Source organism: Megascapheus bottae, chromosome 9, assembly GCF_031878675.1.
Source record: "Megascapheus bottae isolate mThoBot1 chromosome 9, mThoBot2.hap1, whole genome shotgun sequence".
Taxonomy (NCBI): domain Eukaryota; kingdom Metazoa; phylum Chordata; class Mammalia; order Rodentia; family Geomyidae; genus Megascapheus; species Megascapheus bottae.
This window is the reverse complement of record NC_143517.1, coordinates 29985117-30057205: the sequence shown is the minus strand read 5'-3', so window position 1 is coordinate 30057205 and position 72089 is coordinate 29985117. Positions and strand designations below refer to the sequence as shown.

The following is a 72089-nucleotide window of genomic DNA, read 5'->3' as shown; positions in this document are numbered from 1 at the left end:
ACTCTGGGTCTGGGTGCTGTTCCTGAGCTTTTAAGCTCAAGGCTAGTGCTCTACCACTTCAGCCACAGTGCAACTTCCGGCTTTTTTCGTGTATGTGATACCAAGGAATCAAACCCAGGGCTTCATGCATGCTTCGTAAACACTCTACCACTAGGCCAGACACCTGGCCAACCATTTATTTTTTGGATACTAACTGTCCTAAAAGGTATGAGGCAATTTCATTGTGGTTTTAATTTACATTCTTCATGGTTTTTTTTTGCTGTTTGATAAATGGCAATGTCTATTCAAGTTTTATGTGCTTTGAAATGAGGTTATTTTGTTGTTGCTGTTATTGAATACTTTGAGTTTCTTTTTTTTTTTTGCCAGTCCTGGAGCTTGAACTCAAGCCCTGGGCACTGTCCTTGAACACTTTTTGCTTAAGGCTAGTGCTCTGTCACTTGAGCCACAGTGCCACTTCTGGCTTTTTCTGAGTGTGTGGTACTGGGGAATCAAACCTAGGGTTTCGTGCATTCTAGTGTTGGTAAAGATATGTGAAAAAAATACTCTCTGTGTAATGTTGATGGAGATATACATAATGATAGTCATTATTGACAAGATGAAGGTTTCCTGAAGAATAAAAGATAGAATTAATATATGATCCAGTATTTCTGGATAAAGATCCAAAAACACATTAAAAATAAACCTTATGAAGAGATACTTGAAAAGCAGATCAAAGAGGATTGGAAGATTGAAGTCAACTAGGCTAAATTAGAGAGACTTTATCACACACACACTCACACACACACACACACACACACACACACACACACAAAGGGTTGGGATGATGCCTCAAGTGATAGGTGCTTGCTCAGCAACTGCTGGTTTCAGGGTTCAGTCCCCAAGGAAAGAGAACTCTATCATCTTTGGCCACATGGATAGAACTAGAGGAAATTATGCCAAGAGAAACAAGCAAGACACAGAAATAGAAATGTGGCCTGATTTCACTCATACATAGGAATCTAAAAGATTCACAACAATAAAAACAGGTGTTGAGGAGGATGGGACAACGCCGGTCAAATTATATCAAAATAGTGACATGGTAATAGGCTAGAATGTGGTAGTGTTTTTCCAAAAAGGGTGTGTGTGTGTGGGGGGTGTGTGTGTAGCAAAACGTCAAGTTGTATACCTTCAATATATGCTATAATATGTGTGGAAAAAGTTAACATTGCAAAGTAAAGAGACTTACCACAGAAAGAAGGTAAAACAAAAAAAGAATCCTCTAAGAAAGAAAAAAATTGAAAATTAGGAAGATTATGTTGCAATTCCTCTCCTCAAGGTAGATTTGTTAGGTAGAGTCACACATTGCTTCAAGTCTAAAGACAATACTTGCCTTTTGAGTTCTGGGCATGGTGCATTCATTTTGTTTTCTGGATGTCTTTGAACCTTAAGGCTACGATAACTGAATTTGCACGTGCTTTTATAAGCATATGTGAATTTCTTAAATGTTCACAAACAGGAAATGGTTAAGAATAATAGCAGAGAAATTGAACATTTAATAAATGTGCTACATATGAATAATTTATGTTTCAAAATGAAAAATATTCCTGCAAAATAAAAATGAAAGACATCAAATGATAATATAGGAACTGGAGATGTGGCTCAAGTGATAGCCACTGAAAAAGCCAAATGAAAATGAAAAGCCTTGAGTTAAAATTCCAGTACCAGCACATAAACAAAAACATAATGCATCTAACGTGCTTAGTATTCAGTAATACATATAAAATAACTGGCAGTTAGAACCAGGAGTTTGGCCTGGTGGTAAAGTGCTTACCTAGTATGCATGAAAACCTGGGGTTTGATTCCTTGGTACCACATACATAGAAAAGCCTGGAAGTGGTGCTGTGGCTCAAGAGGTAGAGCTCTGCCTTGAGAAAGCTCAAGGGCAGTACTCAGGCCCTGAGTTCAAGCCCCAGGACTGGCAAAGCAAAACAAAATAACTTGCAATTGGTAAGTGTTCAGTTCATATGGCTACTAAAAATACAATCAGGAAGTAAATAAAACTTTCTAGTTGATCAGGTATAAGTGAAAGCAGAACTCTTGTTAACTTTATGCTTAAAACTCCACTTAGGGCAGTCAGAAAGTAACAAATACTCCTGGAAGATGGTAAGCAAGAAGAAAAAAATGCACGAAGGAAAGGAAGGGAAAGGGTGAGGATCCTTAAAATCAGAAAGTTAATTACCTGAAGAATTACTTTGTCTCTTGTTAAGGAAAAGAACAAGAATAGAGTGTGTGGAGCTATTTGCATACCTGTGGAATGCACCTAGGCTGTCACAATTATAGTCTATTCCAGTGCCTGAGGGCTACCCCCCCCCCAAATATGCTTCACCCTAGAACAACCTTAGTCAGCTCAGAAGAAGCAATTCAGAATTTACTATAGCTGACCATCCATCTAAGTAGATTTCACATCTAATTTTTAACTTTTTCTGTGTTTTACTTAAAATTGTTTCAATTGCACAGATTTATAGAATGATGACAATTCAGTGCATGCCTACAGTGTGTGGTGAACAGAATGAGGTAGTTAACATTTTCATCTTCATAATATTTTAAAATATTTTGACCAACATGTAACACTTATATAGATTATGGGGTACAGTGTGATATTTCAACTCATGTATATATTAGGGACTGTTCAAATCAAGAAAATCAGCTTTTCCTTGTCCTTGTTACTATGCTGTGATTATAGTCTTTGGGCTTCTTTCTTCTAAACAATCATAAGCTATACAATAGGCTGTTGTGAACTGTACTCAGCTGACTATTCTAACACTATAGATGTTATATCTTATTTTCCCATCTAACTATATTGGGGTACTGGTCAGCCAACCTCCCACCATTTTCTCCTACTCCTCTTGTTTCCAAACTCTAGTAGTCATTATCTTATACTTCAATTTACCTTTGTAAATATAATGCGAGTGTGATCATATAGTTTGTCTTTTCGCCATCCATTTGAGGGAAGATGATAGGATGTCATTCTATGGTGAGATGCTATTTTACTGATACATACTATTCCTTCCTTATTAATCAACAGTGGTCATTTAGGTCGATTCTAAATCTTAGGGATCGTGAATACTCTGTAAATAAACATGATTGATGTGCAGGTGTCTCTGATTCCTTGATAATGGTGTTATTTCCTTTGACATATATCCTGAAGTGGTATGGTTGAACTGAATGGTAGAGTACTTTTAGTTGTTCTTTTTTTAATTATTCTTGTTTTCTGCCAGTTCTGGGACTTGAACTCAGGGCCTGAGCTTCTTTTGCTCAAGGCAAATGCTCTACCACAGCACCACTTCTGGCTTTTTCTGAATATGTGGTACTGAGAAATTGAACTCAGGTCTTCGTGCATTCTAGGCAAGCGCTCTACCACAAGGCCACACTCCTGGCCCCTGCTTTTAGTTTTTAAGAATGTTTCATATGTATGTTCTTTCATTTATTAAAAATCTATTCCTATTTCACTTATTCACTTATCTGCTTCCTTGAATGGACTGATAAATGAATGAATTGATTTCATGATCTCAAAGTTGTTCTGTGTAACACAAGAATTTATTGAAGTAGTATACTATGGCTCTTCCCTCCTTCGAATTTTCATGCTCAGAAGTGAGGTTAAGCAAATACCTTCCAAAAATGTTAACAGACAACATTAGCTGTTACTTGATCACTATATATAGGAACATAAAATTGCCATGTCCATTTCAGAAAAATATGCATGCCTAACACAAGAGTAAATACGGTATTTTCCATCCCTTGCTCATTCCATTGTTTGGTAGGCATCTGCTAGCATGGCATGCATATTAAAATCCCAATCCAGGAATGAAAATATGAAACCAAGCTATCTGCTTTTGTGTACTCTGGCACTGTCTCATAAAAAAATAATCCAAGAATGAAAATATGAGCTAGGCCATCTGCTTTTTTAAACACTGAGCATATTAATCTTGAAATTCCACTGGGCAGACATTCATTCTCTATGAAGATAGGAGTTCTTGTTGACCTTGAATTATGTAAATTTCTAGCAGCATCATACCTTTCCCATATATTCCCAGTCTATCTAATGATATTAGTTCACTAAAGTCAACCTATTCTAACACAGTAGACATAATAGAAACCAAGAGTTTTAGTAGAGAATTTAATCTCTAAACCCTGCTATCAGATCACACTGAGTTTAAGCCATGGAAGTTCCTCAGCTTAAGGACTCCAGTTTCTCATTCATAAAATGGAAGTTGAAAATACCTTCTAATTTCTCTCAACAGGCTAAATTTAATGATGATATATTTACTTTTTTGGCTTTTCACTTCATGTTAGTTGGTGCCAATAATAACAACTATTATCTTAATTATTATTTGATTTTAGAGTTCAAATGGATCTTGCAAGTTATTGAATCAAGCGTCAGTGGCTCTCCAGGAATCTCTTTTAAATTATCTTTAAGTGGCCATGCCAGTTCTGGATTATTCCCTAACAATTATTTCATTTTCCACCACTTCAAATATTTGGAAATTATCTACTGAGCAGACATCTGTCTCAGTTTCTCATAGGTCTTAGGTCTATTAAAACATATAGAAAACAATTGACCTCTAGTCCTATGCAATATCTTCAAATCTCTGGAGATGATTTTCCTACTTCCTGTCTCTCACCTCCATTTTAAGCCCATGTCTTTCTGTTCCAAACTAAGCAGCTCCTAGTTTTTATGTGGCATGGTGCCAATCTGAGGGTCTATCTCGTTTTGTTGGCAGTCTTAAAATGGTTTCTCTAAAGTAGACAAAATACTGTAGAATTTTCTGACATGAGTAGTAACAAAACTATATATTTCTTTTCTTGGAAACTATATTTCTTTTAATTCAGGCAGGAGAAGAGTGTCTTAGCTTTTCTGGCTCACACCTTTGAATCACAGTGAGCTTGCTCTCAATTAAAATATCCAAGTCTTTTTCATATGAATTCCTGTTAATCCAGTTGTCCCTAAATCCTGTGTTAATTTCAGCCCACAGTTCCAGTCTGATGAGATCTTTTGGAATACCAGTTCTTTCCTTTAAGCATATTAACCGTCATTTCCAGATTTGTGTCAACACAAATGTGTCTACAATGTCTTTGTTTGTATTGTTAGTAAGACTATGGAATAGGATCCAGCCAGGAGCAGAGACGTGTGACAGTTCTGGGGATGTCTTCAGAGTTGAGATCCATCAGCCAGGGAGTGTTCTCATTCTCTCTGTTCTCTGTGAATCCCTCTAAATCTCATGGTCCCTCACTTCCTATTTCTGCTGAGTCAGACTCTGAAGTTTTCTTCATAGAAAATTTAATAATGAATCATCAAATCTACTTATTTGTAATAGGTCTTTTCAGATTTTCTGTTTCATTTTGTGTTAGTTTTGTTAGTGTGAGTCCTTTGGGGGGAAAATGTTCATTTTAAGTATGTTATTTAATTCATTGGCATAAAATTATTCATTGTATTATCTCACACTCCCTATCTTTTGTTTACCTTTTGTAATATAAAAATTACTCTCCTTAATACAAAATAGAAGCTGATTGCTTTATGTGATCCCCTTAAAGAAGTCAAAGCGTTTTAGATTAGTAAAAATCATAATGATGATGCATAGCCCACAACAACTGCATTAAATGTAAATTAGAGGAAGTAACTAGAATTGTGTCTTGCATGTTTTCTAAGGTGTAGTTCAATCTAAATGTCTCTATTCCCATGCTAATCTCATTCTATTTGTATTTGCTCTATTTAGTTTTGCCTTTAGCCAAGCATCTTAGCTTTCTCTTTTGTTTGGCTAGAAGTACTTTGTGAAGTAAGTCAAGTGTTTTGTAATATTTATGAAATAATAGCATTTATAAAGGTTTTACTGTGCCCATGAGCAGAGGCTGCTTTTACTGTTTTGTTCTTTTACAGAGGGAAGGGGTAGAGATGAAGATCTGAAATGTCTTTCGTGATTACATGAGCACTTTCCACTCTTTTCATGTCCCTTTCCTTTCCATCATTCCTGCTGTTTCTAGCATTTGTGATTTTCTCTCTAGAACGTTAAAATCATATAACTATATGATTTGGTGCCTTAATGTCTGGATCATGCTATAATCCCAGAACTCAAGAAGCAGAGGCAGGAGGATTTCAATTCAAAGCCTGCCTGAGCTACAGAGTAAGACTTTGTCTCAGAAAGCAAAGCAAAACAAAAAGAAGATCCAGGGCATACTTGCTGTCATTTTTGTATGTGTCAAGTGGAGACAGCTATAAATGTACCAGTCATATTTACACTGGAGGAAAAGGAAAAAAAAACAACAAAACAACAGAATGTCCCTTAAACAACTTAAAAGAATTACAGTAAGGTAGCTTTTGAAAAAATATATGTTAGATTAGATTTCTTAGTTTTTAGAGACTTCCTCTTTCTTCATATTCTCCCAATGTGTATGCATCTGAGTAACCAGCTCATTTTTAATGATTTATATATACAAAAAACTTTTTTTGCCAGTCCTGGGGCTTGAACTCAGGGCCTGAGCACTGCCTTTGGGCTTTCCTCAAGGCCAGTGCTCTACCACTTAAGCCCACTTCAGGCTTTTATTTTTCGGTGTATGTGATGCCGAGGAATTGAACCCAGATTATCCTGCATGTTAAGCAAGCATTCTACCATTAGGACAAGCTCCCGGCCCCACAAATAACAAATGAACACACTCATTCCATTATTCCTAGAAAAAACAAATACCTCTTTCATCCTTAGATAACTGATTCATGCATGAATTCATTAATTCTAGAAAGTGTTATTACATTATCCCAGGAATACGATGTGAATGCTCAAAAATGTGAGCAAATAACCATGCACTCATGGAGTTTACAGAATAGTAGAGAGTGTTAGTAAATAAACCAGACACATAAGGTATATCATATAGTAACATACGCTAGTGCTTTGGAGAATAAAGAAAAAAGTGATCAAGAATGCAGACATGGTAAAGCACAACTTCTCAATGAGTTGTCATTTGCTTTCTTGAAAGCATTATGCTCTCACAAATAAGTAGAAGATAGTTTCATGACATACTTCCAGTGTTTGAATGGCATCATCCCACATTGTCCCCTCAAAGTCTCCTTTGACACAGCACCTTCCCTTCTGCCCTGTTTCTGGTGTGCCATTCTTCCACCTCCAACACCTCCATGCATTCTTGTCTCCTATCCAAGCCTCATCAAATATCTTTCCATGGGCTCACTGTGAATGATGTGTTGGCCTGGTAGGAGAGATATGTGTTCCTCTAAAGGACATTTATAAAAGCATTTGACTTATATTCTAAGCATCTTATAATAGATATATGTCCTCCGAAGAATTTTCCCTTTTGGATATAGTCTCCAAGTTCACCTTTCTAAACCCCCTCACATGCTGCAACATATTCCAGAGCAAGGGGCCAGGTTCTATTATTACAATGTGGGGAATGACGCACTATTACTAGAGTAACCAATCTTTTCACATGGCTTTGAAAACTTAGCTCTAGCTAGTTTTTAAACTTATATTAAATTCAACTAACAAATTCAAATGTGGTACTTGCTATGTACAAATAGAGAACCATCTATTAAGATAGATATCTGTCTGAATTAATAAGAAAAGGCTAGAGACTCACTGATGTCATTCTCTAAGGATATTTGTGCAACCAGGTTATTTGTAAAGAATTTTTTGGGTGTGTGGGTCATGGGGTTTCAACTCTGGGCCTGGGTGTTGTCCCTAAGCTCTTCAGCTATCACTCTACCCATTGAGCCACAGCTCCACTTCCCCTTTTCTAGAGGTTAATTAGAGATAAGAGTCTCAGGTCCTTTTGTGCCTAGGCTGGCTTTGAACCATGATCCTTAGATCTCAGCCTCCTGAGTAGCTAGGATTACAGGCATAAGCAACGACGCTCAGTGCAAAGATTTTTTTTTAATTTTTATCATAGAGAATTTCATGGTGACGAGGTAGCATTCTTACAATTAGAAGCAGAAAATATCTTGTTCTGTAACTTCATCATCTGCAGTACACTTTAGGAAGCGTATGTATTGTCAACATATTTTAGGAAACATGATAAATACATCAAATATTGAAATTAACACAGTAGTGGAAAATACAAGATCACTATGTGGATTTCAACTCTAGTGCAAAATGTACTGAGGCATGTCTCCTCCCCTGTGCCAAAATTGCAATTATCAAGCTGTTACCAGAGCCAGCTTTCCTCTTGCTAGTGCCCGGGACTGATGGCTCCCCAGGGTGCTGCTCTCTACACAGAGCAGTCAGCTCTTCTCTGGAGGATCTCTTGCACAATCATAAGATGCACCCTTAACTTAGGACAGACATGGATGTTCACATCCCTGATCAAAAGAGACCAGAGCTTACATAAGAGTGGCTGGGGGAAAAATGACTGGAAAAAAATCAATTTCTGGCTCATATGTTTCTGCATAGCTCCCATTAGCAGCAGTACAATGTATAATTTATTTATTTTTTTATTGTAATTAGTAAAAGGGTTACATGATATTTGCCAGATAAAAGATGCATTATACAATGTATAATTTATCATTCAAACGAGAACATTTTTTGAGGGAATGTTACTAATGAATACTTAGGATAACAGAGATATTCATTGGCTGTACCAAATTACATTGCACTTGTTCTATTAGTATCACCTCAACAATACATCTCTACCCTAACTGTTATAAATTCTGGGATCATTCCTTAAGTAGTCTACTTTGGATTCCCTAAGACTACATTCCTTTGTTTTTTGTTTAAATAAACTATAAATTTATTGTAAAGTTTTTTTAAAAATTTTAAAAATTTCTGGGATCGATTTTGATGAAAGCAGTCCATGTGTTAATATTGCCTGAATCATAGTCATATGGCTTGGATAACATGATGCAAAACCAAATACACTTGAAGTTCATAATTAAAATGAACCTCAGTGAACATTTATGCACAATAAAGATCATTGCATCTTTGTGTTAAGAATATAAACTCTGAGGCAATGGTACAGTAATACAGAGAAACTAAGGCTTTCACTGTTACAGAAAAAGGCCTCTATATATCTAAAATACATCAACAACTCAACAAATTGAATCACTCCAAAACTAACCTCCAAAGTAACAACCATCCCATTAAAAGATGGGCCAACAATTTAAAGAGAATCTTCTCTGAAGAGGAAATAAGAATGGCCTTTAGAAACATGAAGAAATGCTCGACATCTCTGGCCATAAAAGAAATGCAAACCAAGCAACTCTGGGATTCCACCTCACTCCAGTTAGAATGGCCAGGATCAATAAAACTAATAACAACAGATGCTGGCAGGGATGTGGCCAAGAGGGATCCCTACTACACTGTTGGTGGGAGTGCAAACTCATTCAACCACTCTGGAAAGCAGTATGGCAGTTCCTCAAAAGCCTAAACATAGAGCTCCCCTATGACCCAGCAATTCTACTACTTGGCATTTACCCAATCACCCAGAAACAAGGACATACTAAATCCACCAGCACAACAATGTTCATTGCAGCACTATTTACCATAGCAAAGATATGGAACCAACCCAGATGTCCCTCAGCTGATGAGTGGATCAACAAAATGTGGTATTTATACACAATGGAATTCTGTGCAGCTATCAGAAAGAATGACATCACCCCATTTGTAAGGAAATGGAAAGACTTAGAAAAAATCATATTAAGTGAAGAAAGCCAGAGTGAAAGGAACATAGGCTCAATGGTTTCCCTCATTTGTCATAAAATTAGTATAAACTTTGGACTCTCCTAGCAGAGGTTTACAATAGGGTAAAACCTAGATACATAAGGCCATATAGGAAGAGGCTAAATGAAAGGACCTCCAGGATATGGAAACAAGAGCCATATAATGTGTGATTGTTGTTCTTAATGTATTATGTTATTTTTCTCACCTCTTTTGTTGTCCCTTGGTTATTTCATATTGTTACTATTTTACCTTGATATCTGATATACTGTTATATGTTTATGGTTATTTGAAATAGGATAAGGAAGAGGGGAAAACAAGATGAAGGGCAGAGATGGGGGAGGGAAATGGGGACCAAAGCATGAGAAAGGGTATCAATGTTTTTGAAGTAATGCACCTTCTATGTGGTGAATATAATGTAACCCTTCTATTAATTACAATAAAAATATATGAAAAAAGAAATAGGATAGGGAAACAAGATGAGGAGAGGGGGTGGGGGGAGGAAAATGGGGACAAAAACATGAGAAGGAGTATCAATGTTTGTGAAGTAATGCACCTTCTATTTGGTGAATATAATGTAACCTTTATATTAATTACAATAAAATGAATATATAAATATTTTATTGTAAGGTGATGAACAGGGGAATTACAGTTACATAAGTAAGGTAGTGAGTAATTTTTTTGGGTGGTCATGGGGCTTGGTCTCTGAGCCTGGGTACTGTCCCTGAGCTCTTCTGCTCAAGGCTATCACCTTACCCCTTGAGCCACAGTACCACTTCAGGTTTTCCAGTGGTTAATTGGAGAGAAGAGTCTCTTGGTCTTTAGTTCCCCTGCTGGCTTTGAACCAGGATCCTCAGATCTCAGCCTTCTGAGTAGCTAGTATTACAGGTGTGAGCCACTGTACCTGGCCTACATTTCTTTATAAACACTGTTATACCCTCCCTCCTCTTCTCCCACTTATACTCCCCTCTCCCTTCTCCTCCAAGTTGTAAATTCATTTCCTATATAATGTCTTGTAAGTATCATAGTTGCATTAGTTCATTCTTTGTCCTGATGTTTCTGATTCTCTTTTCCTTCCACAGATCAGATAAGCTTACATACAAGACAGAGGATACAGAAAGCTAAATCAGAAAGAAAAAATAGAAATAAATGTATACGAGACATAATATAAACCTCCTGTTTCCAATTCTTGGAGTTCATTTTGATATGCTTCATTATATATGATCCTATATACTTAGTGACTGGGTATTGAAATCCCCTGCTAAGAATATCATAGATATGTTCTAGTTATTACAAATGAGAGAAACCATAAAAGCTATATTTCTTTCAGCCTGGCCTGATTTGCTTAATATAATTTGTCCAGATCTTTCCATTTCCTTACAAATGGGATAATGTCTTTCTTTGTGATGGAAACATAGAACTCCATTGTATGTCTAGACCACATCTTCTTGATGCATTCATCTACTTAGGGGCATCTGAGTTGGTTCCATATCTTAGCTATGGTAAAAAAAAAATGTTACAATGAACATAGCTATGCTGGTACCTTCATCGTGACCTTGCATGTGATCATTTGGGTAAATGCCCATGAGTATGATTGCTGGATCATATGGGAGCTGTACTTGTAAACTTGTATTGTTACCTATGGTTTTGCACATTTTTCCAGAGTGAGATACTAGCCTATTCTGTGTCTCTGTCTGTGTACAACTCACCAAGATCTCATCCATTCATGTCTGCAGCTCAACTATACAATGCAACTTTAGTAAATGTAAGGGGAACACTGAACTATAGACTTACTAGACTATTATTTACTTAATGTCTCTCATGATTTTTAAAAAGACACATCTGTGTGAGACATGTCTGATTAAAGAAGTACATTCTGCTCTGAAATGTAAGAGTAAATGCAAAGGATACCTGTTCAAGTGTGTTCTGACTTTAACAACAGGCAGAACAGCAGCCATAACTCTGCTGATGCCTTGTTCACTTTTTTTCAGGGTCTCTCTGGGGATCTCTACTTTGCTCTACAGGCAGCAATGAGCTTTGTCAGCCTGCTTTGCATCTGCTAAGCAGAAATAATCACAGCATTTTCTAAGATGACTGGAATGGCAAATATTCTCTTTGAACTCCCCCTGACTCCCTACCATCCCTTTCTCCCCAGCCACCATGGAATCAGCTTTCTAAATAAAGACCTTACATGTGTTCTTAAATAGCCAAATTCACCTCTGTCCATTTCACTTGTAGGAAGATGTTTGGGCTAGACGCCTGGAGCTTCATCTACAGATAGCTCAGTTAAGTCAGACAACGACATACTTCCAAGATGGCCTTTGGGCCAAATTCAAAGCAAGCTGCTTCAAATTCTTTTTAGTAGCCAGCAGGACATAGATACATACATGTATTTGGTAGCAACTGCGGAAGACAGGCAGCATCATATCTTTTTTGGAATGAGGTTGGTTATAAATAAATAGATAACTATGCAGATCTCCATCTCAAGTATTTGTTTACGAAGGAAGGCTGTGGATCCTTCCAGTCCACCCACGTTTTTGCCACCAGAGTTACTTTCCAAAGGTGAGAAACTGATCCCTTCACTGCCCCTGCATTGAAGCTCTTTGCTTTTGTTTGCAAAGCCTGGGTTCTGTACCCCTTTACAGACTTTCCTCACCACATGGTCACATTCCATTCCAAAGTAGCATCAGGAATCTGGAGCAAAAACAAAACAAAAAAACCCCACAAAACAGACTTCTATCCTCCACCCCTCTGAACTGTGAAATGTAACTATAGTGCTAATTATTTTCTAGGCTGACCTAGTGACTCTCTTTTTGCCTTACAGAATGTGACCTGTTGGTTCCAGAGCTGCTCCTTAGATTCTTCTACATGCTGTGCCTGCCTCACTCTCAGAACTTTCCAGAAGAAGGAGAAGGAGAAGGAGAAGGAGAAGGAGAAGGAGAAGGAGAAGAAGAAGAAGAAGAAGAAGAAGAAGAAGAAGAAGAAGAAGAAGAAGAAGAAGAAGAAGAGGAAGAGGAAGAAGAAGAAGGGGAAGGGGAAGGGGAAGGGGAGGGGGAGGGGGAAGGGGAGGGAGAGGGGCAGCTCAATCTAACTTGGTAAAGAATGAAAGCTCACATAGAGCTGTTTAGTCCAGGTCTGTTTAGTCCAGGTCATCTTAGCCTAGCCAGCTGGCCTGATGATCACAAATGTATCAGTGAACTCAGCTTAGATCAGCTACCACACTAGAACCATCCAGGCAGGATGTTCAAAAAAGTATTTACCATTCCAGATGTCTTAGGAAACATGGCAGTCATTTCTGCTGAGCAGATGCAAAAATAGGCTGGTAGCAGATATACAAAACAGACCAACCTATAGAGTAATGCTAAAATCACATGAAAGTCCCTTTAGAAATTAGACAAGCAATGATTTCAAATTCTGGGAATAAAACCATGCAGATTTTTGTGTGGACCTAAGTTTTCAAGGTCATGCACCATATTAAGGAACAGTATCTAGATCATAAGGTAAGAGAATTTTTAGTTCTATAAGAAATTGCAAGAAATTACAATTGATTAGCCTCAAAGTTTTCAGCTCCCAAATATTAAATGCTTTTTCTCTGAAAGGTGGCATTGGTTGTCACATAAAATGACTTGGTTGTCCTCTTGTCTGTCAGTAAGAATTGCTTTCTATTGTCTTTCTTCCTCTTTCTCTTGATCTTCACAATTTTCTAATCTCCATACCTTTTCCACAGCCCTTCTATGGCCCAGTATTGTGATTTCAAGTAAAGTTAGGCTATGGGTTTTAAGCACTCAATTATCTAGCCCCTCGCTGAAAGTTGCCTGATTCTTTTCACATTGTTTTTCTTTTCACATTTTGTGGGTGTGCACGTATGCATGTATGAGTGTGTGTGTGTGTGTGTGTGTGTGTGTGTGTGTGTGTGTGTGTGTGTGTGCAGAGGGAGAGAGAGATTGGGGAGGGAAGGGCAAAGGAAGGGAGGAAGGGAGGGTGAGAGAGATCCCCCACTTCTAACCAAATATCCTTTAATCTGAGTTCTACACCTTAATTCTATGTACATATTTTCCACAGTTTTCCTTTTATGTCCTCACATCTGCTAACTTCTCCTCCAGAAGTGGTGGGTCTGTCAAGCAAACTTAGCTTGTTCCCTTCATATTCTATCATCTACTCAATGACACTCACCCCTCCTAAATCTCTTTTCCCTAACACCAGCAATAATCTACTACTTTTATAATCTCATGAGTACTTTTCGTCTTGCTCTGGCTTCATTTCAGTTGCTTCTAGTGCCCAGTTTTGACTTATTTTCTGGTTTCCGCCCCCACCCCCGCCCACCTCTACTAACTGACTTAGCAGTCCTAGCTCTCTTGGCTTACACATGTTTCTGTGATAAGCCCTTCTCATCTTGTAGTTTCTTCTCAAGACATCAAGAAGCTGCCTGGTCTAGCTCTGAACATGCAGTTTAAGCCTGTATGGTTGATGAATCCTATCTGTATTGACAGGAAAAACAATAGCTCACATTCTTACTCATCTCATTTCAATTCCCATTTACTTATTACAGGCATATACATGTATATTTGGGGTCTCTGTCTCTCTCTGTCTCTCTCTGTCTCTGTCTCTCTCTGTCTGTCTCTCTGTCTCTCTCTCTGTCTCTCTCTCTCTCTGTCTCTCTGTCTCTGTCTCTCTCTGTCTCTCTCTCTCTGTCTCTCTCTCTCTGTCTCTCTGTCTCTCTCTCTCTCTCTCTCTCTCTCTCTCTCTCTCTCTCTCTCTCTTCTCTCTCTCTCTCCCTCTCTCTCTCTGTCTGTCTGAACTATCCATAAGATCATCCTACTAACACCTCAAACAATTTTTCCAAAATTTGTCTTGTACCCTAGCTTGTCTGTCCGCATCTATGTCCTTCAATAACCTTTTCCTTGAAGGACAGAATTCTGGTTACTAGAACTACTTCTTGATTGCTACAATAATGTTAGCACCATTGAAATAGCCTCCTACTATTCTCTTTAAACTTAGCTCCCCCCCCCAATTTTTTCCATAAAGCACTGCAAGGGATATACGCTGACAAAGTCAGTTGTCATCTTTCTATTCAAAAACCTTTGGAGCACTTACCTAGCATGCACGAAGACCCAGGTTTGATTCCTCGGTACCACATACATAGAAAAAAAAGTCAGAAGTGGTGCTGAGGCTCAAGTGGTAGAGCGCTAGCCTTGAGAAAATCCAAGGACAGTGCTTAGGCCCTGACCTTAAGCCCAGGACTGGCAAAAAAAAAAAAAAATCTAGGAACAACACTCCCAGTACATCCTTTTTGTATACTTACATGAACCAGCATTAGCTTTTATTGCTTGCAAAAAAAATATCTGCCTACTATATGCAACATGCTCACTCATACCACATATCTTCACAATTGTTATTTCTCCCTATGAGAGCCCTCTTTGTTTTCTTCATTTACTCAGCTTTCGGGGGGAGCCTCCTCTTCCTAGACACATGTGGCTACTCCCACTGGAAAGAGTCATAGCTTCTCATCATACAGGTCAAAATGACTATGTGAAGTTTTTTTCTTTCCTTTGGGAATAAGTTTCTTAAAGCCAAACCAAGGTATCTAGAACAGAGCCTAAAGTGTTATAAGAGCCCAAAAATAAATTAAGCAAATAAATTATTTTAAATTCACTGGCATTCATATGAGTGATTGTTGTCCTTAATATACTGTTATCTCTCATCTCTTTTGCTGTCCCTTGCCTTGGTTATCTCATATTGTTACAGTATTTCACCTTGTTATCTGATAAATTATATATATGCTTATTTGGTTATTTGAAATAGGATAGGGAAAGGGGGAAAACAAGTTGAGGGGTAGGGGTGGGGAGAGGGAATTGGGGGAAAAAATTCATTGGCATTGCTGATGTTTGCTTGACAATGTCTAGGTTTTTATTATGTAAATTGTAATTATCATTAGAAAAAAATCTCACCTTTCTTCAGGGTAATATTTCCCAGTGATTTTAATATATAATAACTAGAAAGATTATGAGCATTTCTTTCAGATTGTATTTTTGTTGTACTCCCTTCTAGTATATACCAGGTTGACACAGCACACATTTCTATCATTTTACTATTTAAAACATAAAATTCAGGGCCGGGAGTTTGGCCTAGTGGTAGCGTGCTTGCCTAGCATGCAGGAAGACCAGTGTTCGATTCCTCGGTACCACATACATAGAAAAAAGCCGGAAATGGTGCTGAGGCTCAAGTGGTAGAGCTCTAGCCTTGAGAAAGTCCAAGGACAGTTAAGCCCAGGACTGGCCAAAAAAACCCCCAAAACATAAAATTCATAACAATTATATCACCATTAGAAAGATATTCATATTCCGTATCTTATAATTTATTCATAATAATGATAGTCATACAGTGCACCTATTTCTGTAGCTTCTTTAACGGCAAATACTAGAGGGAACTGAAGGACTCTTTTTTAACCCTAAACCCTATGTAGCAGAAAAAAGAGCGAATTCTATGCCATTTATAGGCACTTGTGTATGGTGAGGTGATCTCAAGCTCTCCTGATCCTTACATTGCTACTCTTCAATGCCATAGGCAGATATTGGCAGCCAACTGTGGGTAGCTCTGAAACCTTCCCAAGGTTGGCAGATTCCTTTTCTTCTTTACAAATCTTTCTCCAAACCATGACATGGTGCAGGAGACTTCTTAGAACAAAGCTATTCCCTGTACCAATAAGTTGGAGCATGTTCTGCAAGCTATGTGAGACATTACATATACCATGGAGCACTGATAGTCCCAAATGAGCCAACTAAGAAGATTGCCTTTTAAACATCAAAAGGATAGAATACTGAAGGCAGTGTGTCTGGAGGGCATTCACTGACCAAACATTTAGCAAATATTTACTATAGCCCAGAACTTTGTCCTTTTTCCCTAACTGATCCTGAGTACACCTGAATGGATTCACTACCCGCTTCTTAACTATACTAAAGCAAAGGGTAAAGGTTCTTTTGGCTTCTAGTTTTTGTAAGAAAAGCAGACAGATCTATACAGTTTGCATAGAGTGAGCTGGACTTCATCCCTCACCTCTACAAGCTTATTGACCTTTGAGAAACCTCTCAGAAGTTTGGCAGTCACAGAGAAACTCAAGAGTACTAACAATTAAGATAATGTCTTTGAGTATACATTTATAATTTTGTGAATAATATTTGAAATTTTTCCCGATATCTTACTTCGATGACTTGGTATTGAACCACACTGATAGCTTCATATGTTTATAAATCAGTCTTTCACAAGTAACTTATTTTATTTACTGTACCTAGTAAATGCAGAATGAGTCCATAAGGAGGAGAAACGAAGGAGAAAGTGGAGGGGTGGTAGAGTGCCAGCCTTGAACCATGTCAAATGAGAGCATTAAAACCCTGAATTTAATCCCCAGTACAAAGCAAGGAGAAGAGAGGGCAGGGGAGGGGAGAGAAAAAGGGAGGGAAAGGGGAGAAAAAGGAAGAGAAGGGAACGGAAGGAAAGAGAGGAGAAGGAAAAGAAAAAGATAGGAGAAGGGAGGTTAAGGCAATGTATGAAAACCTGCACAACTGCAATTCCACGAATAGAAGGTGTAATCTGATGTACTAGTTTATGAGCTAAGCATGTTTCAAACAACCACTTTTCATATATTCGAAGTTCTAGAATCTACAGAGGGTGAGGGTATAAGGACAGACTAAACCCATTGTTTCAGTGACATTCCATTCAAAAACAAAATGGTTGAAAAGAAACTATTCTACAAAATATTTCCAGAATATGCTATTTTTCTCCAAATATAACAGTTTTTATTGAATTTCACTCTGAATAAAAAATTACACAACTTAAATTCCTGAAACTTTCCTAGTTCTTTCTTAATTTCCTAGCCAGTCAACTAATAGAAGGCATAAGGTTTATTACTTACAAATCAAGAATATTACATGTTACCTTACTGCTGTCCTATCTTTATGACTTAAGTGAATTAGATAAGGACATATGGTTTCTTCTAGTGATAATTAGAAATTGTTTGGAGTTTCTTTTTATTTTGCTTCTGTTGGTTGGAAATCAAACCCAGAGTCCATACATGCTAGGCAAGCGCTCTACCCTTGAGCAACATCTCAACCCAGAGAATGATATTTTTATTATATAAGAAAAAAAAGCCTTAAGCTGAAGAGCTCAGGAATAACACCCTGGCCCACAGTTCAAGTACCACGACTGGCAAAAAAAAAAAAAGAAATTGAATTTAAATTCAACCCAGAATGAGGTACACTTGACTATATATTGAATATATGATCATTTTCACTTTAATAAGAATTTGTATTCATATTTCATTTTTGCCAATTGGGGGGCTTGAACTCAGAGCCTGAGCACTGTCATTGGGCTTTTCTCAAATCTACCTTTGAGCCTCAGCACCACTTCCAGCTTTTTTCTATGTATGTGGTGATGAGGAATTGAACCCCAGTCTTAGTGCATGCTAGGCCAAACTCCCAGGCCCTCATATTTCATTTTTATGATCAAAAGAAATACAAAGCTATTTCATCATCTCATAACCCAATAATGCATACCTTAGTATGTTTATTCCTTAATTGTGTCTTTTTTTAAATTGAAGACCTTATGAAAACAATAAAATGAAAGAAGAAATGGTGACATTTTAAAAGAAACACAGTAAAGAAGGAAAAAATATGGCAAGCCAGTGCCCACAGTTTTCTGCTGGAGCAGGGCCCTACCATTTCTGAGATGGCTTTAAGAGAAGAACTTCCAACAGAAAATTTATATGGCCTATGGGGCCAGGAGTGCGGCTTAGTGGTAGAGTGTTTGCCTAGCATGCACGAAGCCCTGGGTTCAATTCTTTGTACCACATACACAAAAGCAAGCAAGCAAGAAGGAAAGGAAGGAAGGAAGGAAGGAAGGAAGGAAGGGAGGGAGGGAGGGAGGAAGGAAGGAAGGAAGGGAGAAAGGGAGGGAGGGAAGGAGGAAGGGAGGGAAAGAAAGGAAGAAAGAAAGAAAGAAAGAAGAAAGAAAGAAAGAAAGAAAGAAAGAAAGAAAGAAAGAAAGAAAGAAGAAATTCATATGGTCTAATCTAGACCTGATGAACAATTGTTGCAAACATGTCTAAGTAATGGTTTCCAGACTGGCTATGCTTGAGAGTAAATTTCTGAAATGGTCGCATGCACAGAAAGTCAAATTAGAACTTTCCCTCAAGATTTCCTACTGAGTTATTATGCTGTCATTGATATCCATGTTTCTTTCAGTTGCCTCCACTTAAATTGTTTCAGTCTTGAGAAAATGTATGTAGCCAAATTTGGCAAACTTTTCTTGCTTTTATCACAGATTTAAGATTTTGTTTTAAAAGTCCTTTCAAAATTTAGGCCATAAAACATTCCATGCATCTTTGAGGACTTGCATGGGTTCTTTCTTTCCTTCCCTTTCTTTCCCTTCTTTTCTTTCTTCCTACCTCCAATTCCTTCCTTCTTTCCCTCCCTTTCTTTCTCAATCCTAACTGCAGTGGATAATTTATTTGCTGTAAGGGGTAAGATGTTGATATGCTTTTACCTTTTTTCAAATAGCTTTCTACTTCTCTGAATTTAAGTTAAAAGATCATAAAGATTCTAGTAATTTGTATTATGTTATTTCTCTTCTCTTTTTTGATCTTTGGTTAATCTCATATTGTTACAGTATCTGACTTTATTACCTGTATAGTATATATACATTTATTTATTCATTTGAAATAAGAAAGGGAAGGGGGGAAAGCAAGATGACTAGTAGGGGTGGAGGAAGGGAAATGAAGACAAAAACATGAGAAGGGGTATCAATATGTGAGAAGTAATGCACCTACTATCTGGCGAATGTAACTGTAACCCCTCTATACATTACCTGGATAATAAAAAAATAAATTGGGAAGAAAAAGAAAACAGGGGTGGGGGAAGAAAGAGGGGAAGATATCAACTCATGTCTTTTAGAGAAATGAGGGGCTGGGTGGAGTTAAGGTAGATAGGGGGAGTATGTTTGGAAGAGAGATATTAATGGAGATGCATTACACTCATAAATGGGCGTGTTGAGTTGAAACCCCTTTGTGCAACCACTTAAAGATAATTTAAAATAGAAGGGTGAGGATCCTAAATAGTGGGTTAACATCTGAGATCAGGGCTTCGTTGGAAACCTAGTCATGGCATTGAGTCTCAAGAGCAAGACTAATTTGTACATTTTTGGAACTGGCAGCCTTGCAATGATGGTGTGGGGTGATCTGGAGTGATTGATGTTCTTCTTTGCCTTTCCTTGGAGATTTATGGAGGTAATTTTTTGAAATTGGGTTGATGCTTTGCTTTCATGACACCCATATTTCAGGGTGAGTTCAGAAAAATCAAGTCAAAATTCAGGATATTTTCTATAATAATTTGTACTTTAAGCACTGCAAGTTCAAAAAATATAGGATAATAATCTTTTAAAAGTTGTTAACTATTACAGTATTTCTTCATCTTGTTATCTGATATATTGTATATATGCATATTTGGTTATTTGAAATAGGATAGGGACGGGGGAAAAAAAGATGAGAGGCAAGGGTGGGGGAAGAAAAATGGGGACCAAGACATGAGAAAGGGTATCGATGTTTGTGAAGTAATGCACCTTCTACCTGGTGAATATAATGTAACCCTTCTATTAATTACAATAAAAATATATGAAAATGCAATAAATAAATTAAATTAAATTAAATAAAGAATGGTACTTTCAAAAAATTGTTAACCAATTACAAATAAAACTGTTACGAATGTTTCTATGTAGCATTTGGCCAGTCATTGAAAATATCAGAGAAAAAAAATATCAGAGAAAAAGAGGAAGTTGTTTTACAGACAGGATTTTTAAAACAGAGTATTTTATATTAACATGATTACATTCCTTTTATTTATAAATTGAGTTAAATATTTATTCCTTGTTTCTATAAGCCTAAGGAGGGAATTAGAGGTTTCTCTTATCTATTTTGTATCTAAATTTATGTTCTAGAATGTAAATAAACTTACACAAGGATGATTTTAGTGGACTTAGATTTTCCCTTTCCAATAAAAATCAACATGTCAATGACTAAAAATATGAAGGAATGAATGAGCAAGACCTTGAGACCTCGAGGTCTATATTTGCAGATGAACTGATCAGTAATGTAGTGATTCACACAGAAGATTCCAACAGTGTAGTATCTCCTGGGTAAATTGGGAGCTTTCTTTTCACTGACTGGCTAACTCTACAATCTCAGCTGTAGGCCTGATGCTTTCCTTCAAGAGCAATTGCTATTACCCTTAATAAATGTAGGTGTCTCTATCAAATATTGTCCAGATCATATCCTCTCGGCCTATCTCCTGTCTTTCCTGGTGCTCTTCAGTCAGCCAGCACTTGGCATTTACCTAAGAACAGGATATTCAAACATTCCCTCTACGTGTTTGAAGTTGATCTTCACTGCTCAGTTATTCCAGAAATGTTTTACAACTGTTCCATCTTTAAAGTCATCGGTAGACAGTTGTCATGGGTGAACCAACCGTCCAAGAGTTCTGAACTCTCAGAAATCATCAAAGCATTGTATGCAAAGTCCAAGCACTCTATCGTTGCTATTCATGGAACACAATCTCAAAGCTTGCAGGTCCTCTGTGCCAGGCAGTCTAACGCAAGGTCTCCACCAGCATTTATGGAAGGGAGGAAGCAGGAGAATGAACAATGTTTGCGAGCCCAGAAGTCCTAGTCTTATACCCTGCCTCCTCATTAAAATCCTGTGATACCCAGCTAAATGTAAATCTCCGAACCTCAGTTTGCAGATAGCTTTGTATACAGAGTAGTGCTTCACCAGTAATTAAATGACCAAATATCTCAACAATATCAGTTTCTCGGAGTGTTCGTTGTGGTGGTGGTGATTGTGTTGGCATGTTTTATGCACTTACTTGGCTTTCTTTACTCACAGTCGGTGCCTCACTACTTGAAACACACTTCCAGGTTAGCTTTTTGTTGATTCATTGGAGACAGAGTCTCATAGAATTTTGTGCCCTAGCTGGCTTTTAACTATGATTCTCCAGATCTCAGCCTCCTGTGTAGCTAGGATTATAGGGGTGAACCACTGGCACCCAACTTCTCAGCTGATTTTCCAGTTTTTCACATCATTATCCTCCTCTGAAATGCACTTGCTTGCGTTCTGTATTCTCTGCCCTGGGATTTCCCCTCCTCTGTTTCATCATTGCATTTGGTGGACTAGTATCGCAAGGGAATCTCCCAATAACAGCTTTCTACCGAACCATCTGTGTAAGATGTGCCTTTTGTACAAACTCTGTTTGCAGCCATCCCCAAACCCACAATAAGGTATACTCATCTGTGTCCACCTAATTCCTCCACCACAACTCTGGAAACCCCTAGAACTGAGTCTCATTAGCACTGGCTTGAGACCTTTACCTGATCGGCACTGGTGTCAGCACCCAAACCCCGCTATGGAATTTACGTGGCGTATAAATTTATCAGTACCTGACATATTAGCTTAGTGATCTTTTGAAATCAGCACACTTCCCATCATTTTCTACCTTTCCAAGAGGCAGGAACCTAAATAGCAGTACTGCCCATAGACTCCTGAACACAGGAATCTTCTATCAGCTTTAGAACTGCTCACTGGTTCCCAAGTCCATTCAATCTGATATCACATTTGGAGGAACTCCACCGGGAAACTTTGTGTTATTACTCAAGTTATCTCATATTGTTACAGTGTCTCACTTTGTTACCTGATATATCGGATATATTTGTATTTGGTCATTTGAAATTGGATAGGGAAGGGGGGGGGGAGACAAGATCAGGGGAGGGGGAGGGGGGAGGGAAATGGGGACCAAGACATGTGAAAGGGTATCAGTGTATGGGAATTAATGCACCATCTATCTGGCAAATATCATGTAACCCTTCTATTAATTACAATAAAAAATATATGAAAAAAAAGAAAAGAAAAAAACCAGAACTGGAAAAAAAATTGTCATTGCTAGGCCGATGATGTAGATAAGAAGTGGAGTGCTTAACAAATGTGCACTGGGCTGCCCTGAGCTCAAACTCAAGTAAAAAGAGGGGGGGAAATGTGAAAAATAACCCCTTATAGATTACCTCAGAGAGTAAATCCAAATGTAATTGTAATGGATACCACCACGAGGCCATGCATTGATTAGGATAAATAAAAACGTGTAGGATTATTTGTGGTCCATTTCTGGTTGACCTCCACTCACGTATGCTAATTAAAATACTTGAAATCCAGCCAGGAAAAGGAGATATGTCTCTAATCTTTGCTACTCAGAAAGAAGACCTGTAGGATTGAAGTGGACATAGGCAGTGTTCCCCATGAAATACTTTTCTATCCCAAACCTACCTGCCTGATATCTAATTGACATTCCTGGGGTTTTCCAGTCTCAATTTGCCTTCTTCAAGGTCAACCCCAAGGAAATCCTCATAATTCTATTTGCTCTTTCATTTTTCACTCTCATAACAAAGTGTTGTCTGTGTTCACTTATGCAACCATTAGAGGAGTTGCTGTCATCCACCAGTTAGACATATCCTTAGTCTCTAAGAAGTCCCAGTTATTCAAGCCATTCAAATATCCCAAATAACTGACTTCAAAACTGATGTCAAGATATTAAGGACTTAATTATTATGTGTTTTTATATGTGGATTTCCCCCCTCTTTTTCATTTACTGTTCTGTCTTGATCTAGTTTTGAAGGAATAGTTAGTGTTTAGCCAATTTCCTTTTCTTGAGCAGTTAAGTCTCCACCCCAACTACTTCTCTTATCAAGGTCTCCTGCTCCAAGAGAACTGTGTAGCTTTTATAATCTCACTGAGGCCAGACTACTGCCTCAAGAGCCCACCAAGATAATTCAAATTAGCCAGCCCTGCCCTTCTTGCTTGATATATACAAACTGCCCTACTACTCCCGTTTGCTAGTGTACTATCCTCAGCTAAAGCCTCTATTTGGTCCTGTCCAACCACCTCCTGGGATTGGAGCTGTAAGTGACACAGAGTTCTCTCAGTGTGTGTGTGTGTGTGTGTGTGTGTGTGTGTGTGTGTGTGTGTGTGTGTGTGTGTATGATGTTTGGTCTGGCCAAACACACACAAGTTTATGTGTGCATCTTAAACAATCTTTAAATTGTACAAAATATATTTCCACCTACTTCTCAATTAATTAAAATTACAAGCTTAAAATCTAGTTTTTCTGCCAGGAGTTTAGCCTAGTGGTAGAGTGCTTACCTAACATTCACGAAGACCAGGGTTCAATTCCTCAATACCACATACATAGAAAAAAGCCAGAAATGGTGCTGTGGCTCAACTGGTAGAACTCTAGCCTTGAGAAAGCTCAAGGACAGTGCTCCGATACTGAGTGCAAGGCCCAGGAATGGGGGAAAAAAAAAAACAACTAGTTTTTCTGAAACATTTATGTCTAACAAGTCTGTACAAATCTTGATATTTGGGAGGGAAATATAAGTTTAATGTATACGTAGTCGTGTGTGTGTGTGTGTGTGTGTGTGTGTGTGTGTGTGTGTGTGTGTGTATACCTGTCATAGTACTTGAACACAGGGCCTGGGCACTGTCTAACCATTTTTGCTCAAAGCTAATGCTCTACCACTTGAGCTACAGCTCCACTTCTGGTTTTTTGGTGGTAACTGGAGATAGAAATTTCATGAACTTTCCTGCTTGGACTGGCTTCAAACTGCAATCCTCAGATTTCAGTCTCTTGAACAGATAGGTGGCATGAGCCACTGGCTCCCAGCCTTATTCTTTGTCTACTATTTAATCCAATGTACTTTCTCTTGAACAAAGTAATCTGATTGATAGACTTAATTGATAAGTTCTTTTAAAATTGTGAATTCTATTGATAACCAATTTATTCTGGCTAAACTTATAAAATATCCCAAATATCTGATGAATGACTCTTCTGCAGGTTTGTTAAGTATGTTTTAAAGGGGAAAAGGGATTCTCATTATTAAAACAATTTCAGTAGGAGAAATAGATTAAATGTGTGCATTAATAAATAGCCCAAAACACTCAGTGAAAGGATTTTTAGTTCATAGCTCATTTTTAATTAAAAATAATATAGTTTGTTTAATTTTCTAATATGTCAGCCTCTATTACATGTCTCAAGTGTCTTAAGAAATGGTCTTTCACAGATTCTTCCAATGGTTACCAAATTAAATTGAGAATATTCCTATAGTAACTTCTCTCCCATTTATTTCAAAGTCACTTAAGGAGGGGAGAGAGAAATGATCTCACTGGGAAAGAATAAGAGTCAAAGTTGAAATGCCAATAAAAAAGATTTGAGAGAGGAAAAGAGACTTAGTTAGGTACTGCTTATAACTAAGCTCACCTACCTGAGCCGTAAATCAGCATGTAATAGAACTTTCTAAGCTCATACAAGTCCATGTAAGCTGAGAGCACAATGAACTTTTACACAGGTTTCAAAGTTACCTCTTTAACAACATTTAATTGCCCGAATTGATAAATAAAAATACTCTGTAACTCATCTACCATTCCAAACCACTGTCTTACAGTTCAGAGATGCTAAACGGATATGACTATACATACACTCCCAGCTCAGAAAGAATAAAGGCAGCTGGTAATGACTGCCATCTTGATTCTTTAACTCCTATTTTTGGTATGGGCAATAGGAAATTTATCTTTTCTATTCCTCTCTACTTTAATCCTGTTATGCTAAATAAATATCGCTAAAATGTAAAAAATGAGCTCTCACTATATCTGATATCTTATAAACAACACAAACCACATTACCTTTAAAAAAATTCTGTGGAAAGAACATAAAGTCAAAGAGTCCTGTGTTGGAATCTGTAGCAAAACTTCCAATATGGGCACAAAATGTTTTGCATTCAAACCAATCACAAAGAAAATTAAACCATGCTACAACTGAACCATTTTCTCCATGGAAATTATATGATTCCCCAGTTATGAGGAATTATGGAATTTAATATAGATAAGTCATTGAATGGTATTGAGTAGAGAGTTAATATTAAATATGGGTTTTACTTCTGTTTTGGTGGGTCATGGGGCTTGAACTCTGCCTGGCCTGTCCCTGAGCTCTTCAGTTCAAGGCTACCACCCTACCCCTGGGCCTGGGTGTTGTCATTGAGCTCTTCAGCTCCAGGCTACGACCCTTACCCTTGAGCCAAGACCACTGACCTACCCTTGAGCCAAGCCCCAGTTCCCACTTTCTAGGGGTTAATTGGAGATAAGAGTCTCAGGTCCTTTTGTGCCCTGACTGGCTTTCAACCTTGATCCTCAGATCTCAGCCTCCTGAGTAGCTAGGATTACAGGTGTGAGCCACTGTGCCCAGCGGTGTTTAATATCTTAAATGCTTAAATTTTTGGTCTTTAAATCTTAATTTTCTTTGGTCTTTAACTTTTGCCCTAAAGTAGATAGTAACTTTGGGCACTAATTTTTTTTATTATTATTAGTTCTGCATTCTTTTTATGGTAGAATTTGACTTGATATTTTTATAAATAATTCTGAGGCAATAAATACATCCATTATTTTAAATAATCATTTTTATTCAACTATATCACCTTAAATGCAACTATATCCATTAAACATTATTTTTCATTAGCTCTGCCTTCCTAGCACCTATACTACCATCCACCTTTCTCTATGTCTCTGTAAATTTCACTATTCTAAGAATATATATAAGGTATCATATAATATTTGTATTTTTGTACTTGACTTATTTCACTTTTTATGTGTTTTTAACGATTTATCCATGCTAGGGCAGTTATTCCTTTTGAAGGACAAATAATATTCCAGGTTTTGTTTATTCATTTGCCTGTCAATAGATATTTGGTTTATCTTAAGCCTTTTAACTCTTGTGCATACCCCTACTGTGAACATGAGTACACAAATATCTGTGCCAGTCCTCACTTTCTCTTCTTTTAGGTATAAATCTACAATTAAGAATTCTGGAGCAGGGACTGGGAGTTTGGCCTAGTGGTTAAAGTGCTTGCCTAGCATGCATGAAGACCCGGGTTCGATTCCTTGGTACCACATACATAGAAAAAAGCTGGAAGTGGTGCTGAGGCTCAAGTGGTAGAGCTCTAGCCTTGAGAAAGAGTCCAAGGACAGTGCTCAGGCCCTGAGCTCAAGCCCAGGACTGGCAAAAAAAAAAAAAAAGAATTCTGGAGCAAGAGGTAATTTTATGTTTAATGTTTTGATGGTTGCCTTCCATGGTGGCTGTACCATGTTATATTCTAGCAGTAATGCACGAGGATGCCAATTTTACCACATCATGGGAACACATGCTACTTTCTAACGTTTTATGCTGTTGTTATTCTAGATAAGGTCTTGCTATGTAGCTCAACCTGGCTTAAAACTTACTGCCAATTGCAGCTTCCCATGTGATGGAATTAAAGTGGTATCACTATAACTGGCTTTTACAGAGGTTTGTTTTGTTTTGTTTGTGGGTTGTGGGGCTTGAATTCAAGCTCTAGGCATTGTCCCTGAGCTTTTTCCACTCAAAGATAGTGCTCTACCACTTTGAGCCACTTCCAGTTTTCTGGTGGTTACTTGGCCATAAGGACTTTTCTGCCCAGTCTGGCATGGAACTGCCATCCTCAGATCTCAGCCTACTGATTAGCTAGGATTAAAGGCATGAGCCACTGTCATCCAGCTTAAAGAGTTTTTATATGGTAATTTGTTTGTTTGTTTTATATAGCAGTCATCTAATTGTTGCATTGTACATTTCTTTTTAAAAGTGCCTCTCCAAATCTTAGTACTTCCTTGAATTCAGGGCTCAAATTCAATACGTCCGTTTATTCCACTTTGCTATGATTTTTGTTTCTTTGCTCATTAAACAATAAAATTAAATGTATATTGAGTATTAATCGAAAGATTTCGTGAAACAGTATAAGTACAACCTCTGGTACAAGGCCTGCATTTAGCCAGTAGCAGTATCTTTCTTTGTAACTTAGTTGCATATCTTTCTCTTGCATCACATTGTGAACCCTTGACACACAATGCAATATCCAGCCAAGGGCCTAACACACAGCCAGTGCTATATGCCCTCTTGATGGTGGAGATTAAAATAATCCATCAACCACAGGCCACATTCTTTTACCCACTATGGATACGAGTTCAAATATTCATCAGTGAAGAGGCACTAAAAGTAAACATCCGGACCTGGGTGCTCTGCAGTTCACTGACGGCAATGAAATCCTTATCAGTGTTGTAAAAGTTTCACTCCCTACTGTGGCTTCACTCATGCTCAGCAAATGATTTTATTTTTCTCATAAACTCATAAATCAGAGTCCCTCTCTAGGTATTGCTTTAGACAAATATTTGGTTTGGGTGGGACCTACCTGAGCTCTGCTACAAGATTCTGGTGCCTCAAAAGGCAAAGCAATCAGAAGGCCTTCCAAGATTCCCTTTCTAAGTGATGCTACATGCCCACACACAAGGACGACTGAAGAATTAGCTCCTAAAAGTATCTAGAATAGTATGAAAATTTAATACCCACAAGGCCCATGTAGACATACCATCATGGCTTCTTATTTATGGAAGTCAACTATTACTTTTATCCATTTTTGTAAATTGATCTGATAAGGAGAAATGTGGAATTACACATCTCTAACAGAGGACCAATGAAAGGCATTTCTGAGAAGTTAATAAAATGGAAGTATTAATTCCAAAAAGGAAGAAAAAGAAGAGGTAGGTGTGTGTATGCTTGGTTAGACATGCAAGATCAAGCTTACATTCTGTTTATTCTGAAAAACAAAACAAAAACAAAAACATTTCTACCTGTATAAGCCAAGCCCAACCAACAACCTAAGAGCTTGGTATTGAGTTGTATGTTTACAGAAATGATCTAGGATGTTTTTCTCCCTGATTTCAATAAAATCACCCAAGTTGACCCTAGCATACCCATCTCTCATTTAAAAATGATAAAAATAAAGCAGAACATATAAAAAATGTTTAAAGTATAGTTTTAAATAACTCAAGGCTTCAGTTCTGTTATGGGAAAGGTTAAGTGTGGAGTACTTTAACCCAGTTTCTCTTTTTTTTTTGCCTTCCTACTGACACTGACATCTTATCCCCAGAAGATCAAACCAGGCCTGAGCAAAGCTTCACTCCACTCATTTATCTTGCTGAGCCCAGATAGGCTTACATTTTCCAAGAGACGGGAAACTAGCATAAATAAACATGAAACACAAGAAGCATAAATCTTGGCAGGCTTATAAATTATAGATTTCGTGGACAGCATTTCCTGTGCTCTAGAAGAGCCCAGTCAATTCTATATAACATATAAGCCTTAAGTAAGAGCTTCAGCTCCCCCGGCAACTGAAGTATAAGACTTGAGCTTCTGGACATCTTACCTCCCATGCAGCCAAAGCTCTGGGACCATAACTTAGTCATGTAAATGCTGGTTTTTGGCTGACCTATAATCTGGAACTCTACATATAGGTCTACAATTGTGACAGTTCTTTCATTGCAAGTAAATGCTACTTCAAACCAATAAGAAATAGAGTAACATGATTTACAGCAAAAAGGGTTTGAATTACAGACCTAGTGCTTGCTAGGTTGGCTTTCTACCACTTCAGTCACACCTTCAGCCCTACATTTTGCTAGTCCTGGGGCTTGAACTCATGGCCTAAGCACTGTCCTTGAGCTTTGCCAAGGCTCTACCACTTGAGCCACAGCACCATGTCTGGCTTTTTCTGTGTATGTAGTACAGAGAAATCAAAACCAGGGTTTTGCACATGCTAGGCAAGCACTCTACCATTAGGCCACACTACAGGCCCTTTATGGTTATTTTGAAGATGAAGTCTAGTAAAGTTTCCTGACTAGCCTAACGTGATTTCTAACTATGATCCTCCAGATCTCAGACTCTAGTGACCAGTGTTATCTGGCTCTAGAATAAACAAGTGGATTATAGATACAATAGGTGTGTGGAGAGAGAGAGAGAGAGAGAGAGAGAGAGAGAGAGAGAGAGAGAGAGAGAGAGAGAGAGAGAGAGAGAGAGAGAGAGACAGAGAGAGAGACAGAGAGAGAGACAGAGAGAGAGACAGAGAGAGAGACAGAGAGAGAGAGACAGAGAGAGAGACAGAGAGAGAGACAGAGAGAGAGAGACAGAGAGAGAGAGACAGAGAGAGAGTGTGTCCTGGAGTTTGAGCACTGTCTCTGAGACCCTTTTTCTCAAGACTAGTGTTCTACCACTTGATTCATAATATCACTTCTTACTTTTTATGTCTAGTTTACTAGACGTAAGAGTCCCAAGCTGGCTGTCTGGGCCAGGTTGGCTTTGAACTGTGATCCTTAGATATTAGTCTCCTGAGTAGCAAAGATTATAGGCATGAGTCACCAGCATTCATCTAGAGTATATTTTTTAAACAAATGAATATTGCTCATGTGTTTCCTTGCTAAGTATAACTCTTTCAGTGTATCAGACAGGTGAATTATGGTATGAGGGACAGCGTTGGACTACTGTATTCCTCCATGGCATTCCACTTCTGGAAATGCATTTCTTACTTAAGGTCTCCTTTATTTAAAATCACCGTATGTAGTCACACAGATGTGACTAAAGATGTTAACCTATTCGAGCATGGCCTGCACATATTGGCCTTGCTATAAATTTGTTCCAAGATGGTCCATTGGCCAAGGCTAGGCAAATTTGGAAATGGGGCTGAAAGTTGGAAATAGCTGTCCTGGGTGATCTTGGGTGATCTCTAAAGTAGGGTAGACAAGAGATAGCATTAGGAAATTATGAACTTGAAAAAGAGAAGATAGCAAACAAGATGAAATCTAATAGGAACAAGGAGCTAGGAGAGGGAAAGTATTTCTCAGATCTGCCAACCAACTGCAATTGTGACCTCTGCTTTCCCTAAAGTAAGACTTTCTGCAAAGTCAACATGTTATTTTAAAGTAATAGCTGAGATGGCCATGCCATTATGATGTATAATTTACCTGGATTAGAGAAGACTTCCAAGGGAGGAACCCCAGAGATCAGAGTTCAAGACTGTAAGAGGGGAAATGGTTACTTAGAAATGTTTCTAAATGTCTTGCCATCAAAGTACTATCTGAGTACCAGCCATCAAATTCACATTGGTCCCAAACCTTCCCCTGAAACTCTGTCTACAGGTGTGATGTTGGTCTAAGACAAAAGTCCGATGTGACTTCTAGGAGAAAGAACCTCTGGTGATCTGAGATGACAAGTCTGGAATTTGGCTGTAACCATTAGCTTTTGTGCCACCTCAAAATAGAACACTTGCTCTGAACAATATACAAAGTTACAAGGCTCTAGAACTTGCACTTAGAAGAAAAAACAAGGTGGGGAGTTTGGCCTAGTTGTAGAATGCTTGCCTAGCATGCAGGAAGACCGGGGTTCAATTCCTGGGTACCACATACACACAAAAAAAGCCAGAAGTGGTATTGTGGCTCAAGTGGTAGAGCACTAGCCTTGAGGAAAGCCCAAGGATAATGCTCAGGCCCTGAGTTGAGTCCCCAGGACTGGCAAAAAGACAAGAAAGAAAATAAACACTTCTCTTTTCCACTGAAAGTTAAATCTAAGCAAGTCAAAGTGTCAAACTTAAAAATTTAATATGTAGTGCTGCAATGAACATCAGTGTGCTAGTGGATTTAGTATGTCCTTGTTTCTGGACAATTGGGTAAATGCCTAGTAGTGGAATTGCTGGGTCATAGGGGAGCTCTATGTTTAGTCTTTTGAGGAACTGCCATACTGTTTTCCATAGTGGTTGAACCAGTTTGCACTCCCACCAACAGTGTAGTAGTGATCCCTTGGTTATCTCATATTGTTGCAGTATCTCACTTTGCTATCTGATATATTGGATATATTTGTATTTGGTTATTTGAAATTGGATAGGGAAGGGGGGAAAACAAGATGAGGGTGGGGGTTCTGGGGGAGGGAAATGGGGACCAAGACATCAGGTCCATCATGTCTCACAAACAGAGACAGGCAGGGTTTTGCTTTATTGGCAAATGCTATCATTCACAGACATTTGGTTTTCTCTTTGCGTTCAGTGTTTTTCTGGTTTCATTTATTTTCTATTGTAGATAAGGTCATATTCTACAAGCAATGAAAATAAATGAGGGTGCGTAATATAAGTACATATATATATATATATGACGTAGTAATGCTTTCTATTTGTCAGAGGCTTTTGTTTTGCACAGCATACAAAATAGTATCACAGCATATGTCTCCTAACAGCCATATTAGGGGTGATCTCACCTTCTCTGAAATATGTATGGTTCGTATTTTTATCCCTGGGTCAGACAGCATTTATCTTCCAGCTTCCCTAGATGTCTTCTTTTACGCTTGTTTCTTTAAACCCCAGACATTGCTGACAAAGGAGGGAAGAAAAGAAATAACTTCACATTGTACATTAAGGACAACAGTCACAAAGATAACCCTATTGTTTCTATATCTAGTTTTATAAAGTAATAAAATAGTACTCAAAGATTTTCCAATGTCTATGCTGACATTATGTGTCAGTAGACTCATAGAAACTGAAGAAATAGTTCCTTTTCTCATGTAAGTTTTCAAATATAATTTTTAAAATTATATAATTATGACAAAATAATAAATATTCACTGAAGCCATCAATAACTCATATATGTGAATATACAGCATCTTCTTGATACATTTGTCCATTGAAGGGCATCTGGGCAGTTTCCATGCCTTGGTTACAATGAATACTGGAGCAATAAACATAGTTGCACAGGTGGCTTTACTATTTCCTGACTTACAATCTGCTGGCTAACCACCTAAGGGTGCTATCACTGATTCATAGGGTTGTTATATGCTTTCTCTAAACTGCTTTCTAAAGTGGTTGCAGCAGTTTACCTTCTCACTGACAATGTACTGAGATTCCTTCTCTAACACATCCATGCCAGTTTCTGTTGTTTCCATTCTTAATTGATGGCCATTTTAACTTGGGTTAAATGGGATCTCAGTGCTGCTGATTTGTATTTTCTGGCTATTTTTGCTTCTTCTGAGAAGCTTCTCTTTAGCTCCTTTCCCTACTTATTAAGTGAGGCATGTGCTAGAGGTGGTCAATGGAATTTTACTCATCTATCTGGAAGAAAGAAAAAACATCATTTGCAATGAAATGTTCAGACCTAGAAAAGACTATGTGAAATCAAGTAAGGCAGTCCCAGAAAATGCATGTGTTCTCTCATATATGAAAGTCAGATCTCATTCATAAATATCTATGTGAACATTTACATGGTCATATATACATGTTCACAAGGTAAGAACTGAAGCATGGTTTCATGTGGGGGGATGGTTAGTGGTATAACAACGCCATACAATCTAATAAAATGCAGACCAGGACGCTAAGACTGGCGGTGAAGGGATAGGTCTATAGGAAGTGAGCAGATGAATGCAGAGCAAAGGCTTGGGTAAAGCCATCATAATATTCAATGTATAACTGTGAAATGAAACTAAGAAAATTGAGAGGATGGGAGGAATAGGAAGAGATGAAGGTGAATGATGAAAAAAAAAATGTGACATTGATCAACATGCATTGTGCCCCTAACCTGGTGTGTTGAATGCTAACAGCTTTTTACAACTAAAAATTTTTTAAAAAGGATTAAAGAAATTACTCAGATGCAAATCAAGTAAAATTAGTAGTTTCTCCCATATCTCTTCCCATTTAGGGAAACTCATTGCCCACCTATTTATCTTTCTACTCTCATTCATTGAATGACCGGCCTTCATATGCAAAATAATAATAAGGATCATATTATGTTACTTCTCTGAAATTTGCCTTTTCCATTAAAAATATTATATAGTTCTGAGTATGAGTATTTCATATCGATATTTCATCTATTTTGCTTTGAATGTGTGCTTTACAAACATTGATACATCCTTCAACACATATTTTCAGTCACTCTTTTTCAGGTTTCTTTATAACATGGGCCTCCAAAAATGAGAGCTTGGCAAGCTATCATTTATAATTATCTCTGGGTGGGTGGGGGTGCCAATACTGAAGTTTGAACTCTAGACCTCCACTCTTGCTTGGCTCAATTCTCTTACTACTTGACCCCTCTACTTTCAGCTTTTTGCTGGTTAAATGAAGACAAGAGTTTCACAGAATTATCTGCCCAGGCTGGCTTTGAAAGTTGATCCTCCAAGTTCAGCCTCTTAAGTAGCTAGAATTATGAACACCCAGTTAATTTCTAATTTTAATAAGTTCTGCAAAGTAGTTGTTTGTACTAGTTTATACTTCATAAGCCATCAGTCTTTCAGTTTTGCTCCTCACATTGTTTCTTTGTTTCTTTGTTTCTTTTTTTTTTTTTTGCCAGTCCTGGGCTTGAGCTCAGGGCCTGAGCACTGTCCTTGGACTTTCTCAAGGCTAGAGCTCTACCACTTGAGCCTGAGCACCACTTCCGGCTTTTTTCTATGTATGTGGTACTGAGGAATCGAACCCGGGTCTTCATGCATGCTAGGCAAGCACTTTAACCACTAGGCCAAACTCCCGGCCAACTCCTCACATTGTTTTGCTTTGCATTTCCTGACACAGAAGTTGGAGGCAGCATTCTTTCTCATGCCATTATTGTTAGTGGTTTTGTAAGCTAAGAATCAAATTGGTTCCTTGGAAACAAAGGTGGTAATATGACCTCATGACATTTCTAGTGACAAAATAAGGGTGTGGTGGATTTTTCCCCTCCTTAAACTATATGGATTGACAGTAGTTCTGCATAAGAAGGAGCTTCTTATCTGGGGTTTTAGAGTTAACCTGTTAGAAGCAGGCTCCACCATTGAAAATGAAAAAGACAAATTTTCTCCACAGGCTAAGAAGGATCTACTGGGTTTAATTTGTTGTCCCCACTCAGGAAGCCAAGGTTCTGAGGTTTTCACTCCAGCTAAAATATCAAGAGTCAAGCCACCCAGCCAAGAGCCCTGTCTTCCATCTGAGCCTATAAACAAAAAGCCTACACCTGTCTGCTTCTAAAACTATATTTTGAAGGCTTGAAGACCTTGCTTATTCTACTGACTGAATCTTGCCAGAAGGGCATTGGCAAGGAAAGACGGTCATGGATGCTACAGAAGTGTCTTTCCCAATTCCTCTTGAGTTTTCTTCTTCTGTATATGCTTCTGATGCTCTTCATGCTTGTAGAGTCACTTCAGCTGGGCTCCATTACCGGCTCCCACCTGTCATCCTGGCCATTCAGGAGGCTGAGAACAGAGAATCATGGTTTGAAGCCAGGATGGATAGAGAAGTCTGTGTGACTGTTAGCTACAATTAACCAGCAAAAAGCCAGCTGAGGAGTCTTATGGCTCAAGTGGTATATGCCAGATTTGAATGAAAAAGGAGTTTAAGCACATTACTGGCACAAAAATAAATAAGCAAATGAAAAAAATCAGTTAATAGGAAAAAATCTTCCGGGTGCCAGTGGCTCGTACCTGTAATCCGAGCTACTCAGGAGGCTGAGATCTGAGGACTGAGGTTCAGTGCCATCTTGGGCATGACAGTCTGTGAGACTCTTACCTCCAATTAACCACCAGAAAACTGGAAGTGATACTGTGGCTCAAAGTGACAGAGCACTAGCCTTGAGCTGAAGAGCTCAGGAACAGTGCACAGGCCCAGAGTTCAAGCCCCACAGCCAATAAAAAAAAAGAGAGAGAGAGAGAGAGAGGAAAACAAAACAGCAACAACAAAATCTTTGGTAATGTTGACTTTTAAGTAATAGTAAAAGTGGAGCAACCATCTACAAACTAAATCTAGAACAAAGAAGTAAAATGTAGGGGCTGGGAGCATGGCCTCGAGTGCTTGCATAGCATGCACATAGTCCTGGGTTCGATTTTTTGGTACCAAATACACAGAAAAATTCAGAAGTGGTGCTGTGGCTCAAATGGCAGAGCACTAGCTTTGAGAAAGCCCAAGGACAGTGCCTAGGCCCTGATGTCAATCCCAAGGACTGGCGAAAAAAGTAAAATGTATAAAGCAATTTACCAATTCTTCCAAAGGCTTGTGTTAAAGTAAGGCCCTAAATTATGGGTACGTGCAGAACACTGCCACGGTAACATCAGATTCTGCTGCCCTGGGCTGCAATGTGAGAAATTCCTTTTACCATAATATTAGGGAGCCCATGTCCAGCCAAGCAGAGTTCACTTTCTTAAGTCACAGCAGTTTATCAGAGCAGGCAAAGTTTCAGAATCATTTAATCTCACCTTTCATCATCCATCATGGTAGAGCTAACGCTCTCTCCTTCCAGATTTATGGGCCTGTAATTTCTTCCTAATGTTTCTGGAACATAGAAAAATGATCTTTCTCATCATTGATGGCATATAGTCTACCAATATGATCTACCAATATGATCTTATAAGGTAATTCTAACTTTCCTGACCCTTTATAGCTGTGATGACCTCTCTGATCATCATCTGACCACCAGAGGCACTGTCTGCCCTATCCGACCACCGGCTCTCCTCTCCTCTGAGGTCTCTTGGTTTTTGGAGCTTCTCTCCTGCATCTCTTGGATGTTGGGGCAGGCAGAGTGCTGCCTCCAGGCTACACAGCAGCTGCTGCTGCCAATACTATGACCAGAAGCCAAGCACCTGCCCCTCACCCCAGCTCCTCTCTCTCCACATGCCCCTCAGTTGACATGGAGTATGTCTAATGCTTCGACTAATTTGATAGCCTCAGCTCTGTCACAGTTGGTCACCTATTAAAAATTGAAATATATTTATTCTCCAGTGAGAAGGTTTCAGTTTTCTGGTACTAAGATTAGACTAACTCTTAGGAAGGGATGGTATCTCTTGTTTGAAAATGATGTACTAAGATTCGGGCAAGTTTTCCAAAGATTACATTTCTCCATAGCTCTTACTTGAAAATACTATTATTCCACTTTGGGATCTTATCCTTGAGTGGGTTCTAAGGTTTTCTTCACATGACATGTCACTAATCTCCCATAGAAATAAATGAGCAAAACCAACTCATTTCATTATTAATTCTGATATTTAACAAATACTAATAGAGTATTTACTGAGAACAAAGATTCCTAAGACTGATAAGATTTACCCTCTGATTTGGACCCTGCCTGAGATATGAATCATTCCTTTGTGCAACGCGAACACATTGTATGTACGACCTGCCCATTAGCAGTAGCTCTTTCATTATCATCAGATCTGGTTACCACACTGGTTGTGTTCAAATGACCTTTATATAATAACCTAATAATACATCACAAGATATGTCATTCACCTCACTTTACCTCACCATAGCGTGTGTCATCTTACATCATCACACACAAAAATGGTTAAGTATAATATAAGATGATAAGTAAGATGCTTTGTGAGAGAGGAAAATTGCATTTTCACCATTCTTCTTATTATTATACATTATATTGTTTATGATTATTTGATTTCATCATTAATTATAATCTACCATGCCTCAGAAATTGACTTTATATACCTTAGCATACATAGTATGTGTGTATAGAAGAAGCATAGCATTCTGTAGCGTTTTGCCAAAACAGAAGTTTTGAGTTCTCCTTAATCATTTCTTCTCAGATCTCTTTTTTTTTTATTGTTGGGGTAATTTATAGAGGGATTAGTTACATTTGTCAGGTAGTAGGTGCATTACTTCTCACACATTGATACCGCTTCTCATGTTTTTGTCCCCATTTCCCTCCCTCCACCTCCTCCCAATCATCTTGTTTATCCCCTTCCCTTTCCTATTTCAAATAAACAAATAAACCTGTATAGTATATACTAGATAACAAAGTCAGATACAGTAACAACATGAGATTAACCATAAGGGCAATAAAAAGAGAGAAGAGAAATAACAGTACATTAAGAACAACAATCACACGGGATAAAGCTCTTATTTCCACATCCTGTATGACCAACCCAATGTCCATAGGTTTTGAGCTCTTGTAATCCTCTGCTAGGAGAGTGCTAGATGTGTACTAATTATTACAAATGAGGAAAACCATGGAGCCTATGTTCCTTTGAGTCTGGCTTCACGTAATATGATTTTTTTCCAAGCTTTCCATTTCCTTACGAATGGAGTGATGTCATTCTTTCTTATGACAGCATAGAATTCCGCTGTATGTAAGTACTACACCTTCTTGATCCAATCATATACTGAAGGGCATCTGAGTTGGTTCCATATCTTAACTATGGTAAATAATGCTGCAATGAACATCACTGAAGCAATGAACATCATTGCAGCATCTGTATTTTTTTCCATATATTTTTATTGTAATTAATAGAAGGGTTACATTACATTCGCCAGATGGAAGGTGCATTACTTCACATACATTGATACCCTTTCTCATGTCTTGGTCCCCATTTCCCTCCCCCACCCCCCTACCCTCATTTTGTTTTCCCCCCTTTCCTATCCAATTTCAAATAACCAAATACGCATATATCCAATATGTCAGATAAGAAAGTGAAATACTGTAACAATATGAGATAACCAAGGGACAGCAAAAGAGATGAGAGATAACAGTACATTAAGGAAAACAATCACTCATTATATGGCTTTTGTTTCTATATACTAGAGGTCCTTTCATTTAGCAGCATACTGTATGGCCTTATGTATCTAGGTTTTGCTCTATTACAAATCTCTGCTAGAAGAGTCCAAGGTTTCTACTTATTATGGCAAATGAGGGAAACCACTGAGTCTATGTTGCTTTGAGTCTGGCTTACTTCACTTAATATGATTTTTTTCTAAGTCTTTCCATTTCCTTACAAATGGGGAGATGTCGTTCTTTCTGACAGTAGCATAGAATTCCATTGTGTATAAATACCACATCTTGTTGGTCCACTCATCAACTGAAGGACATCTGGGTTGGTTCCATATCTTTGCTATGGTAAATAGTGCTGCAATGAACATCATTGTGCTAGTGGATTTAGTATGCCCTTGTTTCTGGATGATTGGGTAAATGCCAAGTAGTGGAATTGTTGGGTCATAGGGGAACTCTATGTAGTCTTTTGAGGAACTGCCATACTGCTTTCCATAGTGGTTGAATGAGTTTGCACTCCCACCAGCAGTGTAGCAGTGATCCCTCCTGGCCACATCCCCTCCAGCATCTGTTGTTATTAGTTTTCTTGATCCTGGCCATTCTAACTGGAGTGAGGTGGAATCTCAGAGTTGTTTTGATTTGCATTTCTTTTATGACCAGAGGTGTCGAGCATTTCTTCATGTGTCTATAGGCCATTCTTAATTCTTCTTCAGAGAAGACTTTCTTTAAGTCTTTGGCCCATCTTTTGGTGGGATGGTTGTTTCTTTGGAGATTAGTTTTGGAGTGATTCAATTTTTTGAGCTGTTGATATATTTTAGATATGAGGCCTTTGTCCGTTGTATGGTTGGTGAAGATCTTCTCCCATTCTGTAGGCTTCCTAATTAATTTACTAGCTATGTCCTTTGCCATACAGAAGCTCTGTATGGCACTCCCTTTTATTGACCAATTGTTTCTCTCAAAACAGCATTTGTTATCTGCCTAGAAATTAAAAAGAATCATGGATGACCAACCTAGCCACGTGGTTCTACAAAAGGCAAATAGTCAGAGAAGAAGATGATAGAAAACTAGATGGATTTAAACTATTAAACTTCCTGACAATAGTGATTTGATATGTGGAGTTTGTGAAAGGAAATATTTAGGACTTCCAGACTCCATATGTCCTCAGAAAATAAACAAGATTTCAGAACCATTTTTAAAATGTATACCATGAGAAGATGAAGGGGGAGGACAATTGTATATTATATTTAGGATGTACTAACATTGCTAGTTTGCTCATTAGTCCAATTTTTCTTTTTAAATTTTTGTATTGAGTACCTAGTAAATTTGGATTGTCTTGTACCTTGGGTAAAAAAACCCAATAGTGTCTTTAGCACATACATATGTGTACCTATTTTCAAGGGGATAACTGGTTTTTCTATTAAGATGACAAAGATCCAGTGATTGTGTCACATGGAAGAGTTGAGAAAAATAAAAGACTAAAAAAATCCTATTAAATTGTTTTTCATTCTGAAATATTTCTTAAGGAAGAGCTCTGGGTTTTATTCCCCAAAACTGGCTGACAAAGGATATAGGGGAACTTGAATGGTTCTTTCTGTATCTTTATCTCTTATTTTCCTTTTTAGTTCCTTCTTTTCAACAAATGCTACAATGAGGAACATAGTATGGGCAGCGCCCCAGCACACGTTCTCTATATTAGTCCAGTCCCAGGAATGCTATGCACAATACCAGGGAATGGATTCTGAGCTAGCTGCATTTATCCCAGAATTCAGTTCCCAAAGGACATATTTGTTCCATGGTAGCCAAACAATGCCACTAAGAGAGATATCCATGTTATCATGAGCAGTAGTTCAATTACTTTCTGTTAAAATCTCCAATAGCCTAGTAAGTTATCAACATGTGAAGTCCCATTGTGAGTGGCTTCTTTTGGATTTTTATACTGATGAAAACTAGTTTTTCTAGCTTCTGCTTCCTGTCTTTCTTCTAGCTCTAAACTAGAGCTAGTGGCTCAGTATCTTTCTTCTTTCAATATTTTCTGCCAATGAAAGTAAGGCAGCAATGGCATCACTTTCATTTAATTGAATCCTATTAATTTTATTTATATGTTAGCTAGCCAGGACTTTTCTATTTTTAAGTATCCCTGAGCCTCATCCACCAAATGAAGTCCCTGATTCATAGATCTGGCTGACAAAAGTAGATTCTCTTGGCATTGCAAACCACAGAACTTAATAGTTTGGGTAGTCCTTCAAGATGTTTCATGCACTCAGCAGCAAGTCCATTCATGTCCATTCATCTGACCTTCCTGTTATGGCCCTTCTTACCACAAAAGTCATTTCTGAAAGGCACTTTCCCCTCCATCCTGACTGCTTCTAACTGAAGTGGGGGGTGTGGTTTCCCTATCCTGAGTTATGAACTGTGTGGTCCCTTATCCAAGAGCAGAGCTTCAACATGACAAGTCTCTGTAGTTCCTTCAGTTCTCACTGCAGTCCAGGCATGTTACTGTACTTGGGGAAAGTGGTGTGTTCCTTCTGCGCTGTTGCAGGTGGTCACACTGGCCCCTCATGCAGCTTCACTATCACTGCTGAACTTACCAAATCCATCCCTAAAAACTATTTTTTTAAGTTTCTACCTGGCACAGATGTTCCTTTTAGAAAAAGAAAATCAGAACTTTTGGATCTAAGTAAAATCCTAACTTTCACTTCTCATTTTCTTTCCTTCTTCCTTTCCTCCCTCAAAGAGATCTTGAGTACTGAATTCAGTAGCTGCTTTTCCCCATGTAGATCATTCAGGTCCTCGCTGCACAGTATGGATCCGTTAGCTGTTCATCCATTGCTATGCATATTGTAAGCGTTACACAGTGGTGGTATACACTATGTATTATATTCCACTTTAACTATCTTGTTTAATTGTGTTCTCTATATTTATGTATGTCAGTTGATATCGTTCTGTTTATGCTCCATTATATGACATGGCCATCCCATTTTATTCCATTGGATGGTATTAAATTCTTTCCAGTTTCCAGATATTAACTGCTACAAATTGCTTTAAAATGTTCTTTTCCTTGTAAATTAATTGGGAGATGAGTAAGTAAGCACCCTAGAATCAAAAAATAGTGTTCATTTGAGATCACATTTAGTAAAAGTTGTTATGGAAGGTTGCTTCTTTGGTGATAGCATACAGAGGAGGTATGTTAACATGAAGATGAAATTACTGCCTGAAGGGCCAGGAGTGTGGCCTAATGGTAGAGTGCAGACTGGCTTCGATTCCTCAGTACCCCATACATAGAAAAAGTCAGAAGTGGTGCTGTGGCTCAAGTGGTAGAGCTCTAGCCTTGAGAGATCCCAGGGAGAGTGCTCAGGCCCTGAGTTCAAGCCCAGGACTGGCAAAAAAAAATACTTCCTGGAATATCCTTGGTTCCCATTCATTTTCTTCTGGATCTTACATCAGTTTTTCACTTCTTCTCTCAGATATATCATCAATACTCTAAATACAAACCCTTCTAATATTTTATCAGCAATATCCAGCTAGTAGAATTAGGCAGACCTTATTTAAAATACTGTTCTATTTCTGTGGAAGCTGGTCATCTGAACTCCATAGTCCTCATGCGTAAAGAATAAGATAATATGAACAGTTTTATCCTTTTACTGTTAGATTTAAAAGATAGCATCTGGGGCCTTACATAGCAAGCTAGACTCTTCCCATACTAAGCTGGGTTGTGACTCCTCTTGAATATGGGGAGAATCTGGGTTTCTCCTTCTGATATTTCTAGCATAATAATAACCAGCTGTTCAACTAGAACCTCTGGTGTCTAAAAATTGTTTTTGAAAAAAGGCAATGCAAATGAACACAGTCTGAGGATATAGCTGGTATTAGTCATGAGTATGGCTCATGGTCTTGACTACCTTTTTGCCTATTTAGTACAGATGTATTTCCCGAAGTGTTTGAGGACTGGAGAGGGCACAGTGCCCTTTGTTCCTGGCACAAGATAGCTTCCTTCTTCCCTCTATGGCTTGGATCCCTGGATAGTATTCTTCCCTTGCCTAAGTTCAAGGTCTGGTCCAAGCAGTCACCTAAGCCAGAACCCAACTAATCTCAGTATTAGATGGTTGAACAGTGGGGTAAGAGGGTCCTGAGTGGATGGTGTTCTAGACTAGCAGGACATGGGCAGAATAGGAGTCCTGAGTTCTGAGACACGCTGCACTCTGTGGCTATGAGGTGAGGCCAACACAAAGGCAAAGTCAGAGTCTAAACTGGAAGAGTACACCTGAGATGCAGAGAGCTAAGTTGTTCCACATGACACAAGATGGAACAGAGTTGAAGCATAGATGCATACGTTTGCTGTTTAAGGTAGCTGACTTCCAGAAAAGGCATGTTCACAAATGTCCACACAAATGTACATGGAGCATGCTCCTACATTTCCTGCTGAAGACAGGGAAGGATGTCTGTGAGTGCTGTTTATAATGTGTGTTCAGGAAAAAGTGTGCTTCCTTCCCTTCACATTTCCAGTGATGTTTAGTTCAAATTTTAGCCCCTCAAAAGCCACCAGGTCACTGAGGTCCAAACATTCTCCATCCATCTCCTAGAGCTATTCTGCATACTTAGGGTGATATCAATGGCACTAGGTGAGTAACTGTAAGTTATTAAAATCAGCCCACGGGGGCCAGGAGTTTAGCCCAATGGTAGAGTGCTTTCCTAGCATGCACGAAGACTCAGGTTCAATTCCTCTGTACCACATACATAGAAAAAAGCTGGAAGTGGTGCTGTGGTTCAAGTGGTAGAGCTCTAGTCTTGAGGAAAGCCCAAGGACAGTGCTCAAGCCCTAAGTTCAAGCCCCATGACTGACAGAAAAAAAATCAACCCACAGGTAATTTTAACAAATATAATTTGCCTGAAGCAGCACCCAACATTCATGGTATCACTTGTTCCTATGCAATTTATCATGAAGGAAAAGTTGTTCTTCGTTCACTGTAATATCTAAGATATTACAGTTCAAGTTCTTTACCAGTAGGCAGAGGCATTTTAATTCCACTGAATTTAATAGCAATTTTATAGAACTCCAAAGTCCATCCGTGTATCATGGATGGTCACATTCATTTAGCACAGCCTTATGAGTAATAGGGAATGCCCTGGTCCTTGTTACTAGGTTCTTTTCAGAGGTAGTGAAAAGAACCGGATTTTCCAGCTTGCTTTGGAAGAGGCAAGAAGGAAGGAGGTTGAAAGCTGATCATAAATCAGTGGCTTTAGTCAGGACACCTGCCCTGTCAGTCTTAGCTACATCCAAATGGAAAAATGGGTGATCTAGGATTACCGTAGTGCCATGCCAGTGGCCAAGGCACTAAAAGGTCACATCTATTATCGTTGGCATTTCTCTCTCTGCTGAGCTGTTTTTGAGTAGATGTCATACTTATCTCAGACAGAAGGCATGTCTACCATGCCAGCACATTGCTGTCAATATTGGATCTAATAAAAGATACTCTACCTTTCTTTTCTTCAAATTTCATTGTACCTAAGCTGGGGCCAAAAGATGATTCCTTTTTTCCTTACTACTCCAACATCACCTTTTAAGGATTGGATTTCTTAAGCAAAGCTTCAGCGGTCATTTCTTATTTCTAAGAGGGGGGACTCATTAAAAACAAAAACTATTAACCATTCAGCAGAGTAAGTGACACAGCTCCAATATCAAGAAGTGGTTTTATGAAAATAGTCAGTGCTTCCTTGGAAGAAACCATTGGCTTCCATGAGTAATAATCTTGATTACTAGCAATAAGAAATTGGGGAAAGGCTCAAAAAAAGTAAAAATAATTTTTAAAATAACGTAAGATAGAAAAGAGTGGCAACAGGCAGTGTTAGCTACAAGCAACCACACCGTAAAATTCTTTCGTGATGTCCAGCTTTACTGGAAGACTTAGGAGAACTCTTGGAGCCCTCCACAGTAGCAATCAAAGACCACATGGTAAAAATGTCAGAGGTGAACCTTGACTAGCTAGCACCCCTAGGAATTATCAACAGGACGCATCAAGAACTTTGCCAAAAATCCATCTTCAAGTCCAGATCAAGTCACTGCAGATAATGAGCCCTGTTTGTCATCAGAAGTTTGCTCTCCAAGTTTCATTCCAGCAGGAGAATTGTTCCTTATCAATCCATTGCATGCCATGGGGCTCCATTTTAAAAGCATTTTTGCCAGGAACTTGGTAGGTGTTTTTCCTGGAGTTCTTTCTCACTAGACTGGTTCCGGCTGCCTCTTGGGTGACAATGGAAAACAAAGGTGCCTGCCAATATGTCATTCCCTGGTTTCATAATCCTCAGGAAGTTGCACAAAGGTTATATGGACTGTTACCAACCGGTTAAAGGCACCGTCTTAAAGGAATTAGGATGATTACTGCAATATCCCAGCATTGCATTTTAAGGACCTTCCCACAGGCATGATAAACTCCATGTGAGAAGTCACAATAATTATCTGTTTTTTAAAATACTTTTTCACTTATAACCCTGGAGTTTTGAAACCCAATATCTTAAGCAACATTTGAGAACTATTACCTATGTGGCCTTATCAAAACTTTGATGTTCTAAGAAACCACACGAGAAAACCCTGTACACCTTTCTAGAGTAACTATTGGTAAAAGAAGAGTCACACTGTTTAAGAGCTCTTGAAAAGTAAATAAAATTCCTCACTTTCTTATACCTAAACATATCTTAGAATTCAACTGAAATATTTAGATAATTCATGCTTGAAACTGTTTGGAGAATAAAGAAGAAACAGAAACAAACTAAATTCCTCTTTTACTTTAAGAAATAAACTTTTACAAGTAATCTTTACATTATGAAGATAAGTTAAATGGGCATTTTCATTTAAACTTTCTATTTTGTCATTGGCTAAAAGACCAGAGAGAGACCTGAAATCTTACTATAGGAAAATACATAGTTGCTGGGGTTTTCCTTCCTCTCTGAGCAATAGAAGAGAGAAGATTCTATTCTAATTCTGTCGTGTGCATTGATCATTTATTCTAGGACTAGAAGAAATAAAGTAAATTTTGTGGAAATGTAAACATATGCATTCACCAGATAATTGGGATCAAAAAATTTAAATCATGCATTCTTTGGTTTACACACACACACACACACACACACACACACACACACACAGTATAGGAAAAGGGGTATGCTCCATAGTGATGCCTGACGTTGGATCCAGATCCAACATAAGTTTGCCATGGAGATGGGAAACCCTCCAGAATGGATTCGCTTCAGAGAGATGACCTTTATCTTGCTACTAGTACTGTGGCAAAAAAAATAAAAACAAGTTCTATGTACACATTTTTTACCCATTTTGGGTAACATATAATAACTCTATTATGTCTGCTCCAATAAATGAATTCTTCTATGATATTAAGTAGAAAGTAAGGGAATAAAAGCTGTGATTCGATAGCTTGATACATAGTTAAAAGATCTGATGTTCTAATTATGGTATTCACTTCCAACTTTGGACAAACATCCTTACTTTTGAATTATGAAAGCTTCCTTCTTCATTTTGAATTAATGATACTGGTATTTGTTCAACCCAACTCACAGACTTCTTAAAATTTACCAGTAATATCAAGAAAGTAAAAGCATCCATTCTAAAGGCCTGTATAGGAGAAAGTTTTTCTTTCTTGAGTAGCACTCATAATTATTCCATTTATTTTTACATACCGCTTAGAGAGAAAGCCCATAGTTTCACAGCTTATTAGTCAACATGCTTCGACAACCTATCATGGAGGCTCTTGCATAGCTCCGTTATTATATAACAACACATTGTTGTTAGCACTGCCATTCTACTCAGCCATTCTGCTGCAGTTTTGCGTGTGTGTTGTGGGGGGAAGTCATTGGGTGCTGTCCCTGAGCTCTTCAGCTCAAGGATACCACATTACCCCTGAGCCTGAGCATTGTCCCAGGTGGGAAAAAGGAATTATTTCTTATTGTGCATCAGCTATACACCTTTATCTCTTGTACTCACTTAAACTCGCACACACACACACACACACACACACACACACACACACACACACAATTTTAAGCTAATTACTAACTCAGGTTCACAAAAAACTAAACTGTAAAACTCAGAGACAGATAATTTTGTAGTCATTGCTAACACCTGAAAGCAGCTGTGAAGCAAAAGAATGTCACAGAGATCAAATGAAAATATTGTAGACATTACTTTACCTCATTGTGTGCCTCACTGACTCTTAAGATTAATAAAGAGAATCAGCATTATATACTTCTGTGTAGAAGCTCTTTCAATAATTAAGGATTCTGACTACCACTGGTTCAAATGATTTATCTGCCACTTGTTTTGCTCGACTTACTAGAAGGATCAGGAGAGAGTAAACTAAAATGACAATGTCCTGCATGCACAATGGGTATTTTACTACCTGGTTACACTTGGTCATTACACCTGTCTTAGTTTTGGGTCTGAGGTAAGCATTTCATTAAAAACAAAAACAAAACCTTGAGCTATCCTAGCAGAGATTTGCAATAAAGCAAAACCTAGATACATAAGGCCATACAGTATGACACTAAATGAAAGGACCTCCAGGATATAGAAACAAAAGGCATATAATGAGTGATTGTTGTCCTTAATGTACTATGTTATCGCTCATCTCTTTTGCTGTCCCTTGGTTATCTCATATTGTTACCGTATTTCACTTTCTTATCCGACATATTGGATATATGCATATTTGGTTATTTGAAATTGGATAGGAAAGGGGGGAAAACAAAATGAGGGTAGGGGGGTGGGGGAGGGAAATGGGGACCAAGGCATGAGAAAGGATATCAATGTATGTGAAGTAGTGCACCTTCTATCTGGCGAATATAATGTAACCCTTCTATTAATTACAATAAAAATATTTTAAAAAACCACTATAGAGCAAAATACCATTTGAACTTAGTGTGCTCATTCATTGGCTAAAAGGGCACTGAAAAATTAATGATGAACAATAATTTCACCTGGAGTAAGATACTAGTAAAGAAAATATTAAGGATTTAAGAAACTTGAGGAAGCCAAGTGCCCGCAGCTCACGCCTGAAATCCTAGCTATTCAGAAGCCTGAGATCTGAGGATCAAGGTTTAAAGCCAGCCCAGGTACTAAAGACCATAAGACTCTTATGTCCAATTAACCACTAGAGAACTGGAAATGGTGCTTTGGCTCAAGTAGTAGAGCACTAGCCTTGAGCTGAGGAGCTCAATGACAACATTCAGGCCCAGAGTTCAAGCCCCTATGACCGTCAAAAAAGATAAAAGGTAAGAAAAGAAAAGAAAGAAACTTTACCAATAGACTTTGCAAAACACTCAATATCATCTAAAGTGACATTCGACATGAATATTAAATCAATATATTTCCTAAAGGAGAAAGTATGCCAGGCAGATATTCAAAAAGGTTTTTTTAAGAATCCACTGTGAATATTTGCCAAAAAATTATACATTCCCAGAATTCACACAAAGAGATTTTAAGTTGGTGAATAAATAGTAGTTCAATATGATAATATATTGTTCATATAACTAATATTTCATAAGAGTGCTAACAAGACCCTTTAGAGATAGGTTTTGGTAATTGCAGCAATATCAACAAAAGGTTTGTTTTTCACCCCAGGAATTTTAGAAATAATTGTGCAGTCATAAAATTAGTGACATCTTGAGTTCCCTGTAGATACTGGATATTAAGCATTTGTCAGATGTATTGTTGGTGAATATCTTTTCCCAGTTGGTTGGCTGTCTCTCTACTTTTGCGACTTTGTTTTTATCTATACAGAAACTTTTTATTTTTAGGTAGTCCCATTTATTGAGTCTCTCTCCAATCTGTTGTGACTCTGGGATTCTGTTCAGGAATCTTTTGCCTGTGCCTATGAGTTCCAGTGTCTCTCCTACTTTATCATGTAGCAGTTTCACGGTTTCCGGTCTGATGTTGAGGTCTTTGATCCATTTTGAGTTAATGCTTGTGCATGGCGAAAGGCTAGGGTCAATTTTTAGTTTTCTGCATGTGGTGCATTGCCAGCACCAATAATTGAATAGGCTGTATTTGTTCCACTGTATATCTTTGGCTCCTTTGTCAAATACAAGTTGACTATGTGGTTCTATTTCTGTTCCACTGATCTTCTGGTCTGTTTTTGTGCCAATACCAAGCAGTTTTTGTTATTATGGCTCTATAGTAGAGTTTGAAGTCTGGTATTGTAATACCACCAGCATTGCTCTTTTTGCCTAAAATTGTTTTGGCTATTCTAGGTCTTTTCTTGTTCCATATGAATCTTTGGATTATATCTTCTATTTCCGTAAAGAATGTCTTCAGGATTTTGATGGGGATTGCATTGAATTTGTATATCAATTTTGGTAGTATAGCCATTTTCACTATGTTGGTTCTCCCTAGCCATGAGCATGGGATGTCTTTCCATTTCCTAGTGTCCTCTTTAATTTCTTTCGTTAGGCTTTTATAGTTTTCATTGAATAATTCCTTTACATCTTTGGTTAAGTATATTCTCTTGGGGCTATTGTGAATGGGATCATTTTCTTCATTTGGCCTTCTGTTTGTGTATTTTTGGTGTACAAGAAGGCTACTGACTTCTGAAGGTTATCCAGTATCTACAGGGAACTCAAGAAACTAATCCTCCCAAAACCCAATAAACCATTCACTAAATGGGCAAGGGAACTAAAGAGAGACTTATCAGAAGAAGAGATTAAAATGGCAGAAAAGCAGATGAGAAAATGTTCATCATCTATGGTCATAAAGGAAATGCAAATTAAAACAACCCTAAGATACCACCTTACCCCAACAAGAATGGCCAAGATTTTGAACTCAGACAATTACAGTTGCTGGCGGGGTTGTGGAGAAAAAGGAACCCTACACTGTTGGTGGGAATGTAGCCTAGTTCAGCCACTCTGGAGAGCAGTGTAGAGGTTTCTTAAAGAACTGAAAATAGACCTTCCCTATAATCCCGCCATACCACTTCTGGGCATCTATCCTGAACATCATGACCCAGGATATTATAAGGACACCTGCCCCGCTATGTTCATCTCTGCACTATTCACAATAGCCAGGTGATGGAAACAATCCAGATGCCCTACTGCAGATGAATGGATACAGAAAATGTGATATATATATATATATATATATATATATATATATATATACAATGGAATTCTACATAGCCAACAGACAAGATAAAATAATGGCATTCGTAGGGAAGTGGATGAATCTAGAGTGAATCATGTTGAGTGAGACAAGTCAAGACCTAAGGATCAAAACGCGCATGGTATCCTTAATATGTGGCTATTAAATCCAAAGAGTACAAGAGCGAGGACTCAATAACTGCATACCCAAAGCTATGGACATGGTAATGGAAATATAAACATAACTATATAGACATAAAAACCTATGACTCTATAGACATAATGTTTTACTTCATAAATTAATATGTTTCTATGACATACAAACCCTTAGCCTAATTGTGATTAAGTTCTAAATACTAAGTCCCAGTGATTGTAAATAGGGATTCCCTCCTTGAACATTTGTTTGTTACTCTTGTCATTTAAAATATAATGTAAAAACCAACATTAATAAATTCTTTAATAAAAAATTAGTGACATCAAGAACAGTAATTGAAAATGATTTTGTATCATTTGCAAAGAAATGGAAGGACCTGAAAAAAAATTCATGTTATGTAACGTAAGTCAGGCTCAGGGAAACAAAGAATAAATGTTTTCTCTCATATGTAGAAGTTAGAATTAATCTATAAATCTATATCTAGGGATGGTATCCAAGTGCCCGTAAGTCTATTAATCAAAATACAGGGGAGAGTGCAAATGATATAATTCCTTTAAAAGGCTAACAGTCCAATAAAATCAGTATCTGAAATGTGGTATTGGAAAACAGGGAATGAGGTCAAGAAGAGAGGTGTAGACCAATGAAGAGTGGAAGGAGGAGAAATACAGTAATAAAATTCAGTGTATATTTTACAAAACTTAAGAAAATTGAGGAGAAGGGTAGATGGGAGAGATGGGGGAGAATGATGAAAGGGTGATACTGATCAAGATGCATTGTATTCATAAGCTGTGGTATTAAATGGCAGTGCCTTTGTACAGCCACTTAAAGTTCATTTAAAATAATAAAAAATAGGGGCCAGGAGTTTGGCCTAGTGGTAGAGTGCTTGCCTAGCATGCACAAAGACCCGGGTTCAATTCCTCGGTACCACATACATAGAAAAAAGCCAGAAATGGTGCTGAGGCTCAAGTAGTAGAGCTCTAACCTTGAGAAAGTCCAAGGACAGTGCTCAGGCCCTGAGCTCAAGCCCATGACTGGCAAAAAATAATAATAATAATAAAGAATATTGGGTTGAGAAAGAATATACTCACTTACAAATTTAGTTTTAAAACCTGTGTTTAGTAAAAGTATTTAGGAGTTAACAAAGGCATTGAGGAGTCCTAACATAATTATAGACAGGCACTCAAACCAGGTAAGTGAAAAATGCTGTGACAAAATCACTGCTATGACAAAATCACTGCTATGACAAAATCACTGCTATAACTAACGTTCACCTCCCCTGATATTTACACTCTCATAGTTTCGTGAAGGATTTTATTTAACCTGTGACACACAGATGCTTGTTATGCAATTGTTTAAATTTCAGGCTGCATGCAATCACTGGAGTTACTTTGTTTTAGATAGTCATCTATTTGCCTAAAAGTTAAATGACAAACTCTTTTCTTAGAATTTAATTACTTAAACTTGTATACCATTTTATGGCTGATGTTTTCTTCTTAAGTGAAAAGCGTTGTTGACTAGTGTCAACATCAGTGCCCCAACCAAAGAAGTTACACAAGGCAAGATACAAATAAGACTTCTCAGTTTTAAAGCTAAAGATAGAACTACTACAGTAAACCACCAGGGAGACCACTCATGCAGTGCAAGAGATTCCTGTTACTTACAAGTTCATAAAATATGCTCCGTGTCCAGTATAATTTCCTAAATGGCAATTTCAATAAACACAGTAGTTTGATTTGTTTGTCTGGGTTTGTTTTTTCTTTTTTTTTTAATCAGTCTTGGAGCTTGAACTCAGGGCCTGGGCACTGTCCTTGAACTTTTTCCAGAGTAGCACTCTACCAGTTGAGCCACAGCACCACTTCCAGCTTTTTCTGTGTATGTAGTACAGAGGAATCAAACCCTGGGCTTCATGCATGCTAAGCAAACTCTCTACCACTAGGTAACACTTCTGGCCCCTCAACTAAATATTTTTAAAACATAAAGCTTTCAGGAGTGAGAGATGTTAAGACACCACAAGTGTCTCTATCCTGTGGATTAAAGTAGTTCTCCACTTTTATATTTATTTGCTTAGTTGTTTTCTGTATACAGATGATTTGATTAAAAATATTCATCTCCATATTTGAAAACTTCTTTTAAAAGTTAAATGTGCCAAGATAAAAAGAAAACAAAGTTTTATTAAAATACAGTGACAAGATTTTTAACTTACAGGCTTAAAAGTGTGCATGTCAAAACTTCAAATCATCTTTGAAGAGTTCCATTTAGACATTGATAAAGTTTCTTAAATTCTGACACTTAGAAGGAACAAGCTTCTCCCTCTCCCAGCTGTGAGTGACAGACACAGTTGGTCCTGCAGCCTCCCATGAATAGAACTGGGAGGGGAAAGTGTCTTTATCCTTAAGCCAAAGGAGATCATGAGTTTGCCTCCAGCAAAGCTCATTAGACTGTCTCACACCCCTGAGTTTAGCACAGTGACTTTGATTAGACACCTTTCCTGCTAAGTATTCTGCCCTTCTAGGTCTTTATAAAGATGAAATAGTTGAGGTTTAAAAAAAAGGATCATTTAGGGCCGGGAGTCTGGCCTAGTGGTTAAAGTGCTTGCCTACCATGCACGAAGACCCGGGTTCGATTCCTTGGTACCACATACTTAAAGAAAAAGCCAGAAGTGGTTCTGAGGCTCAAGTGGTAGAGCTCTAGCCTTGAGAAAAGTCCAAGGACAGTGCTCAGGCCCTGAGCTTAAGCCCAGGACTGGCAAAAAAAATAAAAACAAAAACAAAAAAAAACAAAAAAAAAGAAAAAAGGATCATTTAGTAGTTCTCACCATGATTTTATTGAGTACCACTGATTTCCAGGCTAGTCACAACTGAAGGAAGTACAGTAGTGAAAAAGTGATAAAGCCCATGTCACCACAGAGTGCCATCTTAGAGAAAGTTACAGACATTCAATAAGAAAACCAATAAAATATAGACTGTGTATACCTTCTTCAAAGAATATGAGAGTAGAAGCGTTTTGGACATTAGATTTCTTTTTAAATTTGTGATATTTATGTATTATCAGTTGAATATGGCTAATGTGAAAATATATAATCCAAAGTATTTGACAATCTGGAATCTTAAAGTAAATACTGTAACCTCAGACTGCACACAAAATAATTTAAGAATGCGACAAATGTCATGAGAGAAGTAAAACAGAATGAAAGAATAGAGTGATTGTGAAGGAGAGTGCGTTGGGTTTGGAAGTCAGGAAAGCCAGCTCTGAGGAAGCAATAGATGAGACTGTGCACAGATATGGGATAATCCAGATAGCAGGACATTCAGAACAAAAGTCCTAAAATGGAAACAAGCTTGGTATGGGTGAAACAGAGATACATATCCCCTGGAAAAAATAAAGTCAGTGGCTCATCTTGGTTGTGTGAAGAGAAAGATAAACATAGGAAGTAGTAAAGGTAAAAATCTAGATAAATCATCCTGCTATTTAAATTAATTACAATTTCTACTTACCTTGGAATAGAAATGATCAGGCCATTGCTACTACACTGTTGGTGAGAGTGTAAACTCATTCAACCACTATGGAAATGATTATGGTGCTTCCTCAAAAGACTAAACAGAGCTCCCCTATGACCCAGCAATTCCACTCCTGGGTATTTACCCAAATATCCAGAAACAAGGACATGCTAACACCACTAACACAACAATGTCCATATCAGCACTACTTACCATAGCAAAGATATGGAACAAACCCAGATGCCCCTCAGTTGATGACTGGATCAAGAACATGTGGTACTTATACACAATGGAATTCTATGCTGCCATCAGAAAGAATATCACGCTGTTTGCAAGGAAATGGAAAGACTTGGAAAAAAATCATATTTAGTGAAGTAAGCCAGACCCAAAGGCACATAGCTCAATGATTTCCCTCATATGTAATAACTAGTATACACCTTGGACTCTCCTAGCAGAGGATTACAATAGCTCAAAACTCACATACATAAGGTCATATAGGATGAGACCAAATGAAAGCATCTCTAGGATATGGAAACAAGAACTTTACCTTGTGTGGTTGTTGTTCTTAGTATGCTATGTTATTTCTCTTCTCCTTTGTTGCCCTTTGGTTAATTGTTACTGTATCTGACTTTGTTGCCTGGTGTATTTTATATACCTTTATTTGTTTATTGGAAATAAGAAAGGAAAGGGGGGAAAACAAGATGATTTGGAGGTGATGGGAGGAGGGAAATGAGAAGGGGTATCAATTTGTGAGAAGTAATGCACCTACTATCTGGCGAATAAAACTGAAAACCCTCTATACATTACCTCTACAATAAAAAATAAAATGAAAAAAAAAAGATGATCAGGCCAAAGTCATTGTTTTCTGTGACCCAAAATAAGGCTTATTTTGCCCCTACCAAATAACATGATTTCCAGAAGGGCATGAAACTTAAGGAACAATGTGAATGAATGCCAAATTTAACATAAAAATGATACATTGATTATGTGTGTTTCCTCATCATAGGAAAAATGTGTAATTATTTGAACGCCTGCTGGCCTCCCAGAGATTTGTGGACTAAAGTTTGGTCCTCAGAATAGCATTATTGTGGGATGCTGTGGATCTTAGGACTTCTGAAAAGTCCTTAGGTCACTGAGAGAGTTCTTGAAGGAGACTTTAAGATCCTGATGGCTCAGGCTTGTGTTCCTTCTGACCCTTCTGGTTCGCTCTGCAGCATACTCCCGTAAGGCTGTGCTGCCTCACCAGAGGCCTAAAGGAAGTGCCACTTGCTCTCAGACTAGAATCTTTAGAGGTATGAATCAAACCCTTTTCTTTATGAGTTAATTATGTCTGTTAGTTTCTAAGGCAGAGATTCAATCTGAATTCCAGGTAATTTGCTTATCCTTGCGATCTCTAAACATTGTAGAACAGCAAATAACAATTTGAATGAGGACCTGCTAAGGTCTGTATTGTATTTTCCAGTGACATTTAGCAGAACTCTACCATAAGCAGGCATGACAGCACTCTTCATATATTTTATTCCTCTCTCTATCAAACAATGACTTTAACTGAAATTTTAAATTTGAAATTCACTATAATTTATTTGCCTCTATTTGTGGTTTAATTATGTTAAATTAAACATACAAGTCAGAGGAAAACATTCACCTAAAGGACAAGAAAAAAATTAAATAGATGTATAAAAGCTCCTAAATATCTTTGGCCCTGTGTTTTACTAGCATTGATTAGTTATACAAGATTTTGATTTGATATGCCCATATATGCAATGTACCCCCTCCATCACTCTCCCTCCTCTTCACCCCTTGCCATCTCAGCAAGTTTCATTGTTCCATTTTCACTCATGTAATAAAATATTTGGACCTTCCTTCCCTCTACTCACAATGTCCCCTCTCACGGGTAACACATCTGGGACAGGGCCTGTTTTACATTTCCATCATTCTTTGTGTGTGTGTGTGTGTGTGTGTGTGTGTGTGTGTGTGTGTGTATACCAGCTGTTCAAAAGAGATTCATCATTGCCCTTCAATATATTTTAGAAGTACACTTTTAAAATATGATAAGGCAGAAAAGAGATTGGGTTTTTCAATGTCCATTTTTGGACAACAAAAAATTCTTCAACTAAAACTAACTGATGTTACCCAAATAAAATGTAATATGATGTTAACTAATTAACTAATTTTAAACTAATGTAGGTAATGAAAATAGAGGGGATACTGTGATATAATAGAAAAGATGCAGACCTGAGTTTTAAAGATGACTGGAAATGAATTTAACTTCTTATTTTGCTTCTTGAATGTTCTAAGCTTCGATTACCATCTTTTTAAAAAGGAGATAAGGAGGTGCTGGTGGCTCAGGCCTGCAATCCTAGCTGTGCAGGAAGCTGAGATCTGAGGATCACAGCTCAAAGCCAGCCCAGGCAAGAAAGTCCATGAGACTCTCATTCCAGTTAACTACCAAAAACTGGAAGTATAAATGTGGATCAAGCGGTAGGGTGCTATCTTTGAACAAAAAATCTCAGGACAGCACTTGAGGCCCTTGTTCAAGCCCCAGCACTGGTACAAGAAATAAACAGGGGAGGTGACACTAACCTCACTCTTAGATATGCTGTGAATATGGAATCACAGCTTTACAAAAATCACTAGAAAATGGTGGGAGGCATAGTGTTTACTAGCTGTCATTGGAGCATTATATACTATAAAAATAATTCTATGTAAAATGGAAATTTTAGCATATTCAATACTTCTTACTCTTATCAATGTTTATCAAAATTGTTTGTACACTTTTGCCTCACTTTTTGAAAACTACAGATTCCTTCATCAGCCTAGTAGATTCTGATCAATCTTCAAGTGCATTTGGGTTGCCTTAGAACTGTCTAAGGGAAAACAAGATTTCCTCCAGATATGTATGTGTTAGGTGGCTTAAGATATAATCTGAGTAGAGGAACAGATGGAACATCCGGTTTCAGTGTGAAAGTAATTTAAACATTTCATCCTTAAAAGAGTACACTGTGAGAAGTGTGTAGGTGAAAGTGAAATGAATGCATATTTCTTGGTTTTGGCATTGATAGTAAGCTGAAAGAGGCAGTTTGTAAGCCAAAAAATGAAGAGTAAAGGTAAATGAAAATAGCATTGGGTTTAAATTATAGGGTACCTATTGTATTTTACATCCCCTCTCTAATGCTCTTCTTGTGGGATTACTCAATTATACCCATGGTACACAATAAAATAAGGGGTCATGATAGTTCAGAGTAAAAGGCATTTAGTACCTAAAACTTTAAATGAATAACCATCCCATATAACTATTAAAACATTCATGTGATGACTCATCCTGTAATAATGTAATGCAAAGAGGTTGTCTTTCCCCAAATATGTTGATTAATATAGGTGTTTAAAGTTGAAAGAGACTGATTGAAGGCATACATAATTACATTTAGATAGAAAGAATAAATTGAAGACTTCTATTATACACCAATGATGAGTTATTTTATTATCAAAAAATATAGAGTGTAAACCTTACCCTTATGTGTATAAAACATACTCCTTATGAATAATGTTATGAACAACTACTAATTTTATTACCTGATTCTAAATTAACATAATGCTAGCCCAGATCAGCCTGTAATTATGCATATTAACATTCTTATTAAGTTATTAGTAAGATGTACCATGTAACATGCTAGTAGCATGTAAGTACCTGATAAAGTAATGACTGGAAATCTTAATGCATAAAATATTTTTAATTTAGGAAGTCTAAAGAATTGTAGACAATAAATATTCAGCCATATTTCCTATTGACATAAAAGAAACAGGAATTGGTTCAATAAAAATCTATGGTTTTGATATTTATCTTTCATAATATAGTGAAATAAAATAATTCCAGCTGACATAATCCTGTAGACATTTTATAGCACCTTTTATTTAGATATGTATACTTCCTGATAAGCACATGATTAAACAGTGATCTACTAAGGAGAGAAGTTCCTATAAAAACCCCAAGTGATAGGTATCTCCTGCATACACCATTGCAGGGAGTTATTCCAGGTATTATCTTTGCTTTCAGGAAAAGAAAACTAACAAGAAGATCATGGCAGACTGGGGATATGATGCCGAAAATGGTAAGAGTACTTCACTTTTTCCTTTTTTATTTTTCTGCTCTTTTCTTTTTCTTTTTTTTTTTTTTTTTTTTTTTGCCAGTCCTGGGGCTTGAATTCAGGGCCTGTGCACTGTCGATGGGCTTTCTCTAGGTTAGAACTCTAACCACTTGGGCCACAGCATTACTTTCGGCTTTTTCTGCTTATGTGGTAGGAAGAAATTGAACCTTGGGACTCCATACATGGTAGGCAAACATTCTACCACTAGGATAAGCTCCTGGCCCCACTTTTTCTTTTTTTAATAAAAGAAGTATTAAGCATTTAACATAACTGAATAGTCAGAGGTACATGGTTTGATTTTCCAGTTCTCGATGATCTTTGGGGTAAAGGTATCTACAAAATGTGTTTGACATGGATATATTAGAAATCTCTTGCTCAAAAGTAAAATAGGCTGTGCATATACATTTATATTTCTAGTGTTGACAACATTGTTAGGTTGAAAAAGGTCTAGAGATATTTCATTATGGTAAACAGGATGCTATTTAACACATCTAAATAAATCTTTTCATAAAGTTTTTAGATTGTGTTTTATTGTAAAGGTGATGTAAGGTAATGAGTGCTAGCAGAGGATCACAATAGCTCAATGGCTATGAACATATAACCATAGAAAATGATGCTAATCAAAAGGAACCCCAAGATATGGAAACAAGAGGTTTTTGTGATTGTTGTTGTTGATGATGATGTTGTTGTTGTTAATGAACCATATGACATTCATTCTTTGATTTTTCCTTGGTTTATCCCCTGTAATCACTGTTTTTGATGCTGATTTGGAGAAGGGAAAGCGAATAACAAAATGGTAAAACAAGGACGAAGAGGGAGCTATTGCATTAGGAATACTCACAAGACACTAGGTTGGAAATGAACTTTACAAGTGTTGGGGTGGGGAGGAATGGAGGAGGGACAGTGGGAGAAAAATGAGGGAAAGGGTAACCATGTCAGACAAGAAATGTACTCTATAAAGTCTTAATGGGATGCATGTTTGTCCTGGTAGGTCCCGAACAATGGAGCAAGACATATCCCATTGCCAATGGAAATAAACAATCTCCTATTGATATCAAAACTAGTGAAGTCAAGCATGACACTTCTCTGAAACCTCTCAGTGTCTCCTACAATCCAGCCAATGCCAAATATATCATCAATGTGGGACATTCCTTCCATGTAATTTTTGAGGAGAATACCCAGTCAGGTAAGCCTAGAGACTATTCTGTTCTGCATTTTCTTAGACTCTACCAAGAAAATGAAAACAAAAGCACTTAAGAAATACCAGTACTCATGCTTTGTGTATGCAAAGACCATTGTTGGAATCTCGAAAGCATTTTAGGATTCTAAAAAATTGCCTACACTGTAGAGATGGTTTTGGAAACCCCCTAGCTGTGTCTTCCTTCATTTCTTCTCCTTCCTCATGTCCCATCTCATCTGGTCATTTCACCATCTTCACACTTAATTCTTTCTCTCATTCTTTTACACAAACTCTCTCTGTAGGGAGTATTTCTCCACAAAGCTCTGTGGAACACATTATTACAAATACTAAAAGAGAAAAAAGGAAATATATTCTAATCAGAATAAGGGTGAATGAGGATAGTGGGGAACAGAAAACAGGGCGGCTGAATTATTCTCAGATCTTACAATCTGGTCAACAGCCTGTTGGCTGGATATTTTGTTACATAACAATTCCAGCCAAAAGTTCAACTGATATAAAAGGCCAAACTTGCTTTTCAGATTTGTTTTAGCCAAATTTTAGGCATTGCAGAGTTTTCTCTTTTATTAACAATGGATAAAGTCTCATGTCAAGTGTGCGTAAATAAACATGTGATTGGACAGACTCTCTAAAATAACGGGTCCTTCTATGTAAACGGGGTGCAGTGGATGGGGGAGAGAGTGGTGTTACCATCCTGGGGCTTAACCATAAGGCCCCATGCTCTCAGTTGCTTTTTTTGCTCAAGGCTAGCTAGCAATCTACTACTTGAGGCACATCTCCATTTCTGTCATTCTACTAGTTAACTGCAGAAAAAAAAACAGGGGTGAGGGGGTAAGTTGGCACTAGGGTTTGAACTCAGAGCCTGGTACTTACTAGTCTGACATCCTCTCACTTGGGCCACTCCTCCAGCCCCAGGTCTGCCTAGTTATTTCAGGGACAACTTTTCTGCTCTGGTTGACCTCCAACTGCCATCCTCTCCAGCTTTCAGGCCCCTGAGTTGCTAGGATTATAGACATTAGCCACCACTACACAAGTACACATTTTTAAGTGACCTTTCCTCACAAGCAGTGGGTTTTTCCGTCCCTGGCTAGAATTGTCAACAAAATTGTTAAGATATACTGTTATGTCTTACACACAAAAATACCTGATAAGAAATATGTTATCCAAAATAAGCTACTCTTGATCTTGTTGTCAATAACCTACTCTCTTTGTTGAAAGACGGGACAAATGTGCATACCAAAGGGGATTCAAAGAAAGCCTTGTACTCATATAATTAATCCACTTGGCAATGCATTTTTGTGGTAGAAACAGGTAAAGATGTGGTCCACTCAGTAGACTCCTCTAGAATTTATCGTACATAAAAATATCATCTTTGGGCCAGGAGTTTGGCCTAGTGGTAGAGTGCTTGCCTAGCATGAACAGAGATCTGGGTTCGATTCCTCCGTACAACGTACATAGAAAAAAGCTGGAAGTGGTGCTGAGGCTCAAGTGGTAGAGCTCTAGCCTTGAGAAAGTCCAAGGACAGTGCTCAGACCCTGAACTCAAGCCCAGGACTGGCTAGATAGATAGATAGATAGATAGATAGATAGATAGATAGATAGATAGATAGATATAGATATAGATATAGATATAGATATAGATACATATATATATATATATCATCTTCATGAATGAAAGATGAGAAGGCCAAGATGAAAACTTCAGCACTGGTGTTTGTTTTCATGACTACTTGGCACAATAGTGCTGGTTTGTATTAAATGCAAAGATAGGCTGGGGTCTATGAGAGAAGACTAATGGCAGTTCCCTTTTCTTCCAGCTATGAAGGGAGGCCCACTGTCTGGAAGTTACAGGCTCATCCAGTTCCATTTCCACTGGGGCAGTACAAATGAGTATGGTTCTGAGCATACCGTGGATGGAGTCAAATATTCTGCAGAGGTAATGTGAATTATTAAGTGATTGATAAATCTACCAACAGTACTTCCAGAAGCAGCTCAGGTACTGGGAAGTTTACCATCATCATGACCCAAAAGGAATGAGCATTCTGGTTTCTGTAAGGACTACCAAGCTCAAGTGAACCCAAATACAGCCAAAAAATGTTAGCCAATAGAGGGAAATTTTTTGTATGGGAAGAGACAACTAAAGCTAGAGCTACATCTAGCTGAAAACAATGCCTCAAAAATTACTACCTTAACATGATGTTAACTTAAAGGGCTGGATCTGCTTTCTTTTAAATATCTGACCTCCAGTGAAAACACCACTATTCTCTTTTGATCTACACATAAAGCTCAGGTGTGGCAAGGTAGGAAAACTTGAGCAATGGTTACACCTGCATTTCCTCAGAAAAGCTGACCACATGTGCATCGAACTCCATAGGAAGTCTGGAAGATGGGAAAGATAGAGTAGTTGGTTTCTTTGTGCTTGAATATATATTACAAATGTAGTATGAGTTACCTTTTCAGTTTTACTTTGGTAAAATGAACTTTATAATACGTGTAGTTTTGAAATAATACATCTAGTTTTGCTTTTTGCTATTATTATTATAGTCACTTTTATTGAGTCAGAAGATTTAATTCCACTTCATTTTGAAAATACCTGTACAGAATTTCAACTGCTTAATTGCTCTCTATTGATCAGTAATTATAATGTCTTCTGCCTTCATTCGATAGGGGTTTTATTTCTCTAAAATGCTATAATCAATATATTATACTTGTATATTATGTGCCAATGTAAGTAATTATGTAGTCTAAGTTGTCCACAAGAGATATTGTTAGGTTATAAAATATATGTATTACATTTTGAGGTAGGATTCAGGGACTATATTTAAACATAAGTTGCTTAATGTTATATAGGAAACATTAAATAAAACCTTCCAATGTTATAGTAATACAGTCAATGTTTATTTCTAATGAACTAAAATCAAAAGAGCTAAAAGTCTATATTGTTTTTGTAATGATACTTAGTAGGACCTGAAAAAAATTAAATAAGCTAATCTCTGATATAAATTTAGAAAAATAAAAATAATCCATGTTAGTGATAAGCAATACTTAGGCATAGAGTTCAGTTTGCTCTTCAATTCAATAAACTTACATGAAATTCTATACCAACTAACATGAAGTTATATAGTCAACTCCTGGGACTTGAATCAAAAATTGTGCCTACTTATTAATGGTTCAACTTTGAGTAGATCACTATGGTTCTATCACCTAATCTGTATGTCATATAATAACAATAATGATCAGATGTATTTCATACAATTGTTGAGAGAATGGCATAAGTAAACCCATGAAAAGCCTACTTAGGCCAGCATCTTTCACATTCTAAGTGCTTAGTAATATTACTGTCAGTTCTTCAGATAAGACAAAAGCAAGGATTTCTTATTCAGAGCAATATATTCACAAATGATTCTGATTGAATAAACATAATAGTAAATAGCAACATAAATATGCACAAAGTATTATTGAAAAATAGTTGTAAAATAATAAGTTAATCTAGACTGATATGGGGACAAGAAAAATATAATGTGATATATTTAAGAACTATAATCTCTCTTTATATTTTTTTTTATTTTTTTATTTTTTTTTTGCCAGTGCTGGGCTTGAGCTCAGGGCCTGAGCACTGTCCTTGGACTTTCTCAAGGCTAGAACTCTACCACTTGAGCCTCAGCACCACTTCCAGTTTTTCTATATATATGGTACCAAGGAATCAAACCCGGGTCTTCGTGCATGCTAGGCAAGCACTTTAACCACTAGGCCAAGTTCCTGGCCTATAATCTCTCTTTAAAAGAATGTTATTGAACAGTTATAGCATGTTGTATTGAGGAAAAAATAAAAGAGAGAAAAGGCAAGCAAGGAAGGAAGGAAGAAAAGAAAGAAACAAGACAAGAAGAGAAACAAATAGTAAGATGTAGAGAGAGGGGAGGAAGAGGAGAAATTAGATTAGGAGCATGGAAAGACCTGATTTTATTTAAGGAAGTCTCTATATATTGAGTAATCAAAATCAAAACCAGGGTTATTTAAAGAGCATCACTGGGTTCTGTTCTAAGAAGACAAACTTCTCTTATTCAAGATTATGTGGAAGAAAATTCCGAACAAAAATCAGTGGATAAGTAAAACCTCAAGCTGTGAGCAAGTGATTAAGTATTAACTATGAGATATGGATATTGACGGGTGTAGGAAATTGATAATGGTGGCACATTTTATTGAACAGTTGAATGAATATTGTGCTTTTTCTAAGAGAAGAAAAATGAAGCCAGTTTGGCATGAGAAATTAAGAGTTATACTTGGACACTTACGTTTTAGACATCTGTGTGACATACCAAAAGACCTTCACCTTCTTGATAAATATTTGGCTAAATAGATCCCAAGTTCTGCCAAGAATTTAGGCTGTAGACATCATTTTGAGAGGGGTTTGACAAGGACAGTAATGTGTCCAAGAGATTCTTAGTCCAAGATTCCCAGGAAGTCCAAAACCCTTTCTTATAAAATGAGTATGAATTACTTTATGCGACAGGAAATGGCTTCTGTTTCTGTCCTAAAGCTAATTAGATTTCCTGATCTTTCCATATGAAAGACAGAGATTTTGTCAAAGGGAGTATTATTGAATAGTGATATTGTAAGAAAGTCAGTTTTACTTATTGGTTTTGTGTGTTACAATCGTATCCAACTGAGCACAACCCTTCCTATAATGGAATCCAGTCTTTCCTAACGACTGGATAAAAGTTCATGTCCATTTTGCCCCAACCAAATTGTACCAACAAATATTACCATACTACCTCTCTAACTAACTTTATAAAGTACTCTTTGTATCTTTTACCCACGCCTAACCAATGAATCAACCTTATTCTCATCTGCAGCTTCACTTAGTTCACTGGAATGCTGCCAAGTACTCCAGCTGTTTGGAAGCTTCCTCTCAGCCTGATGGGTTGGCGATTATTGGTGTTTTGATGAAGGTGAGTTATGAAGAGATACACAGCTCTGATAATGCTATTTCTTCTCAATTAAGTCTCAGAATACAGCCATATAAAGCAAAAGACACATTAGGTTTAATTTAGGGAAGGGGGACGGGTAAATTCCCATTTTACTTATGACACACATAAACTTCCTCACACCCTGCGGCCTTATATCTTCTCTTTTTCCTCAGAGAAATTAGGCGTAGGAAGGTGTCACAGGGAAAATAAAATTTCTATTTTTCAGGCTCTTCTAAATTTTCTTTTCTCTGAGTCCTCCCTCATAAACCCAGGACAACTTGATATCTCATCAGGGAAAAAAATACTCCTTCATAAATTTCAATTGATATTTATATTAAGTAGATGGAGTATAAGTCTATTAAAGTTACTGGTAAATCCTATGAGAAAGTTATGATTAAATTATATATGGTTGGGTAAATTTTATGTTTATAATTACTGCAGTCAACTTTTATTGACCATTCTGAATAGGCTAAGAAAAATGTAATCATTGTAACTTTTGGGTCTGTTACTGCAGACCAAAACAAAAAGGTTTATTTTTTGTATCATGGTTTGGTGAATTTCTTGATTTTGTTTTTGTCTTGTGTAGTTTGAAATGCGTTGTTTCTAATTATATGTATGCCAAGTTTTTTGTTTGGTACTTTTGTATTTTATAACTTGCAGAATAGAGGGATCCTCAAAGATATATATCTAAGGGGACTTCCTCTTCTAAAGCAGAGAGAAAACAACTCACCTCTCCTCCATTATTTCTGTTGCTTGAGAAAAATGGTCAGTACTCTGTTGATGAAAATCTTCATTCCACACTTTGTTTTTAATCTCTAGGTTGGTCAGGCCAATCCAAAGCTGCAAAAAGTACTTGATGCCCTAAGTGCAGTTAAAACCAAGGTAAATAAACTAACTCTATAATTCTGAAAACAGTAATCCATAGAAATATATGTCCTTTAGTTACATATTTGTAATGGGTAGCAAGAAGGCTGGTTTAAACGTCATCAATGTGACAGTAAGGTATTTCTAAGATATTGTTGGAGTCTGACCTAAGGACTTGTTACGTGTCATTTTCATATTGTTTACTGATTTCAGGCAGGGAGAAGAACAGGTTACTTAGTCATTCAGACTTGTTTGGAAGCATGTACCCAACTATAAATGTTTTTCACTTCATGCAGAAAGATACTTACTTATTTAGTTAGTTATTTATTCATTTATTTATTTATTTTGCTAGTCCTGGGCCTTGCCTTCAGGGCCTGGGCACTGTCCTTGGGTTTTCTCAAGGCTAGAGCTCTACCACTTGAGCCACAGCACCATTTCTGGCTTTTTTTTTTCCTATGTGTGTGATACTGAGGAATCAAACCCAGGTCTTCGTGCATGCTAGGCAAACACTCTACCACTAGGCCAAACTCCCAGCCCAATATTTATAGAAGTACAAATATCAAGGTGTAGGGAGTGTTATGACATACCATTAGTCTGTACTAATGGACAACAGTGATTCCTAACTAAATTTGAAAATGTATTTTCTGAAATAGAAAACAAACCTTAGCTTCACTATTCCAACAGCAAGTCACCTTTTGTCAGAAACTTAACATTTCCATTTATGGAGGACTGTTGCATTCTTCTGTAAAATAAATTTATTTTATGGCAATTCTAGAACAGGTTAGATTTTAATTGAGTGTATTATGAAACCGAATATTTAAAACTCTAAGAATGAGTCTTTTAAGAAATATAAAAATAGAAGGAAATAATTAGTGAAGATTAAGGCAGAAAATAGTAAAATAATAAAGCAATTGATAGATGGCTAGGAAGTAAAATTTTTCAATAAATGAAAAGGTGGTTGGATTCAATTTCTTTATCAAAAAGAGTATATATCCTGGCAATTTTGCTAAAGGAAAAGAGACCCATATATAAATTACTATTAGAAATTTAAAAATAGACTCTACCTAAAGAAATACAAAGCCAGGCACAGGTGGCTCATACATGCAATTCTAGCTATTTAGGAGGGTGAGATCTGAAGATCATGGTTCAAAGCCAACCCAGGGCAAAAAAGTCCCTGGGGAACTCCTTTTTTCATATATTTTTATTGTAATTAATAGAAGGGTTATAGTTACATTCACCAGGTAGTAGGCGCATTAATCCACACACATTGATACCCCTTCGCATGTTTTTGTCCCCATTTCCCTCCCCCCACCCACTCCCCTCATCTTGTTTTCCCCCTTAAAAAATAAACATATATACAACATGCCAGATAACAAGGTAAGATACTGTAACAATATAAGAATAACCAAGGGACAACAAAACAGATGAAAAATAACAAGGTACATTAAGAATAACAATCACTCCAGGATATTGAAACAAAAGCCATATAATGAATGATTGTTGTCCTTAATGTACTATGTTGTCTCTCATCTCCTTTGCTGTCCCTCGGTTATCTCATATTGTTACAGTATCTCACTTTGTTATCTGATATATTGAATTTATTTGTATTTTGGTATTTGAAATTTGATAGGGAATGGGAGAAAACCAAGACGGGTGGGAGGTTTGGGGGGGAGGGAAACGGGTACCAAGACATGTGAAAGGGTATCAATGTATGTGAATTAATGCACCTTCTATCTGGCAAATATCATGTAACCCTTTTACTAATTACAATAAAAAAAATTGAGAAAAAGAAAAAAAAAGAATAACAATCACACATTATATAGCTCTTGTTTCCTCCCTGAAGAACTCTTTTCTCCAATTAACCAATTTGCCATGGATCAAAGTGGTAGAGCTCTAGTCTTGAACAAAAGAGCTCAGCACCCAGGCCCTGAGTTCAATTTTTTTTCATATATTTTTATTGTAATTAATAGAAGGGTTACATGATATTTGCCAGATAGATGGTGCATTAATTCCCATACATTGATACCCTTTCACATTTCTTGGTCCCCATTTCCCTCCCCCCCACCCCCTCCCCTCATCTTGTTTTCCCCCGTTCCCTATCCAATTTCAAATAACCAAATACAAATATATCCGATATATCAGGTAACAAAGTGAGATACTGTAACAATATGAGATAACTGAGTTCAAATTTTTTAAAGAGAAAAATGTAACTTTATGCTATTAAATTTTAAAAGTCAAATGAAGTAGGTGATCTTCTACAAACAAATATGAAGTAAGGAAACTGACTCAGAAAACTTAAATTGACCCAAAACTTGGGAATAGAATGGGAAATGTTTCTAGTTATTGAAAATTTCAGGCCTAGATAACTTTATGGGAAAGCATTGCCCCACCTTTAGACACACTCATGTGTTATTGAATTCCCAGAAGGGAACAAAACAGAAAACTTGTCATCCATGTAATTAAATCTAATATCAAAGTCACATAAGAACATTGCAAAAGGAGAGCAACATGCCTATCTTTCTTAGGAATACAATAAATTAATTATAGCAAATCAGCTTTGACAGTATACAAAGAACATATTTGACCTAGTAGAGCTTACATCAGTAATATAAGGATGATTCAGTATTAAAGTACAGATACAACTACTCAGATTATCAATAAAAGATGAAAACCATGCCATCAAAATTTCACTTGCTTAAAAAGCATTTGATTAAAATCCAATATCCTAAAAAAGAAAGAGAGATGGAAAGATGGGACAGAGGAGAAAGGAAAAGAAATTAGGAATAAATAAAAAGAAAATGAAGAGAAGGCAAAGAAAGGAAGGGAAGGGAAGATCTTGAATTGATGAACAATATTACCTTGAAACTTGGCTCAAATATAAAACAGTAGAAAAATAATTGAAGCATTTCTATTTCAAAACCAGAGTATCAGCAGTAACCATCAAAATTAAATATTGTAATTGAAAAAAGTGAAAGAAGAGTATATAGTATATATTAGGATTTATATTGGCATAAAACCATCCATATGATCAGATAATATGATAATTGACCTCCTCCCAGAAAATTAAAAAGAATAGAGTAAGTAATAGAAACAATCTGAAAGTCTGATAATATTTGATACATGCAAGATTATAAACATTTTATACTAGCGTATTTTCTGCATATGAGTAATAAATGATGAAAGTAAACAACATTACGATGTGACCAATATGGATGTCACTTTGCCACTAGAATGGGATCCAGCATCATCCTAGAGAAACAAAATGGTTTATATTGGACATTAAATATATCTTGATGAGCACAGATTATAAAATATCAGGACCCTTGTATCATTGTCAACCAAATGAAGAAATTTCTTGGTGATAGAGTACATTATCTATTTTTTAATTATTTCATTTGTTTATATATCCACAAACATATAGCCATGAAATACTATCTTACTTTTATTAATTAAAATCTCTAGACATGGCCTGGACTTTGGCAGAGTGGTAGAATGCTTGCCTGGCATGCATGAAGACCCCGGTTGGATTCCTTGGTACCACATACATAGAAAAGCTGGAAGTGGTGCTGTGGCTTAAGTAGTAGAGCGCTAGGCCATGAGGAAAGCCCAAGGGCAGTGCTTAGGCCCTGAGTTCAAGCCCCAGTACTGACACACACAAAAATAGACATAAAATCCCTAGGCATAAAAATAATAGGATAAATATCACATATGTTAATATACTCATGATTTTTCCCACAGGGCAAACGAGCCCCATTCACCAATTTTGACCCATCCACTCTCCTTCCTTCATCCCTGGATTACTGGACCTATGAAGGCTCTCTGACTCATCCCCCGCTCCATGAAAGTGTCCTGTGGTTCATCTGTAAGGAGACCATCAGTATCAGCCCAGAGCAGGTAATAAATATCAGTTGGGGATATTGTTACATTAACTAGGTTTTGGAAGAATTAAAACATATGATAATACTGTTTTATCAAGAAAATAAAAGACAAGCAATTCCAAAATCTCACTATTCTTTTTTCTTCAAAGTCTAATCTTGTTAGATATCCTCTAAGAATTTCAGCAACAAGGGCGAGATGTGTGTCCCAAGCAGTAAAGCTTAGTATGAGGTCTTGAGTTCAGACTCCAGTATGGAAGGAAGGAACGAAGGAAGGAAGGAGGGAGGGAGGGAGAGAAGGAAGGAAGGAAGGAAGGAAGGAAGGAGGGAAGGAAGGAAGGAAGGAAGGAAGGAAGGAAGGAAGGAAGGAAGGAAATGAGGGAGGGAGGAAGGAAGAGAGATAGGGAGGGAGGGAGGGAGGGAAGGAGGGAGGAAGGAAGGGAGAGAACAATAATAGTATAGTTATTTTTGTCTGAATTTCAGAAACAAAAAAAACTGTCACTGCAAATTGAACTAAAACTCAGAAATCACAGCTCTCAGTTGGTATATTTTAATAATTGACAAAAAACTTAGGCTGTTTCTTCTTCCTCTTTTGAGCTTCAGTTTTTAAATATCCAACAAATTTTTATTCATTATCGTTTATAGTGATTGTTGATCAAAAGACGATTCTTACGCAGTGTCTTACACATTGTCAGCCATTTTTCCTGGCAATAGGGCCAACACAGGACCAACACTGGGGCCTGTTGCTAAGTGGCATTCATCGGGCACCTTGCCAGCCAGCACTGGAGGTACTTGCCATGCATGTGCTTATTTCATTTGGCCAGCAATCTGTGAATTAGGTGGAACTGAAAATGAGGCCCCAAGATCGTAACGTTCTTTCGCTAGGTACCCAAGTTCACAAGTGAGAAATTGGGCAGAAATGATGCCTTTACAGAGAAATGTGAAGCACTCGGGGTTTTCTTCTTACCCAAGGGTGAAGCCAGGACAGTCCTCAACTCAGTTCTCTATACATGAGTTGTTAATTCCGAAAGAAAGTCTTTCATGTGACTTGAATAGCTTGTGATTCTCTCCCCATTTCATCCTTGCAGCTGGCGCAATTACGCAGTATTCTTTCCAGTGGGGAAGGTGAGCCCGCTGTCCCCATCCTGCACAACAACAGGCCCCCCCAGCCTCTCAAGGGCAGGACCATAACAGCCTCGTTCTGATGAACAGCGGAGTGGCTTCCTCCCCCAGCAGCACAGACCTGCTCCTGACCCAATCCAGCAAAGTAACCATTGCCAAGAAACAAATGTAATTCAGAACTAGCCAGCGGCACACCTGCAGCTTCATCTATAGAACTTAAAATTATAGATACTGATTTTAGTGCTTAATGCTTAACTCAACGAATCTACACACTTGAACGCATTTATGCTTAAATTCAGCTTTGTTTTGCAGAACTGCTTACAATGGCAATGAAGTGATTTGTATGGCCTGTTCTTTCTCCTCTTAATGGAGCTAATAAAACTTTCATCTCTTTCTTCGTGTGTGTTATTTATTCTATAAAAACCGTTAGGTTTCTACTCCATGTATGTGTTTAAAACTCTTACATACCTTACATTCAAGAGTATTTCACATCAAATATGATGATAAGACAAGGAACATGATATGATCTGGATTTAATATTATTATATTGACAACACTGATAATGTTTATGTGCTCTATGATAAATGACACTTTTTATAGAGGACATTGATTCTTCTTGGTATTGCTTCCATTTTTTTTCTCTCCACATTAGGAAGGCCTATGATTTTCTGCTCACTACCGTAACTGGTTAGTTTGCAAAAAGCAGTGGGACTTTAAATTTTGCAGGAAAAGTGCAGTGACTGGCTCATAAAAATGCAAACAGGCCAAACCATCTTATACTCACAGAGAAATATACAGTCCTCAGTCAGCTGTGCAATTAACTTGAAGCCAGTTCTTTCTGAAGTTATTAAGTTTACATGCAGAGTTGAACAAATCCTTTGTACAGTATTTACTCTGTGATTTATCTTTGTCTCACCAAAACAAAAAAATCATATGAGAGACCAAATTCTACTCCAATATTCTTGTCTACTGTCACACAACTGTTCAAAACCTCTATCATTTGTATAATCAGACCCAGCATGCTCTCCCCTGATCTGTGAAAGCCTTTGATAAAGGCTCTGTTTGTGTGGGGCCTAGTAACCATACTAACAGATATCTAATTAAATATCAGATTTGGGGATCAAAATTTAAATAAATTCCCTTTATTAACATAAAATGAGCCTAGGTTAAAACTAATTAGTTTTACTCCCAGGTACTGTCTTGGCATAGGTAATCCAAGTATTTATATTTGCTAACCATTAAGCACGTTTAGAACATTTATGTCTTTCCTGCCATCCTTAGCCCACATGAGTCTAGTGATGAAATTTTAATTCTAGAATTCTCAAAGGTCATCCTTCAAGCTAAGGAAAGAAGAATCTAAATTTCATTTGAAAACTGTACCTACAAAAGATGACCAAGACTTAAATAGTATTTGAAAGCCTTTTCTGGAAAGAATGTAAGCAAATTTAGAAATAAACTTCATAGGAAGCTCCAGAAAATTGCTTACTGACTTGTATGGTTTTGTTTTTATTGCTATTATTGTTGTTGTTGTTTTGTGTGAATCATGGGGCTTGAACTCTGGGCCTTGGGCCCTGTCCCTGAGCTCTTCATCTCAAGGTTACCGCCCTACCCCTTGAGCCACAGGATCACTTTCAGTTTTCTTATGGTTAATTAGAGATAAGAGTCTCATGATTTTTAGCATATGGGCTGGCTTTGAACTGCTATTCTCAGATCTCAGCCTCCTGAGTAGCTAGGATTACAGGCATGAGCCACTGTGGCTGACTGACTTGCAAGTTTTTTTTAAGAAGGTTAAAATGGATTTCAAAGTTTATATATGTTTATGAGTTTTATGATAAGAAGAGTAAAAATATGACAGGGTGAAAGAATGGCCATCAAATTTTATTCTAAGTGGGGTGTCTCCCTCCCTCCTTATGCTAGAATACAGTATGTTGAGGTATCCAGGAGGTAGAATATGGGGGCTTTCATATTTCTCTGAAGTAGCTGATAGAAACAACTTCTGTGGCACAGCGTTGGCTCATCTGAGTATCCAGTGCATAGGTTTCATTGATTTAACTTGGCCCTGTGCCCTTCTCCTTTGCTGACTAATGTAGAAGACTGGAACATCCTGCAAGGATTCTGGGATTTATTTTTCCCCATGAATATTTGGAAGCTAATTTTCTTTGTGACAAATTACCAGACTTTTCAGCACCAAGACAATGCCTGGTAACAAGGCCTAGCACAGGCTCAAGGACACAGGTGCTGACTTCTTCCTCAGCCTCAGAACAGTCATGCTGAGTACATAGTGCTCTTCTGCTGACCCCTCTGCAAGTCTAGGTAGCTCAATATATTTCCATCAACTAGAATTTAATAATAAAGAGGAAATTAACCAGGAAAGCATCTTCGTTATAAATGAAATCCACAGGAACAACATTCTTACTGTATACGAAGCTTTTACACATTAGTAATATAAATCCCCAGAAAAAATAGAAGATGAGACATGATTCAGTAAATAAATACACAATGGACCATTTGATGCATGAAAATGATCAATATTTATGATTACAGAAATATAAAGGAAAGCAATATTGCCATTGTTTACATATTAAAAATAGCAAAGGGGGCTGTGAGTTTAGCCTAGTGGGAGAGTGTTTGCCTAGCTTGCACAAAGACCCAGGTTCGATTCCTCTGTACCATATACATAGAAAAAAAGTCAGAAATGGTGCTGGGGCGCAAGTGGTGGAGCTCAAGCCTTGAGAAAGCCCAAGGACAGTGCTCAGGCCCTGAGTTCAAGACCCAAGACTGGCAAAAAAAATAGCAAAAGTTTTAACCAACAGTATAAAAGGCTATCAATGATGTGAATAGGAAAACTGACTTACATTGCTGGGAAAGAGGAGTTAGTACAGTCTTTCTACCACTGATACAAAAATGGTGTTCTAGAAGAAATCTTATGATAGAAAATTTTACCATGAATAGTATAATCTAAACATGGGAGAGAAAATCTA

The 72089-nt window shown here is 37.6% G+C and overlaps 1 protein-coding gene and 1 long non-coding RNA gene across 3 annotated transcripts; one reads left to right on the top strand and one right to left on the bottom strand.

The window, feature by feature from the left end:
- The first annotated feature begins 23631 nt into the window (after positions 1 to 23631).
- Ca1 (carbonic anhydrase 1) lies at positions 23632 to 69475 on the top strand. 2 transcript variants are annotated; one of them, XM_090338692.1, is made up of 8 exons: positions 23632 to 23678; positions 56993 to 57047; positions 58075 to 58269; positions 60098 to 60216; positions 63134 to 63229; positions 64067 to 64129; positions 67850 to 68005; positions 69075 to 69475. In XM_090338692.1, the coding sequence occupies exons 2-8, from the start codon at positions 57017 to 57019 to the stop codon at positions 69189 to 69191; spliced, it is 777 nt and encodes a 258-aa protein (XP_090194818.1). In that variant the 5' UTR covers positions 23632 to 23678; positions 56993 to 57016; the 3' UTR covers positions 69192 to 69475. The 2 variants fall into 2 exon arrangements, with proteins under 2 accessions (XP_090194818.1, XP_090194816.1); XM_090338690.1 differs by lacking the exon at positions 23632 to 23678 and adding an exon at positions 26741 to 26858.
- LOC150058956 (uncharacterized) lies at positions 31781 to 35935 on the bottom strand. The gene is made up of 3 exons (XR_016536574.1): positions 35858 to 35935; positions 34663 to 34861; positions 31781 to 32021 (listed from the first exon to the last, which is right to left on the bottom strand). It is a non-coding gene; the product is annotated as an uncharacterized LOC150058956 (long non-coding RNA).
- Positions 69476 to 72089: the final 2614 nt, after the last annotated feature.

Coding starts and splice junctions, on each gene's coding strand:
- Ca1 (XM_090338692.1), top strand. CDS start 57,017: ATGGCAGACTGGGGATATGATGCCGAAAATG. Junction 57,048..58,074: donor GGGATATGATGCCGAAAATG/GTAAGAGTACTT, acceptor TTGTCCTGGTAG/GTCCCGAACAATGGAGCAAG. Junction 68,006..69,074: donor TCAGTATCAGCCCAGAGCAG/GTAATAAATATC, acceptor TCATCCTTGCAG/CTGGCGCAATTACGCAGTAT.